Source organism: Ixodes scapularis, unplaced genomic scaffold (assembly GCF_016920785.2).
Source record: "Ixodes scapularis isolate PalLabHiFi unplaced genomic scaffold, ASM1692078v2 PGA_scaffold5__190_contigs__length_132052651, whole genome shotgun sequence".
NCBI lineage: Eukaryota > Metazoa > Arthropoda > Arachnida > Ixodida > Ixodidae > Ixodes > Ixodes scapularis.
The window spans coordinates 122,267,625-122,339,713 of NW_024609880.1; the positions used below are offsets into that span (position 1 = coordinate 122,267,625).

At 43.9% G+C, this 72,089-nt stretch overlaps 1 protein-coding gene across 1 annotated transcript; it reads left to right on the plus strand.

Moving 5' to 3' along the window:
- The first annotated feature begins 8,788 nt into the window (after window positions 1-8,788).
- LOC115316479 lies at window positions 8,789-39,453 on the plus strand. The gene is made up of 6 exons (XM_040222450.2): window positions 8,789-8,983; window positions 23,223-23,380; window positions 29,361-29,440; window positions 35,373-35,474; window positions 35,567-35,710; window positions 39,095-39,453. Exons 1-6 carry the CDS (start codon window positions 8,789-8,791, stop codon window positions 39,409-39,411), a joined length of 996 nt encoding a protein of 331 aa, XP_040078384.2. The 3' UTR covers window positions 39,412-39,453.
- The last annotated feature ends 32,636 nt before the right edge of the window (window positions 39,454-72,089 follow it).

Here is a 72,089-nt window from a genome sequence, read left to right on the forward strand (position 1 = left end):
TTTCATTAAAAATCATACCGTGCTATAAAATGATACTTCAATCTCTTTATTGTCCAACGTTGGGCGACGACTCAAACAATAGAGTGAGTGGGAGTTGTGCCTATAGACCGACCCGCTGTTTACAAACAAGCCCGCGTTTGCCCACACCAGGTGTGGGCACTGCGCGTGGGCAGAAACCGAATTCGCGTGAAGTGAAGCGTCTGCGCATGCGCAGTGCCGTCGACAGCGCCACCGCAGCGGCGTGACGTCAGGGCCGCGTGTTGGTCTATAGGCGCGTCAATCAGACGACGCCATTATCCACATTCCACTGCTGCGCCTAAATCACGTCAAACCAAACAATGCTACAATACTTCAGGAATTTTAATTTCCGGGAATACATTGACGTGTGTGTTTACGCACGAAAGCTCGTAAACAGCAGAAGCGTTAGAATGTACTAGGCGCCGTGCCTTCAATCTCCAGCTGCAGTGCGAAAGTGAAGGTTGGGCGCGGCGGTCCTTGGCTAAATCCTGGTACGTTCCGGCGTATCGGCGTGACCTCGCGTACCAGTACTGTGCGACGCATGTTAAAAACTCATCTAGCACGGGTACACCACTGGCTAGTTTTTTTCATGTCCAGTGGGGACGCCTGCTGGGCAGGCTTCCGATACTGCGTTCCAGCTTAAGTCCAGATGCAGCCGATGAGACAAATGCGAGCATGTGGTCCTGAACAGCGCTTGCACTGCACGAGCGCGAGTGCTTGGCAGAGACGCTGAGAGCCCGGAGCTCGCTCTTGTAGCATCCGCTGCGCTCACGCTGAAAAAGACATTGAAATGAATAAAGAAAAAAAAATTTCTTTAGAGGGCATAGATAACACAATTATACATTTTGTTTTGTTATTTTTTTATAAGAAAAACAAAAAAAAATATCGCGCAACATTTACGTTGTTAGATTTAGTTTTAGGTGGAGGATGCAACACGCTCTAATCCTCGCCCACAAATCAGTGGCCCCGACCATTACAAGTGGACGGAGAATCAAACCGAAATTTTTATCGGTTCGGTTCCGGTTAGGGGTTCAAGGCTTTCGGTTCAGCTCCAGTTCAGTTCCGAGGAGCGAAAATGACGGTTCGAACCGATTTGAACTGGTTCGTACCGGTTCGAATTGCTGAATTCAGAATATATCTTCTGCGTTCTTTTGGCAGTATAGTACAATTCCTAAAGTAAAACGAGCAACTATATTCCTTTTCATCGTTCGTAGAATCCACTTTTAATTTCAGGGACCAAAAATAAATCGCGGTATTTAATTTCAATGAAACTGTAAAATAAAAGCTAGATTACCGTATAGTTACCGTAGTCGTATACATTTTAACTGAATCGAAAAAAAGTCAGTCTTGTAGGTCGCCTAAAATACCCGAGATTGTTACAACATTACGTTGCACTATTAAAAGCCGAATCCTCTTGTGCTTTTGAACTTAGGAATTGATTACAGAGCATAACATCATAAAATGGGTAAGTCCTTGCCACATATATTCTGAAATCTGGTTTACAAAGTACGTTTCATAATATATATGATGACGACTCGACTGAGCTAGAAGCAATAATATTTTCCAAGTGTTAGGAAAGCTTTAGAACAAACCCTTTGATTGTACCTTCTATAGAAACACTGAGCGGCAATAACAACGTTTGCTTTCTTGACTCATACTGTTTGCACTCAGCACCGTGATGCAGGCGAATACTTCTGCAAGAAAGAGTGACCTTCGTACTCAGATCGGATCTCATCTAAAATGGCGCGTATCGAAATGAACATTTTCGACAGAGCTTGGCGTTTGAGGCTTGTTCTTGACAAGATGCCGGTCAATTCCATTTGCAAATAGGCATCGCGCTTGTATTTTTTTCTTTTTTTTTTCTTTTGTTAAGCAGAGCAGAGTAGTATATCATAGTCTACTCGACATCGCAGCTATTAACTGCTCACTCTCTGACGGCCTGCGTCCGCAGTCGTCATATTTTTGCCACGCACCACTGTGTACTTTGTTTTCGGCCAGCCCACAGACACTTAAATTTGTTTTGCGTCACACAAAAGATTCAACATGCTTCTTTATGTTTGGGAAGTTAAATATGCGGCAGGAACTCTCAAATCACTTATAGACGTGCCTCTTGAGGATAAAAACGCCGGTAAAGATTTGCAGAGCATATTTCGGATAATTTGAGGGTGAATTTACTTATTGATCTAAATCTTTAGGGTGATCGGTCCTTTATTTACGTTGTCAAGTCTTTAGGCAGTAATAAAATATTTTTTCTTGTCATTAATAAATTTGACTGTATCAAGGTCAGATCCTCCCGTGTCGCTTATTGTGCTCCTGTGTCGCTTGAGACCGACACGGGAGGACGATACTCGATAATACGCCATTTGTTGCGTCTGCGGAAATGTTTTTTTTTTTTTTTTTTTTTCGCTGTTTGACAGTGTGAGACACCGATTCCCTGGGTATGCCAGAAAGGACTGTGTGCTCACGTTGTAGACCTGAAGGCAAATACACAAAATGTGCAGGAAGACCGATAATCATTGGTATTCTTCTTAATGATCCGATACACGAAGCCTTACTGTAAAAAGAAATATATTGAAATCCATGTTCTAAACGTAAGTACGTTTGACGGAACTTTCGGAACGGAAATTCAAGACGGAACGGAAATTCAAGAAATACAGACCTTCACCAACCAAGTCCTAACGATTTAGGAGCCCCCCATCTCAGGGTCTACAAGATGTTGATTCATAACTACCTCGCACGCACTCCATCACTGCTTACACGTCATTTCAAAAGGTCCGGCTAAATAAGTCGGCAGGCACTTAAACACCGGCGTATGTCAACGGACTAGGGCACTTGAAGAAGGGAAAGTGAGTGAAGCGAACGACATACCATAGGTGGAAAAGAAGCTGCTGCTCTCCACGTGCAAATAGTTGACCCTGATGAAAAAATCCAGTCGATTTTGAAACGTCGGTCTTCTAACTGTTTGGGACATGGTTGGTTATGGTCCGTATTTCTCTAATAGCGATGCGTGCATTGATGTTCCTAATTACACATAAATAGCGCGAAGAAGAGACAATATATTTCTCATTTTTATTACATTAGAACATCGGCTTGCACGAGCTCGAAACTTCGCAAAATACCGTCTTGGGAGGATAAAGTTATATTCAATTTTACCTGCGCTTGTTCTGGGGCCTCAATTTACAACTCTGTGCTTTATCAGTCATGCGCGCTCTAACAATTTATTGGGCGGCCGCATATCATCGCGAGACTGCTATATATACTGCACAACTGTAGAATTTGGAAATCCCATTTTGCTCTACTCCGTTTCAGGTTAAAGGTGGGGTGCAGCGATAGTCAAATGGAATGTTTTTCACTTTACACGAGCTTACTAGCACTAGTGGGACTCAAGGATACTCGCACGCAACGCCACTGGGCAAGAAACTTCTTTGTTGCGTTTTAATTTTAAGAACAAAGGCGGGCGGTCTCATACAATATCTCCTTGCCGAAAATTGATAATGCAGCTGGGTGGTCGCAGTGCCACCCAGTGACAATATTTGAATGCAGCTCATAGATTGGACCCGGGCATTGCGTGGGCACTCGACTTGGGCTCGTGATAATCGATCACTCGAGAAGCATTGGGGCAGTGGCCCGTGTCCAATCGCTGCAATGACGACAATATCCGAACCACGACAATGTCTGGAACTCAGCGCGTGTCCTGTGCCTTGCCAACCCCAGCGCGTGGCCATGATCAACATTGTCGGCATATAATCAGCTCCAGATCACGTGGCCGCTTGTTCTGACTGCGAGTTGAGGGGGTGAACGGTGCTCGATTTTCTTTATTTTTTTCTGGGACTTCTATGGCGTGGGGTGGAAAACGAACGCTTTTTTTATAGGTCATTAACGTCAGCGATCCGTTTCAAGCGGTATTTGTGCAAAGTACAAAAATTGTTGCATCGCCTCTTTAAAGTATATGCGAACCGACCTATAGACCTTTCCAGCGGCAGTCTGGAACGAAGCGATTTACAGCGGGCGTCCCTGGTTTTGAGAGGGCACGTCAGTGTTGCCCAACTGCTCTGAGCTGAGGGTTTTCTAGTCAGTGGGCTGTGGCAGCCTGCATAGGCGCACCTCCGGGCGCAAGTGGAGGCTAAATTGCCGCGTTCTATTTTTTATTTCGTGTTCTGCGGCAAGTAGAATGTCCCTGGGTTTCTAAGAATGCATTGTACTATTTTTTGGGAACAAAAACGAAGAAATGAAAGCTGTTTTGGTGAGTCCGTGCACGACAGAACAAATGCAACTGGAAAATTCGTTTCCTTTTATGTTGATCTGTTTACGGCACCGTACACTCAGCTGTATCACTTTACAAAGGCCTTAGCGGTCGAAAATATTTGACCACACAGGATATCCGACTGCATGGATATTCCCCGCCCACAACATGAAATTCAAGGAGCATCATCAATCGAATAGCATATACATATATTGTACGTACCCCACGGTGCCGCGTTATCCAAACGGGACTTGAAAAGGGTCTCAAATAACCGTGCATGTGCAATATACAGTGTCGACAATCGCCGGTAGTCACTTCACGACAACTAGACGGAATTCGGTGTGTTTTGGGGAACACCTAGAAGAGAGCTGCTTTTTCGCACAGCTTCAAAGCAACTGTACGAACGTGTCTATTCCGTCGCCACAACCCGGACCCGACCCTATCAGCTATTTTTCGCGAAGACCGGGAACATAGCCGGGAGGGCTTTTTGGAGATTATCTCAACATAAATAATCCTCCAAGAACGTCGAACTGCCTGCGTCGCGGGCAGCCTGACGTTCGCTCTCTTCGTTCGTTTCCTGCGAAGGCCGAGTAGGCTACAAGCCCTGGTATTCCCTAATTCTCACAGTGGAAGATAACACACAAAGGGTAAGCTTCATAAACAGGCAAATAAAGTAAAAACTTCCAAGAAAAGCTGGCGAACTCCGACTGCACAATGCAGGTGGGAAGTCACGCTGACCGGGTTTCCACAGCGCAGGCAAGTGCCAGAAATTTCTGGCTGATAGGGGTCGCTCGATTCGCAAAATGGCGGCGGCCAGAGCGCTCTTTTTGGAAAGGTCCGTACGGCAGCTTACAAAGAGTAGTGCGTTAGCATGTGCCAGCCGCCGAGCCTTCAACCTCCTGCTGCCGTGCGCAAGTGAACATTGAACACGGTTGTCCTGTGTTCAATCTTTACATGTTCCGGCGTATCGGTGTGCCGTCGTGTACCTCTACAGCGCGACGCATGTTCAAAAACTCACTTAAAGGGGCGATGCAATGATTTTTGTATTTTTAGGAAATACCGCTTAGAATGGATCCCTGGCGTTAATGACCTGTGAAATACCCGTTGTTTTTTTACCACACGCAGTCGAAATCGCAGAAACAAATGAAGAAAAACGGGCAGAGTTCGCCCCCTCAACTCGCAGCCAGGACAAGCGGCCACGTGATCTGGAGCCCATTATATGCCGCCAATGTTGATCATAGCCATGCTCTGGGGTTGGCAAGGCACAGGAGACGCGCTGAGTTCCAGACATTGTTATGGTTCGGCTGTTGTCGCCATTGCAGCGATTGGACACAGGACACTACCCGAATGCTCCTCGAGCTATCGATTTTCACGATCCCAAATCGAGTGCCCACGCAATGCTCGGGTCCAATCTATGAGCCGGATTCAAATATCGTCACTGGGCGGTACTGCTACCGCCCAGCTACGTCATCAGGTTTTGCGAGGGAGGGGTTGAATGAAAACACCCGATTTTTTCCTCGAAATTACAGCGCAACAAAGGAGTTTGTTGGTCAGTGGCGTTGCGTGCGAGTAGAGTGCCTTCATACACACGCGCGCTTTTGCTTGAGTGGTGACATCTCAGCCATTTTTCCGCCCAATCGTTTTTTTTATGCATTTTGAAGTGCGCGCAATCTGGTGTCATTCAGCTCGAGCACGTAGCTTTGGTTAATGCATAGACGCCATTTTACCGCCCAAGTCACGCACCGAGTGCGCGAGAGCGTAACGCGCTGGCACATTCAGCGCAACAATGGATGTCTTCACCCTGAGACGGACAGACATGTAGGCACCCTACGTGCGAGTATCCTTGAGTCCCCCTAGTGCCAGTAAGCTCGTGCAAAGTGAAAAGCATTCCAATTGAATATCGTTGCACCGCCCCTTTAATAGGGGTAGCGCACTGGCTAGGTTATTCATCTTCAGCGGATACTTAAATCCAGGCGCAGCCGATGAACGAAGCGCGAGCATGTGGCCTTGAACAGCGCTTGCACTGCACGAGCGCGAGTGCTGGGCAGAGACGCTGAAAGCCCAAAGTTCGCTCTTGTAGCTTCTGGTACGCTCACACGTAAATGATGATGATGATTAACTTTATTTTCAAAAAGGGTGGCGCCATGGCCTCATTGGGGGAAGGGGAACATAGGTAGGAAAAGTTTACATTCGGCGGTGCACTCTTGTCGAGAGCGCGAACTCCCACAGGGAGAGTAGCTTCTCCCTGGCGCGTGCCTCGTTAACCGGTGTGATCCAGGCCTCTAAAGTGTCGATGTGAGGCCCCAGGTGTTCGGCTCTTTTGTCTCGCAAGCCGACACAATCCCAGAGGAGGTGTCGGATCGTCGGGCTCACGCCGGCGGTGCGTGTAGTGCAGACGACGAGTGCAGCGGGCTCGGACCCTTCGATGGCACTTGGTCGGGTGGGCGGCCCCTCCGTGGTTTGTAGCTACGCCATCGAGCGAGTATGTCTTCGGTGAGCGCAGCTCCGGTGCGGGCCTTGTGTATTAACACTTGTGCCCACACGTAAATAAATATTAAAATGAAAACAAAAAGATTTTATTCCAATTTTCAAATAAATAAAAATAATTCCGAGAGAATTGTGATTCAGCGTCATGACCAACAAGGCTTAGCGCGATAAACCGGCAGCTGAAAGTGACCCCCATCCGGCCGCAGTCATGTTGCTCATTTTTTACCACTTGACACCTTATCTTGTAGTTTGACCTCTCGTTTTTGACAAATAGCACGCACAGATAATTGCTTATCGATCTATAATAGTAGTACCAACGAGATAAGTTATGTTTCATTTATTTGAAGTCCGGAATGGGCTATTACGACAATACCTCGGGCAGCTTCGCCATGTCTTCGATAGATGCCGTCAAGCGCGGTGCTGCACTTTAGAGTTTTTATCGGAGCTAGACACTGATATCTGGGGCTGAGAGTATGGAGAAATAGTTTATTATGTTTCTTTACAGTAACGCAATAGAAATCTTGGCTCAGTTTTGCGTAAAAGCCTCAGAATTTGGTACAGTCACTTGTCTAGTGGTCAGAATTGTACAACATGGCGGTTAGCGAGGGGGGGGGGGGGGGGGTTATCTGTAACCCCTCTGCCTCGTTGGTCATGACGCACAATCAAAACACGGCCTAAAGATATTCGCTTTGGCAGGCCAGGTGCACTGGAAATCTTTAGCTAATTGACTTTGAAGCGAAATGACGGGATAAACGTAAAGCCCGGGTGACACTGTTTATGCATCATAAAAAAAAAAGAGTCTGCATCGAGATTCCAACGCGAGTCACCGCGAGATCCCTGCTTCGAATGCCGAGAGCAACGAGTTCAGGGAGGAAACTTGGGCATTGGCATTCGAACCACGAACATTCCGGTGACTCGATCGTGTTTGCAGACGGTCTTTTGTATGATATCTGAGCGGTGTGACCCCGGCTCTTCGGATTTCTTTCTAGCCTCGTCTAAATTCGTAAGGTAATTGACGTTATACCAGAGTTCCAAATTAAGTTTTATTATTCTATCGTTGACGAAATATTTGCTTTTTAAGCTAGATAGTCACCGACGGCTATTAGTCACCGACGGCTTCAGAAATATCGGCCGTGTGACTTATTACCTTAATTTTTCTCGCTTTGTGATTTGTTCTTGAGCGTTGTTATCAAAAATTGCCGATATCGATTTGGTTTCGGAGCAAAAATGAAACTATTGGGTCCTGGCACGCGCTGCGTTGTTTAGGACGTCAGTGACCGTAGTTTACCATGTCGTATTCCCTTTCCTTGTTTCTGATAATAATCACCCCAAGCCATCGTAAGCTAGGAAGCGATAAAAAGTGGGTGATTTTATTGATTTGGAATACGCCCATCCGTGGCATAGTTACTGTTTTTTTTTTTTCTATAAATCTCGTCAGGTTAATTTTGAGTTCATTCTTACGACGTAGTACCGCGATGTGTAACTTTGTTGTTTCTGTCGCTTCAAGGCTGTTTCAGGCATTTGTGTGAGCTGCAACCACAGAAACCAAAGCGAGGAGAGAATCGGAACTGAAATTCATAATTGCTTTCCGAAGCTACTTCTGGCATTTTTTTTTTACTCCGTTGTGTATTACGACCACTTGCCTCGCATGTTAACGCAGCCTCTCTGAACAATGCTTTTCCCTTAAAGAGTCACGTCACAAACGTCAGCTATGATCCGCTAGAGCTGTATTTTGAAATAACAACAAAAACAACAACCAAACCAAAAGAAACCAAAGTGACGAGGGAACCGGAATAATTAAAATTTATAATTGCTTTCCGAAGCTAAACTTGTAATTTCTTTTTTTTTTACTCCGTTGTGTATTACGAACACTTGCCTCGCATGTTAAGGCAGCCTCTTTGAACAATGCTTTTCGCTTAAGAGAGTCTCGTCACAAACGTCAGCTATGATCCGCTACAACTGTATTTTGAAAGAACAACAAAAAAATAGAAACTTATTTAACACTTGGGCGGTGTTCAGTCGATCTCAAAAGAGGAGTGAATGCAGAAAGAATACGTTGTTATGGGCTTCCAGTGCTCATTGTTGTTAGCATTTTTCGCCGCGGCTCAGGTCTGGGCGCAGTACGGGGAATGGACGCCGAGTTTTCACTGGACGGAGAAAATGGACATAAAAAACCCGGAAAACAGCCCTACCTTCAACAACCTAGAACTTGGGTCTCTGCAAGATGCATGGCAGGTACGTGATTACGACAAGAGGGGGTGGGGACGAAACACAGGCTGTTTTGGTAAGGCTTTACAGATTTGTTTTAAAAAAGACAAAAAAAGGTGACTTATGCTGACTGTGCAGGTGAGTTACACGGTCAGAAAGACCTAATATAGGTCGATAAGCATCACGATAAATCAGTTAATTAACTAAAATTTGCTCGTTAATATTTTTTATTCATTGAAGATAAAGATATGATTTTTATCAGAAACTTGCTGACTATCATCGAAAACTACTAAATGAAAAAACAGTTAGGGCGCAGGCGAGCATGTGTAAGTTTACCATTTTTTAGACCACCTGAGACTGGGTGGAATGGACAAACACGAGACTGGGTGGACAAACACGATGAGTAAATACCAGAATTACTTGGAGCCCGTAGGATGAGCGCTAAAGTTACCATCATCGAGGTGCTCTGGAGTCGAAATGAGGTCCCGAGTTTTCCGGTTCAGAGGGACACGCCCCCAACGATGACCGAAACCTAAAGACGGTATTAGACGGAAAGGACACCTGATTTGGCACCAGCAGGGGCGTCGGTGTGGTTTTGGTCACCCTGGGGGGCGTTCCACCGACCGCGTCCACCACTTTCGGCTTCACTCGGGATTTTCTCGTATGGCTGGCTCGAGTCGCTCTATCGCCTCTTCTTCTTCCTACCTCCATGGTTAGAATAGAACTGCAGTGTTGCGAGCGGAGCCATTCGCGTGAAGCGCGTGGTGTAGGAACCAAACCGGAACCAAACCGTTATTTTGACCGAACCCAACGTTACTAAAACACTCAGTTGCGAAGCTCACCTTCGAAACCTCGACCGCTGGCGTTTAACGAGACCGAGCTGAATGCGATAACAGCGCCGCCCTTTAGAAACGAATTGAACATGAAAGCTGTTTTATTTGGCTACTGATGTTGCCAGAGTACCGAAACTCGGGGGCTCGAGGTGCCAAAATAACGTTTCAACGCTTTTTTCTTTTTTTACAGTGCTTAACATGAGCTTTCAGAAAGCATGCGTTTGCGTAAAAACAAACGGAAAAAGTTCTTTTTTTCTGGGAGCATTTATTGATGACTAGTACAGAATGACAGACACACGATGTTTTCTAAACTCTTTAGTTTTGAAGGTTCTGTGGCACAATTTATATTGTTTTTATACAGCCATGTCTCACCGGTGATTTCAGGTAGCGCTTCCCAATCTGGGTGCGTCCTAGCTTTGGTAGTAGTTCGGGATGCGTCCGCTTTGAAGATAGGCGTGGCATTCCTGACGCCCCATTCACCGTATATGTTTCGGCGCCGCCGATTAAAATCCAAATACACGAGTAACAGTGGACGCTATCGAATGCGATACTCTTGAACCAATTCAAGCAGCCGTGCAGTTCCCCGAGTGGCCGCTGCGGGAGAAATGGCGGCGTTACGATCGCAATTAGCTCGGCTCTTGAGTAGTGATCGATGCCACTTTTTTCGACCAGGCTGTATGGCAGCTTCCCAACTGTGTTTTTCTAGTAACGCTGACCGAACCGAAATTTTCGCCGCCATCTTGAAACTGAACCGGCACTGCACAGGAAACAATATAGCAGTAAATAATTCAAAACGGTTTAAGTTAATTTTTTTTTTTTGTATTACAAAATGAATGTTAGAGAAATGAAAATTGGGAGCTGTATTCATATGTAGGGATCAAATTGTCATATACCGAATTGCAATGCATGAGAACTTGTGGGTTTTCGTGGCGCTTTTGTAGTGTCACAATGATTAATCATGTGTCGTGTGGTCACGTGACTTCATAGTGTCAAAGCATGCTGTCAAGTAACGTCAGGTCACGTGCCCTCGGGACGTAGTCACATGACAAAAGTCGACTTAAATTAAGAACGTCAATAGATTTATTAGCGCATTTAATACCGTTACGTCACCTGGCACCTTTCACCGCGAGTCACGTGACACCTTCACGCACTCGATTTTTATAAGCCCAATTCGAGTGCTCGGGTTCGTGACAATTAGCATCGCCAAACATTCGGGTAACGGCTCGTGTTCAATCAGCGATGAAAATAGCCGAAGTCTGAAAATGTCTAAAGTTCAGCCCATGCTTTATTCTTTGCCAAACCCAGCGCATGCCTTTAATGAAGACCTGTCCGCTTGTTCTAATTGCGAGTCGAGGAAGGGAAAGCTCTTTCTGTCCTTTATTTTTTCTGCGTCTGCCATTGAGCGGAGACGAGAACTGATGGGTGTTTCTGCAAGTTATCAACGTCAGGAATTGGCTCTTATCGGTATTCACTGAAAGTACACAAATCGTTGCAAGACCCATTTTACAGGTACACATCATTGAGGCACCCAAACATATTTTCATTGTTGCTGAACTGTTACAGAAAGTTCTCCCCGAGATGAGAAGCTTTAAAAGGGCTAAATTTTACTTTTTGATCCGACGGTAAATAGAACTACAAGTGTGTACGGGAGAGATACCTGAAAAGAAAGATCCTAGTGTCCTCCAAGGGACAGCCGAACGTTGGCTGCCGCTCAAAGTCTCACGGGAGTTTCGTTCTCAAGTTCTTCCCAAAGCTTCGACCACCTCCATATGTTGTATATAGACCTCTTCATTTTCCTCCGCATGGGCGCTGCCATCTTGGAATCACGTGACGCGGCAGCCATTAGGTTGCTTCAACTTGCTGTTTTGCTCTCCCCTCCGCGCCTTGGCGGATGCGTTGTATTCGTGTTTTTCGTAGCGTTCCACCGCGCTTTCTTGCCTTACTTCGGAAATTGTAGTCCGATACGTCTACTCAACGACTAAGACATTACGAGGGTTCAAAGGTCTTTATGACAACTGAGGTTTGTTTACTAATAGTAGCGGAGCATACTCAGTAAGAAGCGCGTATATTTATATCACGCATTTTGATCAGAAGGAGCGCAAGGAGACTATTTGTATTTCCAGGAAGTATCGTTCTTTGTATTCATATTATAGCGAAAACAGTTTCTTTTGACTATGTGAGGAAACTCGCGGAGAATATAGACAACGAACGTTTAACTTGTATTTTATCTGAGGCTAGAAGTGATGGTACGTCAACATCAGGCGATCAATCAATCAATCAAATCAAATTTATTCGTTGTCACATTTTACATGACAACAGGGACTGGGGCAAAAAGCTGCTAAAGAGCAGCTTGACAAGGGTCCCAGCCCCCGTACAGTTTGCGACAGCTTCAAACAATTTAACGACTAAAATTTAGTATACAACTACACAGTGTACAGAGACTAGTACACACCAATGCAGAAACTTGATTTATACAATACTAAATTTGTTGAAAACATATAGACGAAAAACACACAGGCCAGTGAAAGAAGAACTCGAATAATTAAAGCAATGATACAATCGTACATGAAATAATACATCCAGTTCATAACGAAAAATATCAGCAGTATTCAAAAATCGCCTAGAAAAGTAAGTTCTTTTAATTCCCTATGTGATAGTGATTCAAAATGGCGACCTTTTCTGTACAAACTATTTAACATGGTGGACAATCTGAAATGGAGCGTCTGATTTAGGTAATTTGTACGCGTTGGGCGAATCATCCAGGGTTCATTTTGTCTTAGGTTGCGTAGGATGACGCGATGTTTTAGGTTGACTAGTTTAATAAAATGAACATTATTGTGTTGAAGAGCCCTGCGATACGTTGACAGAAGCTTGTAAGGATACATTTGCTCAACGGTTTTGACATTTAGGGATTTAAATAGTGATTTAGTTGGATGAAGAAATGGAGTTCCTGAAATTGCACGTACGGCCTTCTTTTGTAATAGATGCAACTTATTCAGATTACTTTTTGTTGTGGTGCCCCATATCAGGTTACAGTAATTTAAGTGAGAAGAAATTAATGTATTATATATAGTTAATTTAATTCGAGTAGGAAGTAAACTTTTAAATCTTGTAAGCAGGCCTACATTTTTAGATATTTTTGCTTGCATGTAGTCTATGTGTGCATTCCAGCTCATATCATAAGAAAACAACACACCCAAAGTTTTAATACAATCCACAAACTCAATTTCTTCATTGTTTATTGTAAGATGAGGTAGGTTATTTATTTTCCTATTTTTGGGCCTAAACAAAATAGCTTTGGTCTTTTTACAGTTTAATTTTAGTTTGTTGTTAAGCGTCCAGGCGGCGATTTTTTTTAGCACTTCGTGCACTGTAGCAATAGAAGTAGAAAGATTGTTATGGGAGAAAAAAATACTTGTATCATCAGCGTAAATTATCAGCTTTACATCATCGCTTTTGGCCACATGCACAATGTCGTTTATGTATAGTATAAATAGCAATGGGCCTAAAATGCTACCCTGAGGAACACCCGATTTGATAGAAAGCCTGTCCGAATGAAAATTCAGAAAAGACACGTATTGATTCCTATTTTCTAAGTATGATTTTATGAGATCGAGTGCTACGCCTCTTATTCCAAAAAATGGTAATTTGGCAAGTAAAATATCATGATCGATGGAATCAAAGGCTTTTGAGTAATCAAGAAAGACGCCTAGTGTCATCTTTCTTTCGTCAAAATCTTTCACAATTTGTTCTTTCTGGTTTAATAAAGCCAATTCGGTAGATCGATGTTTACGAAAACCGAATTGCGCATCGGAAATTAAAGCGTGCTTATCAAGATGTGTTATGAGTCTATTGTGTATTAGTTTTTCAAGTGATTTAGAAAAGACAGGAAGGATTGAGATGGGCCTATAGTTATTTATGTCAAGCCTATCACCACCTTTATGAAGAACACTAATTTTTGATACCTTCATTCTCAGGGGAAAACAGCCTGTTTCTAATGCGAGGTTATATATGTATGTTAAATATGGTGCAATAATATCAATGACGTATTTTATAGGTTTTACCTGCATGTTATCAGCGTCGACGCTTTTGCTATTTTTAAGATTTATGACGGTCGAGTAGACTTCTGACTCATCCGTGGGGAATAGGAACATCGATTTCGTATACGATACTGGCATGAAATCTAGAACTTTGTTTAGGCAGGACGATGACACACCAGAAGTACCAACATTTACAAAGAAATTATTGAAAGCATTTGCCATGTTCACTCCTGTTATTTTAATGGAGTTTATACTTATTTCATGGGGCACGTTTTGAAATGGCTTATGATTCAGTACTGACCGTATCTTCTTCCACATAACGTCAGGTTTCTTAGTTTCTAACGGATCGAAAAGATTATTGTAGTAGTCACGCTTAGTATTTCTTAGCAGACTTGTGAGTTTGTTGCGGTATTTCTTAAAGGTTTCAAGCTTGCTAATTTCTTTTGTTCGTAAAAAATTTTGATATAAATTAGTCTTAACCCGTATCATTGAGAGTAGCTTTGGCGTGACCCAAGGCCTACGCGACTTCTTAGATGCTTTGAGGTTGACAAAAGGAAAATGTTTACTATAAATTGCACTAAATGTATCGAGGAATAAATTATATGAGGAATATGTTTGTTCATAATGTCACACCTACATGGGGTGTATGAGGTTCTCAATATATATATTTTTTTTTTTTTTGCTACGTAAACATTTGGTTGGACGGTTTACTTATGAAGTTTAAGAATTTGTACACCGGGTGCTCGCTCCCATTTTGGCAGTGATTTATTGATTATATTTAGATAAAGCGTGCCATCCACTTAATTTATTTTAACACAAAGGTTGGGACTTCCCGCGTAAAAAACTGCCAAAGACACTTGACAGTAGCGAGTTTTAGAATAGCGTGCACAAAGAAATAACGTCGTTTCTATTTGCAAATCCAAAACGTAGTTTGGGTTCGGCGCACACTCAATAACGACAACGCTTTTTTTCTTTTTTTTTGCGTACTCTGTTTTAACTTTTGACAGTACAATCAGCAATTTTCGGCGCAAAAAAAAAAAAAAGCCGTCTGCATAACAATCACTTGTGTTCAGGATTGTCGATGGCGAATAGAGGTTTACTTTTGGTGACTGGCGACGCCAAAATCTACAAAGCGAATCGGTAGAAACAAATAAATATTTGTTTACACAGGTCCGTGAAGTGGTGCCTAGTGCGCTAGACTTCAGCCAAACTTTCCGAGGTATTTCTCCTCCTGCGCCTTTTAATTTTATTTGACCAATTTTACGGAACACAAATGCCAGATTTAATTTGACGGGCCTGCCACGTATATGATATCTTGAGTAAGCAAATGTTCATATAAAATTAATTTATTTCCTAGGGCCAATATGGCGAAATGCTGCTTAGTAATTTAACAGGGTTGATAATTAAAAAGAATTCCTACTCGGCCTGTCAAAACATGCTCGAGTACTGAATTAAAGAAAAAAAAAAGAGGCCGAGACGATACTACTTGTTTATATCAATTATCTGCCTCATTACACGATACGTTTTTAGTCTACGAAGTTCACTGAAGGTTGGGTGCCCACGAAAACCAAACAGTGAGTAGTAAACTTGCGAGTTCATCTGTTCTGGCCGATTCAGCACATTGCTAATCAAGCTGTCGATATGCTTCTTTACATTGACGTGTTAGTCTTTTCATTAGTTCGCTTTCCTGGAAACTGTTGGCATCGGCTACGGCCGCAGACGATGGTAATGTTCCCTTTACATCAGTGAGGCTTTTCGCAACCGACAATAATCAGATCATCCCCTACCGAAAAATCCGGTATAACTTTTCACTATCCGGACTATGGAAGCGGAAATTTGTTTCTGGAAACCCGAAATCCAGATTGCAGACAAAGGAATAATTTCTGAAAACCTAAATTCCAGAGAGAATCCGGATAGAATCTAGATAGATTTCCGGTTCCATTATCCGGATAGCGAAAAGTTATACCGGATTTTTCGGTAGGGTCAGAGGAGTTGGTAAACAAAAGCCCGCAATTAAGGATAAAATACACCTTGTAGTCCTAAAAGTGGCTCAGTACCACTGTTTTGTTAGTTTTGTGTTATAAGAAAAATAATCGTAACACCAAATTAAGCAAAAACAGTGTGAAACAGCAACATAGCCGCGTTTAAGTTGAAACCGAAACCAACCAAATTGAAGCAACCTAATGGCGCCGAGCGCGTCAGCGCCCTCTATCCGCCGGTGCGGCAACTGCTAAAATGAAAAGGTCTATTGAGGAGTTTCAGCGAATATAGGGGGCGCTCCGATCGATCCAACATGGCGGACAAGAGGGGGATAGATTTGCGACGCCCGTAGACCGGTAGCGTATAAGTAAAGCAAAGCGTGTCGTTCTCTGTTTGTTGCCGTGTGCGAGACGATCATCGTTTCAACCAAGACCCACCGTGATGCTACAGAGGAAGTGTTCAAGCCAGTCGAAGGCAAGAAATCTTGCCATAGTCAAGAAATGTGTGCAAGTGTTCGACGTGAGCTCTCACGCTGGTGCAACTGTCAAGTTGAACCGAATGTACGCGGGTCCAAAGAAAGGTACATATCAACAATGTTCGCGCGTTGAAACTATGACGCGTACTTTATCTAAAACTAAACTTATCGGTCTGCGGCTACTAACATTTTCGTTGATGTTGCTTAGATGATGTAACCATTCAGGCCTCGCATTAAAAGGTGTTGCGAACTCTTCGGTTGTTCTAGCTAATTGTGCTAAAAAGCGGTTGGATGGAAAGTATGACAACTACAGCATACAAGGGACGATTGAGGTCTCTATCCTGCGTTCTATGTATCGAAACATCGGTATCCTTGGTGTTATATTGCGATCAGCTGGTCGCCGATCGTCCTGTTCGAAACATCGGTACCCTTGGTGTTATAATGCGATCAGCTGGTCGCCGATCTTCCTGTTTTTACGCATAATGTAAACAAGCCCCGGAAGCGCCAATCTCATTTCAACGTGCTTGTGCACCCCTACAAGCCTCATTGTAGATCTTGTGCAAAGCCTTATTGTAATAGCAATAGTCTCTTCGGTCATTCGAGTTGTATGTGCCACGGTGATATCTGCTGTGTGTGATCTACTGATAAACAAGTCTGTATTAAATGCGAGAAGGAGAACGAAGGTAAAGCTTTTTTAACTGTTTTCTTTTTACAGAACAGGGCAAAGCTTCTAAAACAAGAGCAACCCAAGCCGATATTTGAGTGTGCTCAAGAATGAATGCCAAAAGGTGCTTATGCTAAGTGGTAGATGTACGCAATTGATTTTCTGTTTGCCTCTGCATTGTAAATTGGAAGATATGTATCAGCAGAAGACACGTGTTCTTTTGAAAATGTCTTTTATCAGGGCAAAAATAGGTTTTCATACACAACCGAAGAGTTTCTCAACACCATTTAATGCGAGGCCTGAACGTTTACATCATCTAAGCAACGTCAACAAAAATGTTTGTGGCCGCAGACCGATAAATTGAGGTTATAGATAAGTATGCGCCATAGTTTCAGCCTCAAACACGCAACATTGTTGATATGTACCTTTCTTGATGACAACTGCACCAACGTGAGAGTGCCCACGTCGTCGAACACTTGCACACATATGTTGACTATGGTATGGCAAGATTTCTTGCTTGAAGTGAAGATCATCTCGCTACGGCTAGCCACAACCACCCACCGCAGCGATGCATAGGCGTCGGAGGGGCGCAACGCAGTCAGTCGCCGTCACCCGACGCTGCTCGTTTGGCATTCCCGGCTTTCCGCCCAGGTGCTTCGTTTGTACTTGGCACCGAGTGTTATTTTCTGTGCTTGTGTGCTCAGTGGCTGGATATAAGCCCCAAGAGCAGTTCTTCAGGCTCAATGGCGTTCGCCGAAGAACTTCTGAAAAAAAATGCCACCCAGGAAAAAGAGCACAAAGACGCAATGCACCAGCTTGGCGGACTATGCACTGGGCGCGGAAATCGGGCCCTGCGGATTATACACCAAATGCAAACTATCCAAAGAAAACAAAAACATTTTTAGGCTCAAATTTGCTTCTGCGGACTATACGCATGGACACTGGTGCCTGTTATTATGCATTGTATATTCACTGCTGTTTCTTGTGGCTTGAGACTGCCTTCCTGTAATGATGCAGAGGGGTCCACTGAACCTTGAAATAAAGATATTTAAGCACATCTAGATGCAATGTCCCTTGAAGCCAGATGGTCAGGGAAAAGGTGTGCCATTACCTAATTTGCCAACAGCACACTAATGGTCACAATTAAAACTCACCGAGTCAATGGGCAGTTCTCCAGCACAATATTTATTGCCGTGTAATCACCAATTTGATCCATCAAAATATTGAGGCTGTAGCCTATAGCACATCCATTCTGGATCTGCAAAGCTTATGCTGTAGACATGCATCATCACATGAGCATGTTTCTTATCAATCTTAAACGTAAAACGCTAGTTATGTAACGAAATTCCAATATCATCACATTTTTAGCGAATTGAATGGTCCCACCTGTTACAGTGTTAGCTTTGGAAGTAAACCAATTCACAATACCACCAGTGGCATATATGGTGCCAAGCACAAGTGCCGCATGTGGCACAAAAATGTCCTAGCTAGGGAAGCAAACTTAATCGATCGTGTTGATTAAAGCACTTAAGTACGGGAGAAATTATCAATCAAAGAAGGTCACTCGAAAGGGAAGTTTTCTCGCTGAACGAATATGACTTTTTCTTGGGCTTTCCGCAATGTAAGGCCGAAGATATTCACTCCGTAATCGGCACAGAGGCATTTGCTTAGCAGTCGGTCGTGCGTGCTAAAAACAACAAAAACAAAGGTGGATTAGAAACGCGATAGATTCGCCTTTGCACGGAGTATTTACACTCAAAATCGTGTCAACATAAATCGACTATGGCCCACCTTGCTATCAGGAATCTTAAAATTTATCCGTGTAGTCGTCACACCCGCGCACCAACCGAAAGCGTTGCTGGCGTTGCTGCAAGCCCCTCCGCCGTCAACTTTGAGTCGCTGTTGAGTCTGAAGAACTGCTCTATGAGGTTCATATCCAGCCACTGAGCACATACACAAGCACAGGAAATAATATTCCGTTCCAAGTACAAGCGAAGAACCCGGGGCGGAAAGCCCTGAATGCCAAACGACCTGCGTCGGGCGACGGCGACTGACTGCGTAGTACACAGGTTGCGCGTTGCGCTTCTTCGACGCCTGCATCGCTGCGGCGGGTGGTCGCAGCTAGTCGTAGCAGATGTTGTCACCTCTGTTGCTCGTACCGGAACACTAGAGCCGCGTAATATTGTTGCTGTCGAAGTTTATAAGCCTACGTTCGCGGCCAACGCATTCACACAAAGCCAACGCCCAGCGAACCTATCCCCCTCGTTCTCATTCGGCGACCGGCCGCCAGGGCGGTGACACCGTCGCTGAAACTCCTCAATACCTCACAGTTTTGGGGAGTAAAATAAAATAAATGGAGGATTCCTGTTAACAAATGACACAAATATAATACGGAGGAGGAAGTCCCTCGGGAATAAATGGTATTCTCTGGAGGACCATCGAAAAAAGAAGAAAAAATGAAAGAGGATTACAAATCTGTTTTATGCGAAATTAGAAAGCAGGTCTTGAAAAGGAAGAAGGGAGGGTACGGAGGGAAGGGCATGCCTGTCCTCCCACTCCGTACCCTCTCCTCCTCTCCTCTTCTGCCCATCCTCCTCCTCCTACACTCCCTCCTCTCCTCCTCCAATTCAGTTTCATCGCTAAATTTAAAGGGAGGAATGACATCACATGACTTGGTGTCACATCACCTATGAAAAAATTCAGTTTCTCCGCCAGATTTAGCGGGAAAATAGACGTCACGTGCCCTCAACACCAATTCAATTTCCCGTTGAATTTAGCGGGATATTAAATTGGTGTTAAATCTTGGGAGAGACTGAATTTTCCCGCCAAATCTAGCGGAGAAACTGAATAGTGGGGAATTGAATCGGTGTTCAGGTCATGTGACGTCAATTTTCCCGCTAAATTTAGCGCGCTTACGCCGACAGCGACGCCTACGCCGCTCAACCCTGAAACAAACGCCTAACAGCTACGCTCTAAAAGAAAAATCGGGGGCGGGGAGTCTTAAAAACATACTTTGTTCTAAAGTTTTCTCTGCTCCGCATCTTCGGCGCAGAGCTGAACGCGTTATCCCGAAAACTATTTCGGTTGCAAAACCACTCCTGCAAGCAATCCGAAAGCGCGTTTTCGTGTTGCCAGGCGATTTCGCCGATTTTCACGGCGCAACACCACGCAAGAATAATTTGTGTATCTCGAATGCATGATCTTGCACTGAGCGCGAACCTTCTGTAGCGTGCATTTTGCATTACCCTATTTTATTTTCTCAGCGAGAGCAAATCGCAATGACGACCAGCCTATAATGCGATGAAGTCCTTATACTTAAAATTAACAGGTGGTGATTTATTACCAAATTTGGTTATTCATTACAAATCTATAGCGCAAAACACTAGGACAGAAACAAACAATGGGACTGCCCTGTTCCAGTGTTCCTTCGTGTCCAAGTCTTTTGCGCTCTAATTTTATGGCGATGTCGCCACGCCACATATTAAACAGTTCTGTTTTCTGGTGAAATGCGATGTTCTCGACACTAGCAAAAGTGAATGTCCAAAGTGTAAAGTTGTGCAGTATATATAGTGGTCTCGCAATGATATGCGGTAGCGTAATGAAAAGATAGATTGCGCCTGACTGATAAAATACAGCTTTGTAAAGTGAGGGCCCAAAACAAGAGCACGTAAAACCGAATAAAAAATTAGTCTGCCGAGGCAGTATTTTTCCCAGTTACGAGCTCGTGAAAACCGAAGTACAAGTGTGATTTATATTAGAAATATATTGTCTGCCCTTCGCATTGCTCATGTGCAATTGGGAATAATATTTCATGCAACTCTATGCATTTCTTTTTGTAGTAAGGCGCTGTGTATGAATTTTTTTAGAATACTATTTATTAAAATGTTATCTCCTTTTCTTCATATTAAGTGTATTTGCCGTCAGATCTATTTTGTGAGCACCAACATGTGTGAGCATGGAGTGCTTCTTGGCATACCCCGCGGCCCGGTGTTTCTCACTGGCAAACAGCGAACACAAAGGCCCGCTTCCGCAGGCTCAACAGAAGGCCTATTTTCGAGTATCGCCCTCTCATGTCGGTCTCAATTGGTTATGTGAACTTCATGCAGTCAGATTTACTGATCATTATACAAATATATTTACTGACTGAAGATTTGAATACATAAATAAATGCCAATCCTCTTAAAGATATACATCATAAGTAAATGCACCCCCAAGTTATTCGAAGTATGCCCTGCTAGTATTTTCCGGCGTTTTTTGCTCGATATGCACTTCTATAAGTGACATGAAAGAACCTTAAACAAATGTCTAAGTTTGAAGATTATTTTAATAACTACCTGTTCCCGTCTCATAAATGTGTTCCTGACACATAAATGTGTTTCTCACATATGTTTTCCTTACACAAAGTATGATGATTGCGCACGAACACCGTCAGAATGTGACTAAGTAGTTGCAATGTCGAGAATAAAATGAAATATGAAATACTACTTTGATCTATTTAACAATAAATAACAAATTAGCAAGGGTGATGCTTATTTGCAAATTGGATTGACCGCCCATCTCGTCAAAAACAAACGTTAAACGCCAGGATATGTCGAAAATGTTCACGTGGGTAGGCGCTATTTTAGGACAGATTGGATCTGAGTACGAAGGTGCTTATAGACTAAAGTAACAACTTTGATCACTCTCTTCTGGATGATTATTAGCCTACACCACGGTGCTGAATGCAAACAATGTTGGTCAGGGAAAGTAACGTTGCAATTGCCGCTCAGTGTCTCTATCAAAAGTAGAACGAAAGGGCTTGTCCTAAAACTTTCGTGGTGTTTTGAAAATAGGGCTGCCGCGTAACCATATATATTGTGAAACGTAGTTCGTAAACTAGATTTCAAAAAATAGATATATGGTGAGGAGGTGCCAATTTCATGATTTGATGCAGTGTAATTAAGTCCTAAGTTTAAGAGGACAACTAGGATTCAACTTTTGATACTGCGACGTAAATTTGAACCAATCACGGGTATTTTAGGCAACCTACCAGACTGATGACCTTTCGATTCAAGTAAAATATATGCGACTGAGGTAAACAAAGAGATGAGTCATATAAACACGACGTTCTTCAACGTTAACTTAGCTTTTCATATACTGTTTTGTCAAAATTAAAGATCGCAATTTTTTTTTATTTTTGATATATTAAAATAAAAGTGAATAGTAGGAATAATAATATTAAACGATATAGTTACTCGTTTCACGGTTCAAATAATGCCTATTGCCAAAACAACGCGGAAAATATATTCGCGATTGAAAGGTTCAAACCGGTTCGAACCGGTTCGAACTTTTAGTTTTGCTTCGTGAAACTGAACCAGAATTGAACCGAGAGGACTATGCACTAAGTGCGGGCTATGCACCCGTTGAGGACTATCTAAACAAAATAGTTTATTTTGTTTCAAATTAATCCCTGCGAACTATACACCCTGTGTTGTCTACCGGCCGAAAAGTACGGCGCATTATCGCCCGATCATTTTTAGAAACCATACTACTTTATTACAAAAAACGCAGAAAGCAGAAATGACTGAACTATGATTAAACATAAATCCAAAGGGCGATAGAGACTCCTCAGCTATCGTTTCCTAAAAGCACGAGATGACCATACGCCAACTATATTTTTGAGTTAGCCAGTTTAGTACGAAAGAAATATCATACCTACAGACGTGCGTGCTAGAGATGTTTAAAACTGGCTGCGTCGTTTGCAGGTGTTCGTTCTCCGTAATCATATAATTATGCTGTACGGTTACACAAATACCCTCTTCTAAGTAAAGCGCACATTTATGTTGTAGACGTGTTGAAACCTATGTTAGTGATACAAACGTTCGATTTGTTCTTTGTGTTCGAGCGTTCATTGAATGGTATGCACTCATTATAGACGAGCACCATTACTTTGCTGTGATTTAATGTGGGGCAATGCCTGATGTTTATTGTCGACAGAATACGAATGCTTAAATATGAGTAATACCCGTGGCACACGAGCAACGCGCGAATGCCATTTACAACGATTAACATTTGAACGATCGGCCAATCAGCGAGCGACACCCCGAGCGTGGGGCCAATCACGCGCGACAGATCGCGAACCTATTCGTCGATCAAACGAATGTAATTCCTTGTAAATGGCATTCGAGTTGCCCGTGTAGCACGGGTATAAGTGCCCTATTTAGTTGGCCCTGCCATGCGTCTTCTCCTAATATTGGGAAAAATAATAATAAATGTTTCGTTTTGATGATTGCAGGTCCTAGAAGAAACGTCAAATAATGCATATTTTTTGTTGCTTCGCATCGACGTTCCCGTTTTTGAAAGATGTATCTCCGCAACAGCAAAGATCACAGACGATACGAACAAAACCGCAAATTACACAATCATGATTTACCATTCGAGAAAGAAGACATAGTAAGTACTTCACTCATCAGCTAAATAATAATAATAATAGTAATAATATTGATATTTATTCTGCTATCATGTTTTTTTTTCTCGATATTTTCGGGCCCGTCAAAGCCAAAGTAGGCTTTCGGGACATGGCCCGGAAGAGGCAGTAAGTCATTATTTAATAGATACTTAGTTAACAAACTAACACAGATAAACAATCATAGTTGTCCGGGGAGGGGGGGGGGGGGGGGAGACAGCGGGGGGAAGCGGTGGCCAGTCAGTCACTTTGTAATGACACCCATACAGATAGTCAATCACAGTGGACCGGTAAAACCAGTACAGACGTATGTACAGCTGCATGTAGAGATACATAAAGAGTATACATGGACACATATACATACCACGGACAGAGATAGTCAATCACAGTGGACCCGATGAAACATTATAGGCATATACAGGTAGAAAAAAAAAGGTTCCGACAAGGTTGTCAAAATAGAGGTAAGAAAACATTAACGAATAGTTAATGTAGACTTCAATCATCAGGACTTTTTTTAGTTGCTTTTTCGAGGTAAGTGCAAAAATGTCATCAGGAAGTGATTTAAATATTTTCGGGACATAAATATCACGAGCAGCTTGACCGTAGGGAGCATAAGAACGAGGCACAAAATAGCGAGGACAATTTTTTAGAACTCGGGAGGACATGAATATCTTCTTTTTTTTTTAAATCATCCATCCAAAAGTGGCGCTAAATTACTGAATTCACAAACAACTTTCGCAACGAAGGTAACCAAATATACTCAAAGATATTCCGCATTCCGTCAAATCACAGTTATACGCCACGCTCTTCAGTACGTTCCGCAGAATATTATTGATCCGTACAATCCATTTTGTGGGACAATTGGAAAAAAAAAACACCTAATTCCATATATTTTAAAACGCCGTATGCAAGACTGCTGGCAATAGCTCTGCGCACAAAGATCGGCGCAAGATGTCTACTGGTGTAGAAAAACCAGGCAGCACTTCTGAGTTTGCTAAAAATACAGGACATGTAGGTGTTCCAAGCAAGGTCGCTGTTAAAATAAACGTCAATGTATTTCCCTGAATTGACAGAAGAATCCGTCGTACATGAACAAGAAGCACATACAGAGGTATGAATTAACAAAGGAATGTTCGTCACAGTTTGTTTTAAAGAATTTCTAAAGCATACTAAACTAGGTTTTGAGGCGTTAACTTTGATACAGTTGTCAATAAACCAGTTCATAGCAGTGAAAACAGATTGTAGTATTTGTGCGGCCCTCCGCGGCGGTGGATCTATTGGCGCTCACAGGCGACACAGGTTCAGGGTCTGCCGCGCCCTACCTCCTAGATCATGTTACCGCCAGGGTTGTAGGCTGATTCGTTTGCAAAGTCGCTCCGGTTGCTTCCTTTGCGCCGCGTAGACGGAGACGCCATACACCGGTTGTTGAAACAGGCACCGCGAAGCATGTTACAGGGTGGGGCACCTCGATCGCTCCGGTCCATGGGCATTTTTAGGTGGGTTGTACGAAAATATAAACAAAATTTTCCCTACAAACGGCCGTCCAGCTCTGTGCTGCAAATTCGTCTTTTCCTGACCACCCCGCAGCAGTTTTACGCTTTTTAATCATAATGACATTGTGAAGAACGGGTAAGTGCACGCCCCGCCCACTTATGGCAACCGCCTTTCCAATTTGTCCATATTTCTCGCTTGATAGCTTAAAAGCCACACGAATATTGCATTATTTTTTGCAGACTCTGTCAGTACATATTACAAACGTCAATTTCAAAGAGTTCAAATAATATTAAATATAGCCGTTTTTAAATGTTTTTTGTCAAAATAATGCATTTTTAATTAAATGCCCCTGTGTGAGTATTCTTGTAAATTCCTCCCGCTAACCAGGACAACAATATTTCACGCAAAGATTAACTATATAGAGAGCAACACTGGCAAAGGGCTAAGAACTTAGCTTTTGTAGATACGGACAAAAACATTCTTTAATCTAGAGTTTTATTTGTTTTCTCAAAATAACAACCCTAACCCAGGTAGCACACCATGTCGGCCGATACTGGGATTACGTTGGCCAGTACCGGGAGCTGTACGGCGGATCCCGGTACTGGCCGGATTTCGCCGTAAAGCTCCAATAAGTTCCCGGTTTCGGCCGGATTCCGGCGTTCGAGCCCGGCCGATGTCGCCCCTGGGTCACTGTAATTTCGGCCGATTGTCGCATTACGGTCGGGAGTGCATTACGGCCGAGAGGAGCGGAAGGGCCGGGAGTGGCTTTGAGGCCGAATAGAGCGTAACTGTCGAGAACCGCATTAAGGCCGATAGTCTCCGAATAGGCTAGTGTGGCCGCCTTCTCAGGGTTCGCATTGTGGTGATGTCTTTAGTTGCCAACAAATAAGATAGATGTCGCCACATATTTTATTTGTCAGTGCACATTGTATCTCTCGGTGGCGGCAAATAGTGCGTTGTGGATTTATTGTTTTTTGCTCTACGATTAATTAATCATGTAGCGCTTTGACCGTTTCGACTACCTTTTTTTTTTTTTTTTTTTTTTTGCTACACTCCGGGTCAACACTTTTTTTAGCAAAGGGCGAAGGTTATGCCTTCGTGCGGCATTTAGAGAGACGGAACGAAACACGCGACACTTCAAGGCGAGAATTCGCTCCGACGGTGAGTTAATTGTCATGCCCTAACATTCTGATCGCCTATCTGTTTTTCATATTTGCTGGTATGTGTTTTCTTCAACGTTTTGAAGTAAAAAAGATTGAAAATAAATTTTTCAAATCAACCTCACTCATTGTTTTTGTAGCCCCCGGTAGAATCAGAGACCTAACTAATTTAGTTAAAATGCTGAAATTTGAAAAGACACAATAAATGTTTCACTAAGCTTTTAAAAAGCCGACGTTAAAATATAGAAATGTTATACAAAAAAGGCGCCCTTCCTAAATGCATAGCACGTATTTGGAAATACGTGTGCGTGTGATTAGATAATCCAAATATGCAGATGACGAAACTACTGATCAAACGAATAAGAGATGATAAAGTGCAGGAAGACAAATAAATAAATGAAAAATTCGGATAGGCAAGGCCGGCGTACCGGCTGGTGCGGCCGTCAAGGGTGAAAACAAACCGAAAACCGCGATATTCGCAGTCACCGACAAATACACTGTTAAAAATGTCATCAAATTATTCTCCCGCAGAATACTGTAAACGGCTTATTTTTCGGGATTAGGTCAAAGCTGGAGTTTTGGAATAATTTGCGGGTTCTAATTTTCGCGACGCAGTAAAATCTCAATGTAGATTCTAATGTGTTTACATCTTAACAGAATTGTTCGCGGAACCTATATTTCGCAAATTGTAGGCGACTGGCGAAAATTAGGTCCTCTCGAAAATTAAGTAGTTTACAGTATTCGGAGCGGCAATCATTGTAATCTGAGAAGAGACCACGGTGATTGACGAGAGTTAAAATATGTTAATTTCATCCGCCATGCTCAATGTGGCGCCATCTATCTTATATGGTGACAACTAAAGTCGTCCACCCATGGCCTCCGAGATCCCGAAGTGCGTGAACGCTTGCGCTTCGGGATCTCGGAGGCCACCACAACGCGAGCCCCGAGAAAAACGCCACACCAGCCCATTCAGAGACTATCGGCCTTAATGCAGCTCTCCTCCATTATGCCCTTTTCGGCCTGAAAGCCACGCCCGGCCCTTTCGCCCCTCTCGGCCTTAATGCACTCTCGGCCGTAATGCGACTGTCGGCCTTAGGGAGATGCTCCCGTCGCCCCTTGGGCCGTTTCCTGTACTGGCCGGTATTAGTATCCCGGCAGACCCAATACCGCCTCATCCCCAACCCGACGGGGTGTGCTACTTGGGAATGCTCGGTGATTACTACTTTTTGTCAATCCTTCTTATGCCTAATTTATCAGTGAATATTTCTAGACCCGTAGCGAGTACAGTTTTTTTGGGAGAAGCCGCACGAAATGTCAACATCAGGCGATACGCCAAACGCGCACGTGACCGAGAAGGTGCTTACAAATATTTTTCGTAAAGACAAAACTTTTTTTCTGAAAACAAGGAATGGTTTTATTCTTCTGGGCATGAAGCCAGCAAATTATATTTCATAAAATAAAAAAAAGGTCACCGGACATGCTTGTTCGATCTCTTCTGAAAACGCCCAGTAGCTAAAGAAAAAAAGCTCCCGAAGACCAAAATTAAACAATTTACGCAGCCAAATTCAGTGGTTAACGGGTACTTTGTATCTTTCACGACGAGTAATTTGTATCTTTCAATGATACTTCCTAAACACAGCCATTGGGTGATTTGTCTGAACAAGTGGCGAACAACGTGTTCAGCTTTTCCGTGGTCTCCTTACTAGTATCGAAAACAAATTTTGAATATGACGTCACCAATCGAGCGCTAACTGTAGTGACCTCTAAGACATTTCACAGAGGACCACGCTTGTGAAATATTAGAACAATTTTCTGGGAAACTTTTTCTTTTTTTAAATAAAGTCGCGTAGCAACACGTACGTGGGCAGCGACCTCGTTCCTCGCTGTATGAAATTCCGGGTGGAATTGGACGTTTGGAGGAGCTCGTGTACAACGCACCAAAAACCTTTATCAGCGATGGAAGCCAAAATATAAGTATTTAATCAAATCCGATCTGGCCTTCTTTTCTATTTTTACTAAACGATGCGCTCTGCCTTCGCCTTCAAAGAGTTGTGGACTTGAACAAATGTTGAGTAAACATCAGAGTGCGATGACCCTTGGAGAAAAGAGCTCAAAACGTATGACGAAGCCAATCTGTCCAAAATCTTTTCATCGAAGATTTGAACGATTTGTCGATCACTTTTCCCAGCCGCTGCCGGGGCAGACTGCATACCATTGACACCCAACAACAAAAAAAATGGTCCGCCATTTTTTGCGAAATTACTACCGATTTCAGTATTGCTGCTAACGTCCTGACTCAAATATGCTAAATACACGAGGACACCAGTCTACCGCCCACCACCTCGGATATGGTTTCTGCACTGAATAACGCTTTCAAAACCTACACCAGCAAGCGTTAGGGTAGTAGCAAACATCGGATGTTTAATCTTTCAGTAAATCTATGTTCATATCTCGTACGATGCAAAATAATACTCGACTGCAGCTCGCGCTAACTTGCCGCTGTGAGCTCATGAACACATTGCCCGCATCTTGTAGAAGGAGGTCTATAGCGAACTAAAAGACTAAAAGAGTGAAGGCAGGTCTCAACTTTTAAGAAAATACATTCTGCGTAACAGAAAGTTACTTCCTGACTTGAGACAGAGTTATTTACTTTTCGCATATACTACTATCCCCCTCCAGTTGAATACTCACGAGAAAACTAATAGGAATTGAAACCCAATAACTGGTAAAGATCAAACAAAGCTCTGGGTTCGTTGGATTCCGTTAATGCGAGGCATAACTTCAATAACCATCACTTTAAGACACTCCCAGTACTTTCTCAAACTTCTAATGTTAACGTACAGAACAGAAATCGAGTGATCGTGTGCAACGAGCAACCGCTTCAACTTATCGAAGCCCTTACACGTATTGAAAGTCACCGCCGCTGTCTAACACATTTTTTTTCTCTCCAAATCCTGAACATTGTTGATACAGACGATAGGTACATTTTCGAATTTCCGTTTGTAAATTCCTCCCGACTTTACTCAAACTTCTACTGCATTCCCTTCCCCTTTACTCTAGCATTCCAGAAAAGTTCCCTGCATGAAAGATGCAGGTGTTCGTTAAAAAGTGTTCTTGAAGGATCGTCCGAAGAAGGCAGCTTCGGCAGTCTACAACGTTAGACAAAGGCAGCTTGCTTTAGGTCTACCCACTAATTCTTCCAATCAGAGATCGGCGTTGTGGCGTCCCCGCACGCTCTCGTCTCCTCCTCTCACTTAGCTTATCGGTGCATATGTTCTAAAATTAACTTGTGCGTAAATTGTTTTATTTTCAGCGAGAATGTCACACTACAAGTGAGAGCTCTGAATCAAACTGACTACCCGGTTGAAAACGTCATAAGGGCAAATTTCAATGGTATGTATATACTCAAACCATATGCTTTGAAAAAAAAAGGAGGGGGGATATAGCCTGAGAGGGTTCACCTTTCAACCCTTCATTCAAATTTATTCAAATTTTTAGGACGAGGTAGGCTCTATCTGGAAATATAAATTCCGAAGTTTCAGTCTTATAGACCAATTATACAGCATCCTGCTCCTCTCAAGTTATAGCAAAGACGTGACTTCATAAATGTTGAAAAAAATTTAAATTCCAATCGGAAAATAGTGTGTTTGAATGTGAAGTTGAGTGCCCTAGTGCAAGTTAAGGTGCAAACTGTAAAAAAGGCAATTCTAGAAGAGAAAAAGAAAGCAATAACAAACAGAAATACACATAATTCAGAAAAGCTTTATTACTAAAAAAAGCGAGTTTTTTGTACTTTTTAGACGGATTATGTTTTTTTTTTAATCAAATTTCGATTCAGGACACCCCTGCGTTAAGTGTTTAGCCTCTCAGAACGTCAAATGATACATTTCATCCTACAAGAATTCCTGCTAAAACGTGGAACTGAGAAAAATACAGTTGTAGTTTCAGCTTCCGGTTTCTCTATTTTCTGGGTCTGAGGCATACGAAATCCACCTGAAGCATCGGAAGCACGTTACGTTTTGAAACTTCCTTGCCCCCGTGGAATTAACTACCAGCTTGCGTCGTTTGTGAGTAAGCTATTTTTGGTAGTAAGCATTCCTCGACAAAAAAACTACGGAAAACCATGAGGCAAATGATACAAAAAAGGAGCAAAGTAGCAATCTGATCTGAATTGGAAGATTCTGTCGAAAGGTCAGGGCTGAAAATAACAAACTATCACGTCACCGGGCTGGACCAGTCGTAAGCCTTGGGTCTCAACAAGTAAGATTGCTCATACAATATGTTTTACATTTTGTCAGTCTGTATTTTTGGGGTTGTCCTGGCCATTGATTCTTTTAAACTTCGGAGGCTGCGACAGGCTAGATTTAACGAAAGAGGCGCCTCCAAGCAGGGTTAGATGGTCTGGCTATGTTACACGAGAACGAAACAGGCCTAAATAAAAAATTGCAAATTTCCTTCCTTCTGCTTTGGAGGGATGCCGAAAATAAGTTTTCTAGATAAATCCTCAGTCTATATAAATGAACGTTCCTGAAAAACATTATTTCGAAGATAGTAAGCATGATTATAGCATTTAAAAAAACTTTTTCTAAAAAAATGAAATTTCAATGTCAATAATTAAGTTCGGAATTTTCTTTTTATCGATGACAGATCTAGTTGTTGTTGTTTTTTTTTTGCTTTTTTTTTGACAGAGCTCGCACAAGTACATAAGTGGTAGATACAAACGAATGCATCGGGAGGCCTGTCGTTTCGTTTTGGCATAAAACAATGGGATGCAGAAGTCACTCATCTACTAGTTGAATTGTTTTGAAGCATCTAGGCGGTGGTGAATGCCCTTGAAAGTCTCGATTTCGAACGTTGTAACGTTCATATAATTATATACTTATATATTCGTGGCTTGAGATGTGACGGTGTCCAGAGAAAACTAGCGGATCTTCCAAAAAAGAAAATGATGTTTTTAGAGCGCAGCTCTTAGGCGCCCGTTTCCGGCATGAGCGGCGTCGCCGTCGCTGTCGGCGTAACCAAGGTCACCCCAAGGTCGCGTGTCCTTCCAAGGTCACGTGACCCCCTCCCTGAGGTCACGTGACCCCCTGAGGTCACGTGACCCCCGATGACGTCATCGTCACTGATGACGTCACCGTCACATCGTAATCACCACTGATGACGTCATCGTCACTGATGACGTCACCGGCATCCGCATTGTCATCGTCACTGATGACGTCATCAGTGACGTTACTGATGACGTCACCGGAATTCGCATCGTCATCGTCATCATCACTGATGACGTCATCAGTGACGTTACTGATGTCGTCACCGGCATCCGTATCGTCATCGTCATCATCACTGATGACGTCACCGACACCCGCATCGTCATCGTCATCATCACAGGTGACGTGATCAGTGACTTCACTAATGACGTCATCGGTATCCGCATCGTTATCGTCACTGATGGCGTCATCATTGATGTCACTGATGACATCATCGGCATTGTCATCGTCACGTGACCCCCAGGTCGCGTGACCCCCCAAGGTCACGTGACCCTCCCCCCTCCGGTCGGTTGACCCCCCCAGTACCCTTCCCTCCTCCTCCTCAAGAGCTGCTCTCGAATTCGGCGTTACAGGGAGTTGTGAACGGCTTTTACTTTTTTGTTTGATTTTTTACTGTGGTGGCCTTTGGACTTGTACTCGTTTTCCGTCTACTCTTCTGCCCAACAAAATAATATTTCTTATTCACACTTGAAATAAACACAAGACGAGGACGTACATTCATATGGTGAGGCGATCTGTCGTTTTAAATGTCGCTTTTTATCTATAAAACTTTGTGCACCTTAACCCGATGTTCATATTTATATTTATATATATATATATATATATATAATGTCAGAGACCCGTACTTGCGGAGTTCCTATGCTAGGGGTTTATTGTACGCCTGTATATATATATATATATATATATACAGTCCTGTATGTGGTACAGTCCTGGCCAATGGTGACCTCGATCGAAAATGTGTTACTTAGCCACAGCAAGATATAAGCGAACATTGCTGACTGGGAAGGAGAGTTGCCTTTTTGGGTCATCCCCCCGTTGCGATTACACGTTTCTAGGTTCCAAAATCTTACGAGAAAGAAGTTTTTAACACATTCTTAGGTCTCAGAAACAGTAAGAGTAGTGATATGGACAAGTTTGAAATGAAACCAGTTAAATTTGTAATCGACATTATTGCACCATGCCTAGCGCATAAATATGACTTATCATTATCTTCCGGAATATTTCCCGCAAGTATGATGTTTGCTAAAGTCTCGGCCATGTACAAAGGTGGTGATAAAAGCATGGTAAAAAACTATAGACCTATATTCGTGCTGCCTGTTTTCTCAAAAGCACTCGAGAAAATTATGCTTACACGTCTCGATAACTTTTTTGTAAAGCATTGCGTGTTAACAGACAATCAGTTTGGTTTTCGAACAGGTAAATCAACTGAAGCTGCATTGTTATTTCAAGAGGAAATTAAATTACAAAACATATAAAAGAGACTTATTACATTAGGTGTATACATTGATTTTAGCAAAGCGTTTCATGTTTTAAACCACGAAATTTTGCTTGCGAAATTAAATCGTTATGGCGTCCGTGGTGTGCCACTGGCTTTACTGAAATCATACTTACAAGATCGGAAACAGTGTGTTCTTACTAATGGTCATTGCTCTTCTTTTTCGAAATGTACAGCAAGGCGTACCGCAAGGTAGTATATTAGGACCTCTTTTGTTTAATGTCTTCATCAATGATATTGTGAATATTGATAATGAGGCACAGTTTATTATTTATGTACCCGATACGAGCCTGTTTTACTCTGGCAATGATGCTAATGCAGTAATATGCAAAGCAAACTCTGTTCTAGAAAAGTTTTCGCAGTGGTCTGAGGTAAATCGGCTTAACGTAAACGCAACTAAATCTAAGGCTATTTTATTCAGGGCTACCAATACACCAATCGTGGTAAATAATACTATCCAACTTGGCACTTCGAAAATTGAATTAGTAAATAAACATAAAACTTTAGGTGTATTTTTTTCGGAGCACTTGACGTGGGAATCTCATGTCAAATATCTAGTTGGTAAACTTTCCCGAATTGTCGGTATTGTCGCTCGTTGTCGGGGTGTTTTACCCCCCCAACATTAAGCTACAAATTTACCACGCTCGATTTCAGTCTCACTTAAACTATTGCCATCTCGTGTGGGCTACAACGACAAAAACTAATCTTCTAAATGTACTAATACTGAAAAAAAATAGTACGCTATATGGCGGATGATGAAAATAATCCCAGGAGAGGGGGAACAAGAGGGACAAGGGACAAACATAAATCTCCAAACACAGCTAGGTGACTGGTCAGCGACCGAAAAAATCCGCCTGGTCCGGGTATCGAACCCGGGACCTCTCCATTACAAGTGGAGCGCTCTACCAACTGAGCTAACCAGGGGTTAGACGTCAGTAGAGCAAACGGGTTTTATCAGCTGCCACCAGTCTAACACCAACGAGGGTGAAGCTTGCAATTTAATGTTATAATTATAATGCAATTAAATGCAAAGGGGCAAGCGAGCTGGACAATGATGATGAAAATAATCCCAGGAGAGGGGGAACAAGAGGGACAAGGGACAACCATAAATCTCCAAACACAGCTAGGTGACTGGTCAGCGACCGAAAAAATCCGCCTGGTCCGGGTATCGAACCCGGGACCTCTCCATTACAAGTGGAGCGCTCTACCAACTGAGCTAACCAGGGGTTAGACGTCAGTAGAGCAAACGGGTTTTATCAGCTGCCACCAGTCTAACACCAACGAGGGTGAAGCTTGCAATTTAATGTTATAATTATAATGCAATTAAATGCAAAGGGGCAAGCGAGCTGGACAATGATGATGAAAATAATCCCAGGAGAGGGGGAACAAGAGGGACAAGGGACAAACATAAATCTCCAAACACAGCTAGGTGACTGGTCAGCGACCGAAAAAATCCGCCTGGTCCGGGTATCGAACCCGGGACCTCTCCATTACAAGTGGAGCGCTCTACCAACTGAGCTAACCAGGGGTTAGACGTCAGTAGAGGAAACGGGTTTTATCAGCTGCCACCAGTCTAACACCAACGAGGGTGAAGCTTGCAATTTAATGTTATAATCATAATGCAATTAAATGCAAAGGGGCAAGCGAGCTGGACAATGATGATGAAAATAATCCCAGGAGAGGGGGAACAAGAGGGACAAGGGACAAACATAAATCTCCAAACACAGCTAGGTGACTGGTCAGCGACCGAAAAAATCCGCCTGGTCCGGGTATCGAACCCGGGACCTCTCCATTACAAGTGGAGCGCTCTACCAACTGAGCTAACCAGGGGTTAGACGTCAGTAGAGGAAACGGGTTTTATCAGCTGCCACCAGTCTAACTCCAACGAGGGTGAAGCTTGCAATTTAATGTTATAATTATAATGCAATTAAATGCATTATTTTCATCATCATTGTCCAGCTCGCTTGCCCCTTTGCATTTAATTGCATTATATGCAATTAAATGGCCAATCTACGCCGACACCTCAGAGACAAGGCACGCACAGAGAGAAGATCTGCTCACAGATAGCGTACTCCGCGTAGAGGGAGCGCCTGCCGGTGATTGATAGCAGACGATCTCGCAAAAGAACTGGAATCGGCCGGTGCTCCCTAAACGCGACGTGCGTTATCTGTAGGTAAAACTTCTCACTACACGTGCATCGTCTGCTAAGCGACAGCTTATGGCCTAATCGTCTGGGGCACGCCGCACCCGACCAGTGCAGTAAACTCTTTCAACTTTAGTACACGAAAGAATTGCGGTGAGAGAAGGTAGCTCCCCTATCCCATCTAGCCTTCCGTGTACCACGAACCGCATTGCACCGGTGCGATGCGTTCCCAGACGAATCGGCCATTAGATTGCCCAGAACAGATTTGTTTCTTTTCCGTTTAAACGAGGTAGGATCATTTCTTGGTTTTTGTTTCTCGCTGTAAAATTCCACCACCTGTTTGCACCTCTGTAGAAAGTCACAGCGCAATACGTTTGAGTAACCGATTTTTGCAGGCGGTATAAATTTCCTTAAAGATGTTAGTTTACATGATGTTGTTGCTACAATGTTATTGTAACTTGAAAAGTATTTAGTTAGAGAAATGTAATTAACTACAGTAACTCAAAACCTTTTAATTAGTTTCTTTACTGCTTCGCTTCACTGTCAGGTCAGGATGAGAGTGCAACCTGGGGGGATTTCAGTTGCCTAATTGTCTAAACTATATTAAAAGTGCGTTAAATTTCTTTTGTACCCCAACATCAGGGACACTCCCAAATGCTACCCCGGTTCCCCCAGGAAGCTACACGTACGCTGAGTGTGATAACTCCACCTGTTATTCCAGAAGTACTCCCTTTCCTGATACGGGTAAGTTCTGGTTTTATGCTCGACAAGCGTGGAGCTTGTTTCTGTTGGTGGCGTATCTAATTTGAATTACAAAAATTTTTTTTCTCACCCAGAAAATGCACGAGACTATGGTGGTTCTATGGGGAATGTTCTAGATGTATTGTTCTACATTCCGGAAAGTGCTGGCGATTTTGACATGTATGTCGTCTACAACGAGCCGCAATGTTATATCCTTAGGAATCCCGCAGCCTCAGGAGGTAAGGTCATTAAAGCTTCAGCGAGATTAATGTCACACCGTGTTGTATTTCTCTAATTTAGATAAGTATAGCCGCTATAGTTTGCTTTATAACAGAAGAAAAGACACTCAAATTAAGGTTGCTTTGCGCTGGAATCTTGAAGTAAACGAGCTTTCGATAAGCTGTATTAAGAAGGATTTAATCTGCGACGCTTTTTTTTTAGATTTGCGCGTAGACGTGTCCTAGTTCTCTAAGATAAACTCTACGTTTTGTGGTATGTTCAGTTTACAGAGGTCGTGTCTAAACCTGTTGATAATCTTCAATGCCTTGGAGGCCCATGTGTATGTGCTAACCAGAACAGGGGTACTCTTGGCACAAAAGTTTTGTTTCAACTAAAAACGAGTGCGCCAAAGATTGCCCAGTATCGTGCACGATCAACATTTGTTCAATTACGATTGAAGACAATGACTTCTCAGGACAGCAGTGAAATGTCCTACACTGCTGATGTCGTGCGTGGTTTCCAATACGTTCGGAGTGCTAGTGCAACTTAATTTCAACGTAACTTCCTGCTAAGTAGGAAACTTGCAAGATAATTGAGAATGAGACGGGGGCACTAGTACAAAACAACAACAACGACATAGATGTTTTATGCATCGCTTGTGCAACAAATACCTAAAAGTGAATAGCACACGTCAGCGATAATAAGATTTAATTTAGGTAGAGAACACTATCGGCCATCTAAGCTTTCCGGCGACCAAAACATCTGCAACTATTCTAGTCTCACCATAGCTTGGCTAACGGCTAAGGCTACTACTGCCCGAGTGAACCAATCAGCGCGTAAAAGCAAGGCACGTGACTATATTCCATCTCACTATTTGCGCGCAATGTTGTCAAAGCCATGAGCAAAAGAGAGGGGGAAGCCGCTTTTGTACTAATGTTTTGTGACGGGCTAATCTCCGAGTGGGAGAACAACGACGTATGAGACACACAAAAGAGGGTTCGGGTTAAGAGGGAAGTTCCTTCTTCCTTTCCTCTCGAACTTCTCGGGTTACGCTCTCACCCTTGTGTCCTTGTTAAGGGCTGTCACGTCCTTCACCACCGTCACTCTGATTGGCTCGAGCGGGCCGTAGTTTTCGCTCTTTGCCAAGCCAACGTAAAACGATATATACGAAAGTTTGTTCCTGTGTTGCGCAGATGGTAGTCATCCCCGTTTCGTACCGCCATCCTTGTGCCGGTTGCACGAGGGCTATCTTTAGCGCACCTCCACACTTTACATGTGCATTAAGTCCTAGCATTTTATAATTTCGTTGTCTTTACTGACCTATAGCAAGTTTCCAATGGAACCAACCATACGTTTATTTTCACTGACTTTAAAGCTACCTAACAAGTTTTAGGTAATTGTCCTACTTATCGTTACGATTAGCCCACTATAATATAGCCCCCCCCCCCCCCTATTAAAACTCATCTGCACAGGTAGCATTAGTGTACCTTTCATGTCTTTTGGTATACGATTAAATTTAAATAAAACATCACGCATATTTACACATTCTCAAAACTGCCTGAGAGCGTGGTAGAAGTGCAGATTTCTAGTTATTGTGAATAAATATTGAATTAAGTGCAACAACGTTTTGTTAAGTCTGAAAGTGTTAAAAATACGTTAGCAGACTTAGTTACGTTGGCCCCATTAGTTGCCAACTATGGGCAGGTCGGTGCCATTTATTTTGACTTAACCAAAGCATTTGGCCTTGTGAACCATGATCCATGTTTGCACAAGCTATCGGAATATAAGGTATGTTTGCCGGTATGTTCGTGGTTTCACCACATCCTTCCTGGCGCATCAACAACGCTCGTGTTAAGAGTGTGTTACCGAGATCATACATATAATCTGGCGTTCCTCAGGCTTCTATTTAAGGACCCTTGCCGTTTAACATTTTGCCAATGATGTCTCTCTTTGTGTAAAACATTCGAATTTGCTTCAGTTAGCTAATTATATTAAGATCTTCAAACGAACCAAATCACGTTTATTGTGAACTGCTGCAGGACATATCTGCTATCTCATCATGGTGCGCAACAAGAATTACGTCTAAACAGTAAAAAACACTTGTTTTTTTTATCACGCAGGAAATGTGCGTTTAATTTTTTTTTATAAACAAGACAATCAACTGTTGCGACGTGAATATTGCGTACATGACTGAGGAGATTATATTGATCAATCCCTTAGTTATATCATATGTCAAAATTTCTTAGTTTTTGATTGTGACTTTTAGGTTCGTGTTCGCTATATCCCGTCATGTTAAAGAGACTTCATGCCTCGTCAGGCTTTATGCATCTGTTGTTCCATCGAAACGAGAGTTTGTCTGTGTACTTTCGAACTGCCTGGGACTGACCAGCCCTGCCAGCCTAGAACGTGTGCAGAGAAAGTTGGCACGTATAGAATACGACTCTTATTACGGCAGTCGGTTCTTTTGTAGCTACGAGTCAATGTTACTTCGGCTAAACTTGCCAATACTGGCGCTGAAATTTTCGAGATTCTGTGTTTTTATCTAAAACTGCACATAGCAGAATACGTTGCCCCAGGCTTGTTTCTTTGCTTTCGCCAGATGTAACTCCCGTGAATTGTCGTCACCACAACACTTTCTACGAGCAAGACATTTGTTAATTATCCAAATTTTTCTAATTTAAATATAATTGCACTTAGTGCAGTGGTTGACATTTTCGGGATTAAGTTGGTTCTGAAAAGTGTAGAAGCCATTCACATTTGATAACATCAGGGTTCGGCTTTTCTGTCTGTTTTCTTATTTTCTGTTTTTTTTCTCATGAACGTGTGTCTGTTGGTATGAGTGTTAGACCAGTACTAAGACGTCGGTTGTTTCTGAACACAATACAAATAAATATCTAAGGAATACTTAAAAATATAACGTTTAAAATTTAACAGGGACAGCTACGGAACGCTGTGTCAGAATAATCAGCTGAGCTTTAACTATAAAAAAAGATTATTCAAATGCTACTCTTATCCCTCTCTTTGAAAACAAATTGATACCCATTTAAATCGAGGTATTCGTGTTTTTCTACTTTATTGGCGTGTTGAAACGGCTCGGGTTTGGGGTTTAAAGTCATAACAGAAAACACTTTGCTTACCTTAGTAAAGGTTTGTGCGACGACGTGATTAACGAAAGAATAAAAACAAAAAAAAAACATAAACAAAAGCAGACGGGTACAAGAGTAGTACACCCGACAAGCGCTAACTGACAACTGACATTTTTATTTTATAGTGTGAACTTACACCGGCTTTCCGCGCCGCAACTGATTTTCGTTTTTATTTGTAGTCACTTGCTTTCGCACGTTTAAGTACTTTCACAGTCGCCCAGATGTTCGCGATTAATTGGTGTCTCTTCAATTTTACAGGATGCGACTTGTGGCTGAGAAAAACCGAGTTGAAAAAAATAGTGGATGACCACAAAGATAAAATTCTAGAAAAAGAAAAGGAACTGATTGAGAATCGTAAGAAAGAGCTTCGAATCTATGAAAACTGCACTGCTACAAATAAACAAAAAGGAGACCTACAAGTTTACGTACAAGATCAGATTGAAAGATGGTTTCAAGACATCGTATGGAAACAGATTTCCCTCGACTGCGTTCTCGCCTTCATGATAACCTGTGGAAAGCCAATATTTAGAGCTTACAATCCGATAACCTGTAATGCCTCACTAACAGGGCAATAGGTGTCCATTTCCTAGAATTCACAGGCGTGATTCTCAATTGCACGTCGGATGGTGAGGAAAAGTAGTGTGTATGCAAACTTGACATTAAAAAAAAAAGTCTGTCACTGTGTAGTGTCTTGCATCCTCGGAAATAAAATGAGTTGGAAAAACCACCGCTTTCGTTACGTTCTCACTGCAAAAAAAAAAAAAGAAAAAAAAAAGACATGCAAGGTGTTTTAGTTACCTGGTGCCGATACTTTAAAAACATGGTGCGCACTACAAGTTTTAAACAAACGCAGTATTGTTCAGTTGAACAAGTCAAGTTACTTTTTATTGGGCCAAACTTGCTATGAACGCAGATACCGTAAACTAGCCGACTTTTTTAAATATTATTTTGTGCGCATCCTTTCAATACGAACGTTGTAGGACGGGTTGAAAACCTGTCCATAGTGTCGTTTTTACTAAGGTAGCCTTTTCGTGCCTAATGTTTTCAAGCGGTAAAAAAACAAGCAAAATATATGGGCGATGTTTTTTATTTAACATTTATTTTACGGAACTAGGCCACTACCATTGCAGTTCACAAGCCTGTAATTAGCGTGTTTTCCGGACTGTTTAAAAGTTGAAATTTTACCCTGTGCGAGTGATCTACGGCTGCGGACTGTACAAGGTTTCGTGTTTTTCTACATGGTTCAATGTGACAAGACGCGAAGGATTTTATGAGTAACAGAGTATAATAGTACTGATTTATATGTGATGCAAGCTTCTTTGCGAGATAATGCAGCAGGCAGTTGTCAAGGTGTTCTATGTTTGATGATGTTTACGTTCGGATTAGGCACTAAGTGCGTACTATAGTCCGGAAAATACGGTACATGGAATGTTTTAAATCTAACACAAGATCTTTGAGCTTTTTTGTTTTTTTAAGCCAAAATTATTATACACCTGAAGGCTACCTTTATTTATGGAAATAACAGGATTGGATGTTGCTCGACTCACTCTAAAACTTTCGTATAGCGACGTTTACGTACACATTAAGAGTATAAATGTTGGCTAGTATTAATCAGCGATCTTAGCATATCACAAGAAATATCTAGAGTTGCACCAGAGGACTATGAACAATACCGCATTGGGTCAACAAGCGTAGCGTGTACCAGCTTTCTTTACGTCTTGGCACAAGTTAACTGAAACATCCTTTATTATACCGGGTTGCTTATCCGTCCACACAGAACCGTACGCCTTCCTCCCGCAACATGTACAGGAAGCAGCTAAGGCCTTGCTGTATCCAAGACTACAACTCTAAATTGGTTTGAGCCCCCGGGCTTTACTCTGTCTCCTTTGCTCATCGGCCTTCGCTACTGCAACTAAAATATTTTTCGTTTTTTCTTTTGCTTTTTTTTTTGTGAAAAAAAAAAGAAAGAAAATGTGTCAATATTTTGTTTAATCTTGCATTGGACCCTTTACCTTGCCCAGTCTGGGTATAGCATGTTGATCCGGGGTGGGGTGGCATCGTCCTTTTCTTTCGGGATTGGGCACTATCTTTTTGTCTGGATGCTTGAGTCCTTTGCGATGATACGATTTCACTTGCGTCAGAGTTCCTCATGCCAAAAGAAAATTGACATATTGATAACCCACATGTTTTTTGCACTTTTTACGCCACCGGCGGCCGACCTCTAAATTGCTTTCGGATTTTCGCGTCAGCAAGCAGGCGCGAGATTTGTTTCTACGACGGCGGTCACCTTTTCCCGCAGCTTACCTTAGAGCAGGGGTCAGGCAACACCTCCTAGACTAGGAAGGCCTCAGCAATCTTTCCGCATGGCCGAAAGAGATGGCCATCGGGGCCGCTCTAAAGCGCGGAAGAGAAGGAATACGTGGGGCGTTACTGCCAGAGAAACGAGTTATTATTGATGCAAGCGTGTTCATTTCCTTAAATGCCAACTGAGCACGATTTTTGGGTTAGGAAGGTGGTTTTCTTTAACTGGCGAATCATTGTTTCATAAAAGAAATGATGTAAAATACAAGAACGCTCTAGGTGTATAAAACTCGAGATAGCACGACATTGTGCATCATGTAATTATCCCCGCAAAATGGATTATTTATGAAGAATACTCTCCAGGAGTTTCATGATGAAGAACGATTGAAAACGGCATTTTACATCACAGCATCAATAAACTTGACTTAGTAAACGAATGTAGTGACTGCGTTCTTGCTTGAAGCTAAGCGATTCAGAAAGTTTCTTGTCAAGAGCTACATGCATCTACACCACACGTCAAGCTGAAACTATGACAGTGCACCATGGCGTAGCCGGGGATGCTTCAATGGAACGATGAGCTGTGACGCTGTAGTATCATCCGCGTGTGACGTCTTTCGAGGGATATCACTCTCCGTGAAGTGAAGCTCGAGCACTTAAATAACAAATTTGCCTTCGTATAAACGACAACAATTTATGAGTACTTTGTATTTGGTTCCCACGTGTCACACGAAGCACAAATAATCCCGTAAATATATTCATGCACGAACACGCGAGTCAAGATATTTTCTCGTGCACGTATACACGGATAGATGTGACTTTTACACGCGTCTTATATTTTTTTTTAAATTCTTTACAGCATAAGGAAAACTGAGGAACCTTTGCGGTATCCCAGTCGTAGTAATAGAATAAATTGTTTAATGAATGAGCCGTTAACCTGGCCACCTGGCACCGCACTCAACGCCATATCCGTCCGCTCATGGAATTACACTGGCTCTGTATAAACAGGCTGTTAAAGTATAGGTAGCATCTCAAGTCCTTGACGTAAGCTGTCGAACTTAAACGAATGCTGACGCATTTTGAGCACATTGAGCCTTTTTCTGTTTTCTAATGACGCCCGACATGATGCCAACCGATGTAAGTCATTTGACGAAAGCTCAGAAGACTTAGAAAGCGAAAACTGTACAAGAGACCTGGCAAATGAAAACAAGAAGGAGTTCTTCTCCTGGTGTGTTGAGACACAAGATTCTCCTTTGGAATGGCTCTTACAATTGAAATCGAGCGTGTTGGTTAATAGATACAAAACTTGAAAGTATAAAACAGCGAGGACGAGGACGGGAACGGGACATCTTTCATAGCTCTTGCCCACGCTTGCCGGTTACCGTCTTGAAGGACGGTAACCGAAAGCATGTTAAGATGCTTTCTGCATCTTGACATGCTACTATTGAGGTTTCCGGCAGGGAATATTTCCGGGGAGCAAGAACGTCCAGCTCATTGAGACAGTGCTTCAGCGCCTCAGTATGATTCTTGTCAAAATTTACACCGGCTCTTTTCGGATAGCCCTCTTTTGACCATACACGTATTGCTAGCACGGATGCAGGACACTGATGAACCTTGGTGTCTTTGTTCAGACTCATCTCGAGCGTGCAGTTTCCGTGCAGGCTCGCGTTCGACATGCTGACGCCGATGGTGATCACGCAGACAATTAGAAAGGAGCCCATGATGAATGCGAGAAGAGACTTGACGGACGCGAGCGTCACCGCCATAATGACGGTGCGCCGTCGTCATATACCACATATATATATAGGACATTGGGTAAACATGCGACAGTTATGTGTGGGGCGCCACGAGGCTACGAGGCCGTGAACACCGCTTGAATGGCGCGCGCGAAATCACGTGAAAGGAAGACTAGCAACGTCATACGACCATGGTCACATGACCAGCGGCATTGACGCATCCTCAGGGGGAGGGGGTCACGTGACCTCAGGGGGGGAGGGGGGCCACATGACCTCGGGCCAGGTGATCTCGGGGGGTCACCTGGCCTCGGGGGGTCACGAGACCATGGGGGTCACGTGACCTGTCATGTGACACCTCCCAAGGTCACCCAAGGTCACGTGACCCCCAAGGTCACTTGACCCCCAGGTCACGTGACCCCCAAGGTCACTTGACCCCCAGGTCACGTGACCCCCAAGGTCTCGTGACCCCCAGGACACGTGACCCCTCGCAAGGTCACCCCAAGGTCACGTGACCCCCGAGGTCACGTGACCCCTCCCAAGGTCTCCCAAGGTCACGTGACCCCCAAGGTGACGTGACCCCCCAGGTCACGTGGCCCGTAGTGGACCACGTGACCCCCAGGTCACGTGACACCTCCCAAGGTCACGTGACCCCCAAGGTCTCGTGACCCCCGAGGCCACGTGACCCCCCCGAGATCACGTGGCCCGAGGTCATGTGGCCCCCGTCCCCCCCTGAGGTCACGTGACCCCCTCCCCCTGAGGTCAGGTGACCCCCTCGGAGCATATTGAAGAGTGAGGGGAGGAGGAGGAGAAGGAGGAGGAGGAGGAGGGGTCTACCCTCCCCTCAGTACCCTTTCCTCCTCCTCCTCAAGAGCTGCGCTCCAATTCGGGGTAAACGGCTTTCACTTTTTTACTTTTTTTCTGAGGTAAGGTCGCTCCTTTCAAATTTTATAAAAAAAAATGCACCATCGGCAACGCTGCGCAACATCGCAGCGTGATCGGTTCAGAAACCGAGTTTTGGGGTCGATTTAAAGAGCCTGGCCGCTATTTCAAGCATCCTGTACTGTCATTCTGCCTTCGAGGCCTATCGAATCATTCGTGATAAATGCGTTCGAAGTGGCCTTACGCGTGGCCAAGATTAATGTTCGTGGTCTGGCAGTAAGGCGTCGGCAGTGTTATTTTCTGAAAACGAGCTGGACATTATTTCGGCTCAAGAAACGCAAATTGAAAGCTGCAGTATGGTGCGGCCTTGTCAGAATTATTTTAACGTTTGTGTGTCGCCCGCTGCTGGGATTTTCAGTGGATGTTGTCTGTTTATTCGACGGCAGTGCATTCTTGCTCTTCCGGTCGTATTGTCATGTGCGACGTTTCCTGTTTTAACCTTTTTTGTCGCATTATTTGTGTGTACGCGCCGAATTGCCGAACTGCGAAAAGTAACGAATTTTCAAATTTTTTGTGTAAATATCTGCACTTATTTTAATTGAAATCGAGTCATTATTTGTCCTGGGGATTTCAACTGTGTTTGTATGCCAGAAGATCGAGCTAATCGTGCTCCCGGTCGAGATTCAAATTATTTTTGTTTGAACGACCTTGTTTACGAGTATTTTTCGGAGGACGTTGCGGCCTGCGTGAGTCAGGCAAAATGTCCAGTTCACGCATTTCCAAGGCCGGAGCCATGCGAGACTGGATTGAGCGTATATCTCGGTCGAACTTTTGCATCTTTGTAGCGATTTTGCGGTTAAACATGTGTCCATCAGTGACCACGCTTTTGTCATGTTTAATATTGGGAATAAGGTTCAATCTCCGCATTGGGATTGGGCGCTTTAGAAACTTAACAGCAGTCTTGTTACGAATGTCCATGTTAGGGCACATGTGAGAAAACGTTTTGAAAATTTGTACGTGGACGAGTGCACATTATGAGGGGGGAGGGGGGGAGTGCAGTGGGGTATTTTTAAAGAAGTTAAAATGGTTGCATTCGAGAGTTTGCGTCAGTTTCTGCGCGGGTACTCTGAAAAAAAAGAAAAAATAGAGAGAGAAAGCCCAAAGGCACAACGGCACAAAGCAGCAGAGACTGGGCTAAACAATTTTACAAATATCATTTTGGGACTTAACAATTATTTCGCATCTCTCACCCACCTTCAAGCAACTTCTCACTAAGTGTATCAAGTGGTTAAAAAGATACAGTAGAGATTTCCACTTGTGTAGGTGATGAACCTATCGTGCGAGCACGGACGTAGCAACCAAGGCAGCTACAATCCAAGCATTTCAAACTTCGCAGAGCAGTCACTGTTGTCGAACAAAAACAAAAACAAACAAAAAGACAAAGGAACAGTTGCACTGCCCGAAAAACTGCCTCTGGCTCTCACGACTTTCCCAAGGCGCACGTTTGGAATTTTGTTTTCGCGGTGGTGCTTACATACGTATTCCCCACCAATACAAGCCTCGTCATTGTAAGTTATAAAATTCATTGAGGTGTTTATTTTTTTCCTAATCTGAAGGTCTGTTTTCGTGTCCCAAAACACCGTCAACGTACTCGCTTGACGGCGCGCTGGGCAGGGGTCGTCGAGGTGTTACAAAGTCCCTAGAGCTTCCTACAAGTATAACGCCATTCTTTGAAGCGCCGATTGCATGACGGTGCTGGTTTTAGGAAGCGAATGGCGTTGCACAACAGAAGACTGAACTGAATGACGCAATATGGTTCCAGCGAAATCTGCTTCGTCATTTTGAATGGGTTTTCGTTACTTGTAAAATGAATTGTGAAGGGACTTTACGGTGTTACGGGGCGGAGCGTTCCCCCCAGATCGTGATCTCACCGTCCTCTAAGTGACCGCCTGTGGCCGTGTGGACGCGTACACTTTCGTTCGCGGCTCGCGGGAGGCTCCCGCTTGCTTTGCGGCCACTTGCTTTCTCTCTTTTTATGACAGCCTTACAGAAATTTTATGACATAAATATCGCGATTGTTTCATACACTAAATTAATTCATCTTTAAATATTTTTTTTGTGCGACATGTTAAATTTAATTATCATACGCAATCTCGAGCCCTTGATTGTTTCATTCCCTCAAGCTTGATGATCAATACAAGGTGGTCCACTGACTGTGTCAGTCCGACGAAGGCATTAAAGAAGAGACGTGACTTCGTTAAATCATAATGTACAACTGTTTCCCATCAATTCATAAACCGTCATACATACGCAGAATGAGAGTCGTGGAGAGATTGGCAGCCATCTAACGACACTTTTTTGGAGTATCAGATATGTGTGTCTGTGGGGGGGGGGGAGGGGGGGGGGAGGGGGGGACTCATAACACGTTGCAACGTGCAAACATGCGCAGCGCTAGTGCACATGCTTCGGACGGTAGCGAATTGTTAATTGTATTTCGTTCGAATGTAATTCTGCAGTGATATTGTGGACTTTTAGCAAACCGTTACCCTGTTCCGCGTACAGCGCTACCGTCCGCTCAAGGAATCACCGGAGCGCGCGCTTAAAAGCATTCTTCAAAGGCTCCGGTAGTACGTACGCGGTAACGGTTTGCTAAAAGTTCCTATTCCTACTATCTGCGACTACACACGTTAAAATTGTCCTATTTGTATTCTGAAATTGCTTATCCATATGTCTTGTCACGTCTAATTGACTGCCTCAGAAATGGCTAGCATACGTCAATCGTACAAAGTTGCCGTAGGGACGAACTGCTTAGAAGTCTGGCACTTTGAAACTATGTTTTGTTATTTTTTAGACTACCAAGCTATGCGGCGAGTTAAATAAAAACATAGAAAGTTGTATGAAAGTAAGACAAAACATAGAAAAGCAAAATATAGTGACTAAGAGAAATATACTAGATTTTTAATTCCGTGATGAACAAGAACAAAGTTTAAATCATACTGAATGAACTGATGCAGTTTACCCACATAAATCTGTTCTCTTTCAAGATACCCGTATTTATTTCAAATATAATTCATAATGCAACTTTTGAATATATAAGAAAAAATTTTATATGTTGCTCTTTGAAGACGAAATCAGAGCTAGCGCTTCAAGGGGTGGTAAAACAATTTTTGTTTTTAGCGCGAATACCGCTTAGAATGAAACTCTGCACGTTTATGACCAATGAAACACGCGTTCGATTTTTTTTCCGCAGGAAATAAACGTCGCAGGAAAAAGTAAAGACAAACGAGCAGCGTTCCTTTCCTCAACTCGCAGCAAGGTGACTCGCAGTCAGCACAAGCGATCACGTGATCTGTAATCGATGGTATGCCGCGAATGCTGATCATAGCCACACGCTGGGGTTTGCAAGGCACAGCACACGCGCTGAGTTCCAGACAATGTTACGGTTCGGCTATTGTCATTGCCGCGATTAGACACGAGCCACTACCCGAATGCTTGTGAAGCTATTAATTATCACGAGCCCAAATTGAGTGCTCCCACGATACTCGATTTCAATCTATGAGCCGCATTCAAATATATCGTCACCGGGGGACTATGCCGGCAACGCGACCCCTACGCTACGTCATCAAGTTCTGCGAAGGAGAGACTGAAAGAACACGCTCGCTTTTATCCCTGAAATTACACCGCAATCAAAAGGTTTTTTGGTCAGCGGCGTTGAGCCCCAGTAAACTCCTGTAAATTCAAAAACATTCCAGTTGAATATCCTTGCACCACCCTATTGAAGGAATTGTGCAATGGTTTTAATGCCGAAAGAATTGGCAGTTTGTATTTCCGAATATTGTGTATCAGAACCCAACGAATGACATGCAACAAAACGATGAATAGCTGAGGAAAGCTGAGAGAAAACCCAACGAATTTGTGTAATAACTAATAAAAAAAAAAAAAAGAAACGTACATCTTGCAACGGGGGCAAAAGGGTGACTGACAGGATGCAGCTAGATCATTGGCCAGCAGGGAAAACTAGCTCGATCGATCCATTCAGTGATCTAAAGCCAAATAACGAAACGCCAGACACGCCTTAGAGTCGGTTTGCGAAAGAAACGAGGTGACAAGTCGGCTCCTTTCGAAAAACATGAGCGCTCTACCTTTCTTTCATGTCACTACGAACACAACTTCTCACGCAAGCAAAGCCATATGCAAAACGAACAGTCACACAACGCAATGCACATGTACAATTCGGCTCTAGGAGTACTCGTCACAAGCCCAGTCTTCACAGGTAGCTGGCGGGTAGCGGACATTTCGTCGAACGCTATTTCATTGAAAGCCGTTTCATCGAATGAACGGACATTTCATCGTACGCGGTTTCATCGAACGCCGTTTTATCGAATCGCAAAGGGCCATTTCATCGAATTTCTCTGTTATGGCTCTGTACCGAGTTTTAGGGCATAATAGTGCTTTATAGATGTTTCACTTTGCATTTGTTAAGACTAAGGTAGTCACTTGTGGAATTGTTTTGAAGGTGGTGTCAAATTACTAAAAATAAAAACAGTTGTCATAAAAAAAAATAAAAACAATTGGGTGTGCGACTTACTGAACAGCTTTACTCATGTACATGACTGAATCCACGGCACTGCAAATAAAGGACAGACACTTAAAACACTTTTAAGTGTCTGCTTTCTTTTTTTGTCTAATTTTTAATTGTTTCATGTGACATGGAGAGGGGTCATTGTTTTATGGAGGTTTTCTTCTCGAAGCAGGATATGTCCACAATGGAACTTATGTCGTCACTGTACCCAGTGATATAATAACAGAAACAAAATAATAAAAAAAACACAAAGAATTAGGTGAAGTTGTGTATAAAAATTAAAGTAAATTACAAAATATTACAGACTGTAACGTTGTTCGATGAAAAGGCGTTCGATGAAACGGCTTTTATGAAGCGGCGTTCGAGGAAACGGCGTTCGATGAAACGGTGTTCGATGAAACGGCTTCGATGAAACGGCATTCGATGAACCCCCCCCCCCCCGGCCGAGGTCACGTGACACCCCCAAGTCACGTGATCACCCTCTCCCAGATCACGAGGGGGGTCACGTGGCCCCCACGTGGACCCCCTACCCCGAGAACAAGCGACCCCCAGTACCCTTCCCTCCTCCTCCTCAAGAGCTGCGCTCTAGTTCAGTGTTACAGGGAGTTGTAAACGGCTCTCACTTTTTTTGGTCCGACGATAAATAAACTACAAGTGTGAACGGGAGAGACACCTGAAAAGAAAGATCCTAGTGGCCTCAGAGGGACAGCCGAACGTTGGCAGCAACTCAAAGTCTCACAGGAGTTTCGTTCTCAAGTTCTTCCCTAAGCTTTGACCACCTCCATATTTTGTATATACTTCACAGTTTTGGGGAGTAAAATAAAAGAAATGGAGGATCCTTGTTAACAAATGACACAAATATAAAACAGAGGAGGGAGTCCCTCAGGAATAAAAAGTATTCTCTGGAGGCTTAGTTCGACGTGAGCGCGTTGGTGAAGTTAAATAAAAACTGAAAGAATAAACATAGGGACGGACAGAACAGCACCTCTTTCGAAAGAGGTGCTGTTCTGTCCGTCCCTATGTTTATTCTTTCTGTTTTTATTTAATCTCTGGAGGACCATCGAAAAAAGAAGAAAAAATGAAAGAGAATTCTTTTATTTTTTGGTCTTGAGGAGGAGGAAGGGGGGTACGAAGGGGAGGGCATGCCCGTCCTCCCTCTACATACCCTCCCCTACTCTGCTCTTCCTCTCATCCTCCTCCTCCTCCAGTTCCTCCTCTCCTCTCCTCCTCCAATTCAGTTTCCTCGCTAAATTAAAACGGGAAAATTACATCCCAAGACTTGGTGTCACATCACCTATGAACAAATTCAGTTTCTCCACTAGATTTAGCGGGAAAATTGACGTCACGTGCCCTCAACACCAATTCAATTTCCCGTTAAATTTAGCGGGAAATCGAATTGGTGTTAAGGGCACGTGACGTCAATTCTTGCCGCTAAATCTAGAGAGAAATTGAATTTGCCCGCTAAATCTAGCTGAGAAAGTGAATAGCGGGGAATTGAATCAATGTTGGTGGCCATGTGGCGTCAATTTTCCCGCTAATTTTAGCGCGCCTACGCCCACGCCGACAGCGACGCCTAGGCCGCTCAACCCGGAAACAAGCGCATAAAAACTGCGCTCTAAAAAAAAAAAAAAAAAAAAAAAAAGGGAGGGGGGTGGGAGTCTTAAAGGGATACTTCAACGAAATATGAAATATTCCCGTCGTGTTCAAAAAAAGGTTGGATATGATCCACAATATCGGTAAATGACAATCGCACGTTTGTATTTTGAGCCTGGTGGCTGTATTTTTCGTTATAAACGGCCCCATCTGGCAAGCGCTCGGAGAAGGCCCGGCGGAGACCACGTGACATCCAACGCAATCGTGACGTAGGCGGTCTCAGGGCGAGCAAAGCTTGTAAGGGGACAATGGCGACTCCTGCGACACACAAAAGGCATTCTCGGGAAGAGGGGAGTTCCTCCTTCCCCTCTTCTCTCGTCGTGGCTGGAGGCGAGACAACCTCCGTCACTACCTGTCAAGGTTCCTAGACGGGCATTACAAGCGAAACGTTAGCGACGTCCACCAGGTGCTCTTTGCTAATCGTCTAATTCGTTTTAAAATTCCTTTTCGTGACTTTTTTAACAAAATATTTGTAGGTTCGATGTGATGCTGCTTCTTTGAACACATATAGACCAAAAAATGCGCGCCGAAATTTTGTTGTAGTATCCCTTTAAAACATACTTTGTTCTAAAGTTTTCTCTGCTCCGCATCTTCGGTACAGAGCAGAAAGCGTTATTCCGAAAACTATTTTGTTTGCAAAACCACTCCTGCAAGAAATGTCGGAAAGCGCGTTTTCGTGTTGCCAGACGCTCTCGCCGATCCTCACGACGCAACGCCAGGCAAGAAAAATTTGTGTATCTCGAATGCATGATCTTGCACTGAGCGCGAACCTTCTGAAGCGTGCATTTTGAACCACCCTATTTTATTTTCTCAGCGAGAGCAAATCGCAATGACGACCAGCCTATAATGCGATGACGTCCTTATACTTAAAATTAACAGGTGGTGATTTATTATCAAATTTGGTTATTCATTACAAATCTATAGCGCAAAACACTAGGACAGAAACAAACACTCGGACTGCCCTGTTCCATTGTTCCTTCCTGTCCTAGTCTTTCGCGCTATAATTTTATGGCGATGTCGTCACGTCACATATTAAACAGCTCTGTTTTCTGGTGAAATGTGATGTTCTCAACACTAGCAAAGGTGAATGTCCAAATTGTAAAGGTGTGCAGTATATATAGTGGTCTCGCAATGATATGCGCCAGCCTAATAAAGAGATAGAGTGCGCCTGACTGATAAAATACAGCGTTGTAAAGTGAGGGCCCAAAACAAGTGCACGTAAAACCGAATAAAATATTAGCCTGCTAAGGCAGTATTTTTCGAAGTTACGAGCTCGTGCAAACCGATGTCCAAATGTGATTTATGTTAGAAATATATTGTCTGCCCTTCGCGCTTTTCATGTGTAATTAGGAATATTATTTCATGGATCTCTATGCATTTCTTTTTGCAATAAGGCGTTGTGTATAAAATGTTTTTAGAATACTACTTATGATCTTTTTTTCTCCAGATTTAGTGTATTTACCTTCAGATCTATTTTGTGTGCACCAACATTAGTTAGCGAAAGAGTTCTTTTTGGCATACCCCGCGGCCCGGTGTTAAAAAAGCCCGTTTCCGCAAACTCAACATATGGCGTATTTTCGAGTATCGCCCTCTCATGTCGGTCTGAAGAAATTATGTGAACTTCATGCAGTCAAATTTACTGATCATGATACAAATATATTTACTGGCTGAAGATTTGACAACGTAAATAACTGCCGATCCCCTTAAAGGTATACATCATAAGTAAATGCACCCCAAATTGTCTGAAACATGCCCTGCAAGTATTTCCCGGCCTTTTTATGCACATCTATAAGTGATTTGACAGAGCCTTAAACAAATTTCTGAGTTTGAAGATGATTTAAATAACCAAGTGTTCCCGACTCATAAACGTCTTCCTGACACATAAAAGTTTTCCTGACATATGTTTTGCTGACACAAACTATGATGATTGCGCACGCAGACCGTCAGAATGTGACTAAGTAGTTGCAATGTCGAGAAGAGTATGAAATACTACTTTGATCTATTTACCGATAAATGACAAATTTGCCATGGTGATGCTTATTTGCAAATTGCATTCACCGGCGTCTTGTCAAAAACAAACCTCAAACGCCAGGATATGTCGAAAACATTCTCGTGGGTTGGCGCTATTTTAGGACAGATCGGATCTGAGTATACGAAGGTGCGTATAGATTAAAGTGAACGACTTTGATCACTCTCTTTTGGATGATTATTAGCCTACATCACGGTGCTGAGTGTAAAGAAAGTTGGTCAGGAAAACAAACGTTGTGATTGCTGCTCAGTGTCTCTATCAAAAATAGAATAAAAGGGCTTGTTCTAAAACTTTCGTGGTATTTTGAAAATAGGGCTTATTTTAGCTCAGTTGCGCCGTCATCATATATATTTTGAAACGTATTTCGTAAACTAGATTTCAGAATATATATGGTGAGGAGGTGCCGATTTTATAATTCTATGCACTGTAATTAAGACGTAAATTTTAGAGACGAACTATTATTCAGCTTTTGATACTGAGACGTAAATTTGTACCAATCACGGGTATTTTAGGCGACCTACCAGGATGATGACCTTTCGAGTCAAGTAAAATATATGCGACTGAGTTAAACAAAGAGATAAGCCGTATAAGCACGACGTTTTTCAATGTTAACATAGCTTTTCATTTACTGTTTCGTCGAGATTAGAAATCGCAATTGTTTTATTTTTGATATTTGAAAATAAAAGTGAATAGTACGAATAATAATAATAAACGATATAGTTACTCGTTTCACGGTTCAAATAGTGCCTATTGCCAAAACAACACGGAAAACATATTCGCAATTTAGCGGTTCAAACCGGTTCGCACCGGTTCGAACCTTTATTTTTGCTCCCCGAAACTGAACCGAAAGGACTATGCACTAAGTGCGGACTATGCACCCGTTGAGGACTATCCAAGCCAAATCTTTTATTTTGACCCCAAATTAATTTCTGCGGATTATACACCGGGTGCGGACTAGACCTTAAAAGTACGGCGCATTATCGCCCGATCATTTTTAGAAACCATACATATTACAAAAAAGCGAAGAAAGTAGAAATAACTAAACTACCATTAAACATAAGTAGGAGCGGTAAAGACGCCTTCACTATCGTTTCCTAAAAGCATGGAACCACCAAACGCAAATTCATTTTTTGAGTATGCATTTTAGTACTAAAGAAATATCATACCTACACATGTGCGTGCTAGAGATGTTTAAAAGTCGCTGCGTCGTTAGCAGGTGTTAGTTCTCTGTAATCATATAATTATGGTGTACGGTTACACAAATAAGCTCTTGCAAGTAATGTAATGGCACGCGCACATTTATGTTGTAGTCGTGTTGAAACCAATGTTATTGATACAAATGTTCAATTTGTTCTTTGTGTATGAGCGTTCATTGAAGGGTGTGCATTCATTATAGACGAACACCATTACTTTGCTGTGATTTAAAGTGGGGCAATGCCTGATATTTACTGTCGACAATATACGAATGCTTAAACGTAAGTAATGCCCGTGCTACACTGGCAACTCGAATGCCATTTACAACGAAAGACATTTGAACGATCGGCCAATCAGCTCGCGACACCCCGAGTTTGGGGCGGTGAGGGAAAAGAGGAAAGTTTGGAATCAAAGAAAAAAGGCACAGGAGAGACGTCTTCTCCCGCGCCTTTTTTTCTTTGACTCTGAAGTTTCCTCTTTCTGCCCTCACCACAGTCTCGGGTTTTAAATATCATGATTGTGCTTCATATGTATATAAAAGTGAAACTGTTACTCCTCTTGATTATTTGTTTCTATTTACAATTTTTTTCCGTCGATAAAAGCCGTTTTAAGCGCCTGCTTGAGACAGTTATTTGAAATGCATCGGTATTTCGGAAATAAACGCCGGAAAACATCCCCTGATTTTTTACGTAAATAAACACCAGGAAGTATACGGCCTAGTTATACCCTTCCTCTACGAGGTGAATGACGTTCACGCAAAAAAGCCCAAATAGTGAATCAAGCATGTTTAGAATTCCGGCGCCCGATAAATCGGTCAGTGACTATACGTAGAAACAGTTGATAATGGTAACTCACTCCAGTCAAAGCAATATTCTAGCATCTTTGAGAAGGAGCTGTAACATCCTTTATCTAGGAAACACATGCAATCTAGGTTTCACCAGCAGAGTGCTCAGAGTCACTGTCGGCTGAAGAAACACGGGGTGCAGCAGTTCCCACACACCTTATCGCTTCCCAGTCAAAGAGACTGCAGCATTAACTGATAAGGACGCCAAAGAAAGAACTGTGAAGCAAGAAGTGCAAACATAACCAGCCACGCTCTGTGTTGGTTAAAGAGGTACTGTACTGAAATTTCGATTTTGCAAAATAAGGCCGCAGAAGCGCTCAACAGGATGCTACGAACTCCAAAACATCACTCAAGCGCGAAACACATGTACGACGAAAGCGTCCGATCCGACGTCCGACCACGCAATACGACGGTCGGAGGCGAGGGTTTTCAACGCTCGCCGATGCTACGAAAACCCTCGCCCCCCAAGGTCATTACGGGAGTCCGCACGTCGGATCGGAAGGTTCGTCGTACATGTGTTTCGCGCTTTAACGTCAATATCTCAAACGGACGGCACTACTTTTGCAAAAGGAGGGTGCGATCAAGCAAGGTCTTTGAATTCATTGTCCTACGGGAGAATTTGAGAATGAGGGGAAGCGGCCTCGCTTCGGTTCATCAACTCGACGGGACGTAGCGAGGAGGAGAGGGAATGGGAATCGTGATTCGACTAATCTCGTCGGCCGTGTTCGATTGCCCACTTCTTTCCAAAAATAGGGCGATCTGTTTTAGATACGCTGTATGAGTGATGTTTTCGGGTTTTGCAGCACTCTGCTGCTCCGTCCAGCATTGTTTTGTGAGCTCGAAATTCCGGTTGAGTATATGCTTAAACTGGCAGTGAACATACATACAACCACCCAGTGGCAACAATATAGAGGGGGGAGGGGGAGGGAATGATTCAAGTGCAGTGCTCAGGGGGGTGCAGCTGAACAGTGAAAAGGGGAGGGAGCGAGTGGGGTGTTGCAGCGAGCCGGGGCCATTTGCTTGCGTGCGGCTGATTCCTAGTGATGTCACTGTACCTACCTTTTTGCAGGTGAAGTTAAAGTTGTTGGTAGCGATCTCAATGGTCCTACGGAGGAACTGCAGGCTTCTGTTCTCCACAGACGGGTGCTTGGCGACCAGGGCCGCCACCTCCTCCCTGGGGCACCTGAGTCACCAGCTTAGGTAGGAGCGCACCACCTTTTGCTTGACCGCCTTCATGCTCATGGTGAGCGTGTAGTGTAGAGGCAGCCTGGACAGGATTTCGGCCTGGACACTCTGCGGCCAGTCCAGGAAGGACAGCACGTGTACCGCCGGATCCGTCTCCGTGGGAATCAGCCGGTGGCGCTTCAGCACGTAGGCCGGTTTGCCCACGTTATCCTGGAACCTGCGAGCGCAGATTTGGGGACGTTGCACACTTCCGTCGAAGCTGAGGTTCTAAGTCAGACTTATGGCGGATTTCGACGAAGTTTATCTTTTCAACAGTGTGGCCAGCCTTCTGAAGAAACATTTATATTTATTCGAAAAATGGTACAGGAGCAATCAAATTACCTTATTACATTTTCAAATGCACATTTAGTGTCCCAAGCCGAATTTGGCACAAAGATGAACAGGAACTTGCTAAGTTTAATCGAAACCCTGCTCTCCAATTTGGCATCGCCATGGGGTAGGATTCCAGCTTTTGGCTCTGCGAACCCGCTTACATGTTCTCAAACTTGGATTTGCTTTGTTCCCAAAAATTGATGCCCCATTTGGACATAATTACCTAGCCCCGCGGGCATACCTTCTTTCCTTCTTCTTTTATAAAGTGAAACACGTTTTACTTTTACATCATTGTCAAATACCAATATCAGTTCGTTTTAGTTTTGGCTCACACAACTACTTCGCCAGGGGTCACAGTCTTAACGCCCATCTCCTCCAAATTATGGTATCGCCGCTCCGCCGTGCCGAACTGGAAGCTCAGGATTTTGGGGTGCTTCAGGATGCCTTTAAGCGGGAAGAGTGCCTTGAGAATGCCCATGTTCTCCACCAATGTCTCCTGCTTGATCTCGAGTAGCTTCTTGTTCCCCATCAAAATGCTCGTCGCACTAGACGTCGAGCACTTGAGGTGGTCGACTAAGAGTTCAATGTGCTCATAGGTTGGGTGAGCGAGACTGCCTCCAGATTCATCAACATGTCCTGCGTCGCGTTCAGACGACGGCGAATTCTGTAAAGCCGACAAACCTGACACGCGCCCGGTTCGGTGCTCTCCGGACGCGTGATTCCATCTGGTGCAACCTGGAAGAACCCTAATATACGCGACTCCTCGGGGAGGACCGGGGCGCGAGAACTTCAATACACAACACCCTTCCCCTTAAACGAATTCTTTCAAATGGGCGGGATGGCGTGTTGTCCAACTTGATAGGCGAAGTGCGGTCGGTGGGGTGTTGTTGCTCTCAGATGAATCTGTGGGTCGCGCAGCAGCGGGCGGGGGTGACCCAGGAGCAGCGGCCGGGGTCAATCTGGCTTCGGCAGGTGTTTCCTCACTTTCGGTCCCAGACGTTCCCGGCATGTTGCGCTCTGCAGCCGACCCGGCGTCGTCACCAGTCTCTTGTGGATCAAGGTCCGCACCACCATAATCCGGAGCGCGATCACGCGTATCAGGAATGTCCGGCATGTCTGACGTTCGTCGGCGAATGTGGTCAACGTGCCGTTTCCAAGACGTGCCGTCTTGCAGCTTCACCTGATATGATACCGGTCCACTGCGAGAGTAGACGACGGCGGGAACCCAACGTGGACGTCCCAACGCAAAGCTGCGAGCGAACACGCTGTCGCTGGGGCATAATTCTCTTGTTGTTCTGCTGCTCTGCGCGTGCTTTTCTTGGCGCTGCTCGACGTAGCGCTGATGGTCAGGATGGACGCTGTCCAAAGCCGAACTGAGTTGGCGCGACATCATCAACTTTGCCGGGCTTTTTCCTGTCGATGTGCTTGGCAGGATATGCTGCTCAAAGAGGAAACGTGTGAGGCACACATCGATGTCAGCGCCTCTCAAGCGTCTCAGCGCTTTCTTGGTGTCCTGGACGAACCTTTCCGCTTGACCATTCGATGATGGACGGTAGGGAGACACCAATGCTTGTCGAATGTTATTGCGGGCGAGGAACGTGCGGAACTCCTCTGACGCAAAGGCAGGGCCGTTGTCCTAGACAACCACATCGGGCAGTCCGTGGGTGGCGAACATCCTTCTTAGTTCACGGACGACGGTCGTTGCTGACGTGAACTTCGTAATTCGTACTTCTAACCACTTAGAATACGAGTCCACGACCAAAAAAAAGGTCTCTCCTTGAAAGGGTCCCGCAAAGTCCACGTGCAGTCCGGACCATGGCCTGGAGCTGCATTCCCAGGAATGCACTGGAGCCTGTGGAGGAGAGTCAGGCGTTCCTCTCGGGTCTTGTGACGTCAACCTCCAGTGTACCCATGATGTCCAGCCGCTCGTGGGTGTAGGATTGTGGCTGGAGTGGAGAGGGTCGAAGCTTAGTGGTCGAGAGGTCCAGAACTCGGAAAATCTGAGCTGATCACGGTGCAGGCGGAGCCTGAGTCCACCTTCATGGATAGGGCATGCCCGTTGATCGCAACGTCTGCGAAGACAGCGGGAGTGACGGAGCTGACTGTCGACAGTGACTGAAAAACCGGAACCTCCTCCGCAGTTTGACCCGTATCGCGAACGGACGGCGTCACGTGGTAGACATCCTGATCTGGGGGATTGGTTGCTTCTGTCAGCTGATGATTACGGCCTCTGGGCCGCCGATCGGAGTCAGATGGTCATTCAGAAGCCTTGTCCGGTTTCTTCTTTTCTTTTGCCGCTTTTTTACGGCAGGCCTTCTGCAGGTGTCCTTTGTTGCCGCAGAGGTGGCATACGACGCTGGCGTAGGAACAACTTGCGGCGTCGTGTGAGCCCGTGCATCTCCAGCACTGGACATGAGAAAATCGACCGCTGTTGGAAGCACTACCACTGGGGGGCTCCCGCGGCGCCTGTGCCACTCAGTTTTGTTCTTGGCGAGCCTTTGACCTGTTGTGACGACGTCCTTCTGTCTTGACGGCTGCTTCCTCAGCAGCCCATGCCATCTGGACAGCCTTGGTCAGTGTGAGCTCTGGTTCAGCCAACCGTCGGCGCTGAAGGGTGTCATCGCGCAAGCCGCATACCGGTCGGTCGCACAGTAGACGATCAAGCCAGTCCTCAAACTCGCAATGACGAGCGAGATGCCGAAATGCAGCGAGGTAGGCAGGCACTGTCTCTCCTTGGAGCTGACCCTGTTTGTTAAATCGAAAGCGTTCCAAGGTGACAGAGGGCTTGATGACAAAGTGGGTATCCAGTTTCGCCACGATGTCAGCGTATGGTGTCTGCACCGGCGTCTTGGGGACACAAAGGGAGCGCAGGAGTGTGTAGGTGTCCACTCCGCAGGCACCGCAGAGGATGACTTTCCGCTTGTCATCGGTTGTGATAGTCTGAGCTTGACAGTAAAATGAAAGCCGTTCCCGGTACACGGGCCAAGCGGCTGGCTCATCCGGCGAAAATTCAATCAGGGCGAGGTATAATGCATGCGCGTATTAAACGCGCATGCATTATATGATTACAGGCTTAGCACTAGCCTTAAAGTAGAGCAACTTAAAGACTCAACTTTTTTAACAGATCTTGGAAATTTATCAAAAAATGTTCATAATTACCCTACCCGAGGTGCTGAATGTTGGGAGGTGGCTACACCAAGAACAAACTATGGCAAACAAATGCTTAAATACACTCTCCCTAATTTACTCAATTCGTATAAGACTAAAAGTATAGATTGGGATAAGTTATCCCTGAGAGAAGTAAAATCATCTTTTTTCTCTAGCAGCTGAAGGTAGTTGCCTTTCTTTCTTTGTGATCTTTGTAACTAGTTTTTGCATAATTTTATCTCTGCTGTCTGTCCTGCCTCAATGTAAAAAAGGGGAAAAGAAATCTAAAATTTGTTTTAAAATGTCTTTAAAATGTGTAATAGCGACAATCATTGTACAATTTTTTTCTTTTCTCCTCTTGAATATCGTTTTTTCCGGCTCTGTTGCTGCTTTCTGTAGGCGGTCAGGGACCCGTCAAGCTGTACCTGACAGCTTTTTTCCCTGATCGCCACCATCTTATGGTGGAATATAAACATTATTATTATTATCACAACAATCGGGGTATCTTCGTCCGGGGAAGACATGTCGGGTCCAAGGCGGGGGAACACACTGGATGGCGGCCACGCCTAAGAGTTCTGGTTTCGGAGCGCAGCGCAGGGCTTCACGCGCAAAACGGGACGTAGTACGCTCTGACGCTGTACGTACGTAGAAGGCGAGTCCGAGGATCACTTGCCTCGTCGCCAGTTGTTGTGTCCTTGATACGTAGGAACGCAACGTTATTAGAGTATATAACCAGCCTCTGTGGCTGGCGGGGATTACATTTTGGAGAGTCGCTCCAACGCTCGGCGGGGACGCGCGCGGTTTGCGGGGGCGTAGGGCAGGGGGGTAAAGCTGGGTGAAGAGGAGTAGCAAATCGCGCACCCCGACATCCTGGGTCCCGAGTGAAAGATCGCGAAAGAGAGCGACAGAACACGAGAGAAAGAAACCAATGCTGCCAACTGAAGGACGACAGTCGCAATGGTAATCGCGAAGACTGAAAACTCTCAGCAATATAAACAGTGATAATTTAACGTTGTAAACTAAATTCTGGGCTATCCTAACGCTTATAAAAAGCAGCATACTCATTACGCTGCATTGGCTTCCCTTCTGTCGAAATCTCGGAAATCTGGTGGTTGCGCGGTTTCGTATTCCCGGGGCGTGGCCACCCGCGACGCCGGTTTATCTGGTTTAGTTCAGTTTTAAAGGAATGCCGTACATCTGCGCGCTATGCAAAAAGAAAGCTTCGAAAGGAACGCGAATATCTTCCACCGGTAAGTTCGTGGATTGTTGAAGTTCGTGAAACTGCTCTGATGATATAATCATATTTGTGAACTCGAAGGCAGTTGGTAACCATGTGGGACCCCGAGGGTCTGCCTGCATGCTCCGCCGCTTGCGGCAGCCAGAATGCATGGGAAAATGGCGGACCGTTTCCTCTTGAGTTAGGCGTAGGGCCCGCGGCGCGCGAGGCACGCGCGAACGAAACCTGGCACGCGCCCGGTTCGGTGCTCTCCGGAAGCGTGGTTCCATCTGGTGCAACCCGGGGGAACCCTAATATACGCGACTCCTCGGTGAGAACCGGGGTGCGAGAAATTGAATACACAACACCCGCTTTGGCAGTATCCAGTTGCTATGCGTAAATTTGGATGATTTTAGAAGCTTCCACCGGGCGTAACCACTTGCTTCATGGGTCCCCGAGCACTGGTGGCGGTCGTTATTAACATCCACGTTGCCAACTACGACGGCTACGTCGCACCTCTGCCTCAGTAACGTGACGGCGCCATTCCACCGTCATTGCTCAACAATGCTACAGCTACCGCTTTCCTTTCTTCGCGCATTGTGGGCGAGAAATACAACCTCTTTCAGTAGCACTTACTGTCATTTTCAGGGTCACGTGGTGTTCAAAATATGTGTACCATATATATCCAAAGTCGTGGGTTATCTAAGACAGACATTGAATATTAAAGAAAAAAAATATGAACTCCATTTTTGTGACCTCCAAGAAGCTGCAAATACGTTAATCGAAAAATGAAAGACGTTTACAAATTTCTGTAATGCAAAATTAGAACGCAGCTCTTGAGGTATTTTGATTTTGCGATATGTAACTAAACAATTTAAAAAAAGAAATATATATATCTATATATATATATATATATATATATATATATATATATATATAGGGTTGTTTTTCGTAAGTTTACATATTTGTGTAAAAAAAATCCGTGAACGATATACTTATCCGGTTTATGCAGGTGAGTTATACGGCCAGGGGGACATACTATACACCATTCCATTTAGCGCTCTCAGGGCGGCACCATTTTGTTCGATAGCAGCGCCTCTCCATACATCCGGGAAATTCAGCGGGTTCGGCGGGGTGGTTCCCCTTTCGACTCATCCCAATACAACCTTCCCGTTTATGCCTTCCCGTTTCGACCCGGCTAAAAACGACCTTCTCGTTTCTTCCTTTCCCATTTCGCCCTTTCCCGAAACAACCTTCCCGCTTCGTCCATCGTTCGGTTCGCTTGTATTGTTCGTTAACGGTAGGTTCAAATGTCCAGTGTCTGTTCTCCTTGCTCACATCACTTCTCCCTGTCCCAAATGAACCTCGGAGAACCTTAAGATAAACGCTGTGTCAGGGAGGGTTTACCCGAACATTTACAACTTCATTGACCTGCAAACGGGATGAGGCCTTGACAAGGGCATCGCTGCAGCAGCTTTCAAATGGTGGTGTCGTGCGGGCCAGGCGACCGCCGCGAACTATCACAATTGGAGTGTCGCGTTTCTGATGGCGCGATTTTCCCCCTCGACTTCCTCAACTAAGGCGATAGCATTTTGTGGTTTATGATCTTTTCCTGTGTACGCGACGGTTCTGTGTTTGAACTTGGAAGAAAATGAAGTCGCAATCAAATGCCCGTCAGCATGTCTGATTTATCACTTTTAAAAATATCCGGTTCAATAAAAGGAAGTTTTAGAATAACATACGCAAGCGCTCTGGGTAACCTAAAAATAGCGTCGCGATATAAAAACTTAGGAAACGCTAATTTTTGCTACTCAAAGTGCTTGCCTGCGTTACTCTAAGATTTTATTAGGGAGTTTTCGTAGACCGCGTTTCACCTTTCTCCAAGCCCTCCGCAACGAAGAAGCCGCTACTGCGCCTGCGCGCCGATGGCGTTGACTGTAGAATTCTAACTATCGTAGCGGGTTGCGGAAAGCGTCGCGTGACGTCGAAAACGGTCTACGAAACCTCCCTGTTATTGTACAGAGCGCGAAACCGTTAGCGCGAGCAAGTGATTGTTGGTTTTAGCTGTTTGTCTAAAAAAAATCAGAAGACTGGCATCAATATTATTAGTGTGTTTAAAAGTGCTCATCTGGGCCACTAACCTAAGCGGTAAAATGTGGTACGTTCTAATATCATTTCAAAGTAAAATTCGAAAAATCGCCAACATCGTGTTCGTGGTAACGTTGTCGCGCAGTGTACATAGTCCATTTCGTAGTTACACGTTGTGGGGACCATCTTGAAAGAAACATTTTAAGCGGTTCAAGTAGAAATATATATCGTTGAGCTTCCCTTACAAAAATCTGTAGTTAAATCCTTTTGAATTTTTGTTGAAAATTTTCTGGAGTCGTATTGAATTTCTTTTAAAACATTTTTGATGTTTTTTAGACTTTGTTTTGACAACTTATTTAACCCCTAGTTAAAATTGGCCACTTAAATTTTTTAGAATTCCTTCTTACATACATTATTTTGAATTCCTTCTTACATAAATTTTGTTGAATTCCTTTTGACGAACCGCAGATTAACGTTTAAAAGAAAACACTAAATTTTTTTAATATATTTTTGAATTTCGTTAGGAAATAGTGTCCTTTTCGGAACATACACATCCCACAAATAAGCAATGTAAACAAACACAAACACCATCAAGCACTCAACACCAGAAACACAGTCCTGTTGTCAGCACCAGAGCCTTATATAGCCGACATATTGAAGGTAATCATTTGGCCGGTGACCACCTCAGCACTTACTAAGTTTCCAAGTCTCCGGTCTTCTTCTCGAAAGTTTGTCAAAGGGAACACAGTGCTTCGAAGTTCGTGGACTCTACCTCTTACTAAAAAGCATTGGTACAACTAATAATAATTTCGTGTAGTCGCTAAAACAACATCCACAAAAACGGCTCATAGAACAAATGTTATCGCTTCTCTGCATCGCACCACTCAGGACGAAGCCAGTCAAGGCAGTCGCTCCACTTTAAAATAGTTATTTTGCTCTTCTTTACTAGTGGAATAGGGCCAATAATGCCACGATTGACATTTACAAAGTTAGAACGGCTGGGCGTGTTTTTCGAACGCCTGGCCTCCAGCACGCGCCCCATGCCTTCCGTCGTGCTTTGACTACGCAGTCGAGCTCGAGGGGCGCGAGACGTCGAAGAGTTGTCAAGGATAGAAGGCTCGCGCTGGAGGCAGGAGAACGGAAGCTCCTCCCTACGGTTCTACACTTGTCAGAGACTACTGAGAAACTTTGTGACTTTTGACATTTAGTCAAGATGTATTATGTTCAATAAAAAGTCAACAGAAAGTCTGTAGCTTTTCTTTTGACACTGGCTACAGAAAGTCAACCGATTAATTTGAACACGAAGTAAACAGAACGTCTGCAGTATTTCTGATAACACATTCAACAGGAAGTCAACAGAAAGAGATCCAACGTAGAGTTAACAGAAAGTCAATAGCTTTTCTTTTGACTCAGGCAGAAGAAAATCATAAAAAAGTTTCAACACAAAATCAACAAACTTTCTGTTGACCATGTCAACAGGAAGTCAGTCAAAAGAAAGTAATCAGGGTGAACAAGAAGTCAACACATTTTCAATAAAAAGTAAAAAAAAAAAAAAAAAACATCCGTCATATCGGGCCCCGCACACGACCGCAGACTAAATAAAATAATAAAAAAATGTCTTTTCATAAAATGATATAAAGAAATAATGTCAATAAGTTTTATTTTTATTTTTTAGGAAATAACCTACAAAAAAAACATCGTTACAAGTTCTTTTTAATTTTTTTATAAATAAGTCTACAAAAAAATTTATTGTTTTTCCTTTTGAATGTTTTTAAAAAATAACCTACAGAAAAACGTCTTTACAAGTTCTTTTTAATTTTTTTATAAATAAGTCTACAAAAAAATTCAATATTTTTTCTTTTAAAAACAAAGTGCGTTTTGAATTCAAAACAAAGTGCGTTTATAAAGGAATTCAGTAGGATCGCGGAAAGTCAATAACAAGTCTAAAAAAATTAAAAAGAATGTTGAGACCCGTTTTTGTCTCAAAGTATTGCATATTTGAAGAATATGTTTAAAAGCAAAAATGTTTCACAACATAACTGAAGTTCTCGCCTTCACCTTTGCATTATTTGCGTTAACTTGATTTCGGGACATATTCTTAAGCAAAAAAAAAAAACAAAAAAAAACGAGGATTAGAAAGATGGGCACTTTTCGCGAAGAGGTTGAAATGTGCGGGGTTTTATACCAACGGGTTCAAACGGGACGAATTCGAACGTAAAATATGTCTTGGCTACGGGTTCCAATATGAAGGGCGTTTCGGGAACGGGTTAAAAAGGGATAGGTTCAAACGGGAAGGTCGTTTCGGGAATGGGTCAAAACGGGACGGGTTCAAACGGGAAGGTCGTTTCGGGAATGGGTCAAAACGGGACGGGTTCAAACAGACATGGGTTGTTTCGGGCTACACCCGTTCAGAGGGGTAAAACAAAAGGGAGGGCACGCGCCCGACCCCGCTAGCAGACGTCAAAACGGGAGGTTGCTATTCTCCATCTTTGGGCTGTACCGGCGGGCTGTACGGAACATCGAACTCTCTCGCTCGTGGATGCCGTTGTGAAGTGGTTCGCGTTGTTAGAATAGTTATGGCTACTCCAAACCAGCCTATAGATCTCTGTTCTTCTATCTCGGTAAATGATCAACTAGCATATCTTTTTTTTTTCATTACTTAAATAGCAGTTGAGTAAGCCGGCAGTACTACCCTCATTTACTGCGTGTACTGCGGCAGGAGAGCACGTTCTTTATTTATTATTTCAGACTTCCACTCATAGTCGCTAAAGCCTACACCAGTACGAACTTCGTATAGTAAAAAAGGTACAGTAACCGGATGTACTTTTCGCCGGAGAGACCGGCCAATCTGACACAGTTTTTCATATTATCTTTTTTAATTTGCTCGCAGATAACAGCGCAGTTGGACCCTGTTAGTATTTTTATCTAGCATAGTATTACACGATAACTAGCTTACTAAAATCTGCGCATCTGCGCTTGAAATTTCCAAATGAGGCGATTTTAAACAGAGTTTGTACGCCAGCCGGATTCTAGGTACAGCCCACTCAGCGGAGCAGAGGACATTCAGGGTGAGAGGGGGAGGGCATTTTTTTCTCTTTATTACCCTCTCTGCTATGACCCTAATGGAGCGGGCCATAGGGGGCTAATGATAACGATCAGACGGCTAATTAATTAAAATTCGTTAATTAGAGCTTTAATTAGTGAAAATATACAAATAGTTTAAATTAGAAACTTACCGAGTGCTATCGAAAACAACTAAATCAGCTCTTTTTAGAACGACTTCAAGCTCGTGGGAGACTCGGGGGCGCACCAATGTTACCACTCGTGAAGCCGGCGCAAAGCTAGCAGTGGCGGGACGCGATGATAATAATCTAATCATCCCTGTTCCGCTACTGCTGGCTTTGCGCCTGCTGCACGAGGGGTAAATTTGATGCTCCCCCGAGTTTCTCACGAGCTTCAAGTCGTTCTAAAAAGAGCTGATTTAGTGGTTTTCGATAACACTCGGTAAATTTCTAATTTAAACCATGTGTCTATTTTCACTAATTAAAACGCTAATTAACGAATTTTTATTAATTGGCCGACTGGTCGTTACATTTAGCCCCCTATACTATGTCCCCCTGGTCGTATAACTCACCTGCATAAACCGCATAAGTGTAGCTTTTTTCACGCCTTTTCTTTTAACAAATATGTAAAGCTTAAAAAAAAAAACACCCCGTATATATCCTTACATACTACTGGTTCTGAACACCTCCTCTTATCTGTCCTCTTTCTCCTTCGTAACCGCCTCCTTCGTGTGCTCCCTCCATACTTTCCCCTTCTCCCACAGCTTCCCCGCTAGAATTAGTTCGAAAATTGACGCCACGTGAGCTCAATACCAAAACGTTTAGCGGGGAAAATGACGTCAAATGACTTCGTGTCACGTCACCTATGGACAAATTCCGTTTCCCTGTAGCGGGAAAATTTACGTCACGTGACCTCAACACCAATTCAATACCCTGCGAAATTTAAAGGGGCCCTGCAATGACTTTTTGCCTGGTTTTAATTTGCACCGAACCTGAGCGCACTGAACGTAGTAACTTAATGAAACTTGTCTTTCCTCAAATTTCGCTTTATTTTAAAAGTTATAGGCGAATTAGAATTACAAAAACAAGCGAAAAATAACCTCCTTCATAACGTCTTAGGTCCTGGCTTGAGTGGCCGTGAACTATAGGAGGGGTAGTGAGCTCATCGAGCGTTCACGGTTGCCGCACTCCGGGTCGATGGCTCGAGAGGGCGCCACTAAAGCATGTGTTGGATAGGTTCTATGAAGCGGGCGGCCGGGGCGGCTCGCATTGCATTTGCTGCGCGATTAAAGACTATTTCGGCATAACACTTCATTGGCCACAAACGACAGCAAACACGGGGTAAAGATCAGTTCAGAACGGGAGCCACTTCGCGCTGCCATGCCGCCAAATGGCCAGATCGCCAGCAGGGGCCCGCGCCGAAGGCCTTCGGAACGCTCGGAACCGGTTGGATCGTCGAGCCGGTATACGACCGCAGCGCCGCCGCGTACATCCGGGACTTTTCTGCGCTGGCCCTTCGTCGTAGCCTCATCCCACTAGTTCTTTCTAGTGTGCGCCGTTTTTTCCGCCGCTTGGTGGCGGGTATGTCGACGGGTCTTTTCTTGTTTCCGTACTTTATAAACTGTATTTGTTTCTTTTCTGATCTAAAATACTGAACAAAACCTTCTTTTATAAATAATTGAAACGGTTCGCGCCACTTATATTTTGTATTTCGACTACGAAAAAACTTTTAGCGGCTCTGACCAGTAGTAAGTCTAGGACCAAAGACGTCACATTTTGCGCGCTTTCGGTACCGCGGGTCGCCCTTGTCGGTGGAGGAGGTTTCCGCGTCGTCCGGTTAAAATATGACGCACTGATATTTAGTTACTCTCTCCGTGCCCGCTGGCTTGCCCCAACCCCAAGAGACGTGGAAACCGCAAAAAAGTAGACGTTTAAATATGATTGCAGGGCCCCTTTAAAGGGGCCCTGCAATCATATTTAAGCGTCTACCTTTTTTGCGGTTTCCACGTCTCTTGGGGTTGGGGCAAGCCAGTGGGCACGGAGAGAGTAACTAAATATCAGTGCGTCATGTTTTAACCGGACGACGCGGAAACCTCCTCCACCGACAAGGGCGACCCGCGGTACCGAAAGCGCGCAAAATGTGACGTCTTTGGTCCTGGGCTTGCCACTGGTCAAAGCCGCTAAGAGCTTTTTTTTAGTCGAGATACAAAATATAAATGTCGCGAAACGTTTCAATTATGTATGAAAGTAGTTTTTGTTCACTATTTTAGATCAGAAAAGAAACAAATGCAGTTTAGAAAGTACGGAAACGAGAAATGACCCGTCGACATACCCGCCACCAAGCGGCGGAAAAAAACGGCGCATACTAGAAAAGGCTAGTGGGATGAGGCTACGACAAACGAGGAGCGTAGAAGGTCCCGGATGTACGTGGCGGCGCTGTGGTCGTATACCGGCTCAAGAATCCGACCGGTTCCCAGCGTTCCCAAGGCCTTCGGCGCGGGCCCTGCTGGCGATTTGGCCATTTGGCGGTGCGTCAGCGCGAAGTGGCTCCCGTTCTGAACTGATCTTTACCCCGTGTTTGCTGTCGTTTGTGGCCAATGAAATGTTATGCCGAATTAGTGTTTAGTCGCGCTGCAAATGCAATGCGAGCTGCCCTGGCAGCCCGCTTCATACAGCCTATCCAACACGTGCTTTAGTGGCGCCCTCTCGAGCCGTCGACACGGAGTGCGGCAGCCGTGTGCGCTCGATGAGCTCACTATACTCACTACTCCTCCTCTTGTTCAAGGCCACTCAAGCCAGGACCTACGACGTCATGAAGGAGGTTATTTTTTGCTTGTTTTTGTAATTCTAATTTGCCTATAACTTTTAAAATAAAGCGAAATTTGAGAAAAGAAAAGTTGGATTAAGTAACTACGTTCAGTACGCTCAGGTTCAGTGCAAATTAAAGACCAGTCAAAAAGTCATTGCAGGGCCCCTTTAACGGGGAAACTGAATTGGTCTGTAGGTCTGTCACGTCCCATAATGCGACTGCGCATTCAGTTTCCCTGCTAAATTTAGCGGGGAAACTGCGACGTCCCATAATGCAACGTGCGCGCTTACGCCGACGGCGACGGCGACGCCGCTCAACGCGGAAACGGGCGCCTAAGTTCTGCGGTCTAAAAGAACCCGGATTTTTCGCTCGCAATATGAGAATAAAAGAAGCGATTGCTGTAATACGGTCGCGCAGTGCGGGTGGAATGGTGCCGTCCCGTAGCTGAAGACGGAGCTGCGACGTGGTTAATTCTCATAGCCGTCGTGGTTGGCCTCGTGGATTTCACTGACGACAGCCACCAGTGCTCTGTGATCCATGAAGTAAGTGGGTACACCCTCTAAAAAAAGGGTGTCGTCTTACACCCTTTTATCCCATATAAGATGATATAACGCACCCCAAAATTTCAGTTCGACGTACACTGTAATAATTTGCGTAAATTTACAAACACTTTGTCGTAATTCTGACGGACTCTGAGTCCGTTGCTTAGTTAACAGACGTAAAATCAATTTTGGTTTTGTTAGGTTGAATGAAATAGTATAGAGTTGTGTGCCAAAGAGTACCATAGGAATAAAAGCGTTAAAGTGGTTTTTATTGTTTAATCATGTTAAAAGCAATTCTTTATTGTAAAGACACCAAAGACTGTATCGAGAAACCTACGGTACCCTGCAAAAGGAGCAAATAAAAGGGATGGGAAAAACATCCAATAGAAATTCAGTAAAAGTTCATAATTCACAGTAAAGCAGATAGACACCGCTCTGCCTCACTGGGAGTGAAGGTGGCGAGCTGCCTGTCTTACGGAAGTTTTTGAGCTTGTGATGATTGTCAGGTGGGTTCTGCGTGAGGGCACATAAAGGAATTGCCAGAACAGCGAAGACCACACCAAGAAGGAATGCTGTTGCTTTACGGTAGGAAACGGTTGAAAGGCACCGGTGCAATTCTTGCAAACAACCCGCTTCCGTGCTGTCTCGTGACCTTGCAATTCCACAATGTTGCCTAGGAGGCATAATAAGACAACCCACTGGAGTTCCACACTTGAGATGAACTCTGTTCGTCCAGTGAAAAGCAAGAATTCTTGCCAATGTCAGAGCAGTTAGTGATCTGAAGTGAGCTTGGCTACCGAAGAATACTGTAAGTTGCCCTTTGCTGAAAACTTTCAACTGATCTTACAAGATCAACTTTACAGGAGTCTCATATAGAGTGCGATACTCTAGGTGTGGCAAGACCAGGGCTGTGAAAGGCACCGAAGTGTGTTATGGACTCTTCCGTTAGACACGATAAGTACAAAACCCAGTGTTCCGCACGTTTTGAACAAAACTGCCGACATGCTGTGTAAAGAAGCGTAGCTGGTTGTTTATAGTAGAGCTTGCACAATGTTGTTCTGCAAACCCTCGTGGTTTCTGGGGTCACCTGAGAAGCGGCACCAGTATCAGGTCGTCCGTAACAGCAGTGGAGTCGATTGCAGGGAAGCATTATCATGATTAATAAACATGTTGAGAACAATTGGACTGAGCACACTGTCCCGTCGTACGGTCGAGCGCTTGGGCCACTAGAATTAGTTCCATGGTATACACTACACTCTGAGCGACTCAACTTGAAGACTTCTAGTATGCACACATGTAATTAAGTCGTGGTAATGAGCACCAGTGGCTCGCTGGGCGATTCGATAGGACTCAGCTTTCACGGAACCCGGGTAGCACGCACAGCATAGCAGCACCTTGCCATGTTTGTGGGAGGTTCCAGCTCCAGGTAAACGGCGTCGCCAAAAGGGTAATCGAAAAGGTGCCCACGACCAGCACACCTCTACACTTCTTAGCACGATCCTTCCTGTAAGCTCTCCGTTTCGTTTGTTTGCAAGTTCTTGCCAGCAATGCGAACATTTATCTTGCTATGAAAATACCACCGAGAAATGCTTGTGCGTTTTTTTTTCAACATGTGTTTTGAAATGAGGTCAGCAACTTCGCGAGCTCTTTGAGCTCGCTGATGTGTTGTGGAAAGGAGTGTTGGGTAAGGGCTTCCGCAGTTCTCTGGAGTTCGATGGTTGAAACTCTCTTCGGCTCGCAAGCTTTCGTTCCTCGTGGGCTGCCAAGAAAAGAGATGTCTTGAAGAAACAAGACTCGACAAAGAAAAGGTCAGCTTTATCGGCTGCTGTGGAACGTTTTTTCAATCCTGAAAGTGTTGTAGTGTCTCAGAGTTCTCAAGCAATTTTAAATGAAGGTCCAAAGTTTTGCCTGGATGTGAAGCCGTTATGGTTTGATTTGTGCTCAAATGTGCATGCTATTAGTACCAAAATTCCTACCACAGAGGATAGAACGACTTTGGGAAATTATTCCTTGAGCAAGCTGAGCGGTTTGGTAGATTCGACCTTCCCGGTTGAGCAAAGAAATTTCAGGAGAGTGTCGGCTTTGAAAAGGGAGTTGAATGATAATTCTTTGACCAGGCTCCAGACTGACAAGGGTGGCTTGTTTGCAGTGATCTCGGATGGTATTTTTAATGAGAAAGCTTTGGTGGCTGTTTCCGAGTTATTTGTAAAGAGTGATGAAAATGTTGCGGTTTTAAAACGGGATGTGTGTAAGATTTTGGCGGAGGATGAAATCACGGCCACGCTAAACAGAGTGCGGGGCGCTTCACGCTCTTCTTTTGGTTTAAAGTTTTTAGTAAAAGATCATAAAGTAGATTTCCCCTTCCGTGTGGTAATTAACGAAAATGGTTCTTGGCAAAAGTCGCTTGCGGTTTTCCTTCAGGGATGTTTGGGCCATGCCAATCTGGAGGGCAGTATTGCCCTTAGGAACTCGGAAGAACTAATCGAGGGCATTCCTCCCCTGCATCGCAGCTCGTGCACGTTGATGTCCCTGGACAACAAAGATTTGTATTATTCTTTAGATAGCGTGTTGTTGCTGGAAAGGGTCAGGGAGATTTTAGAAAAAAATTTAGTCTCTTTTCAGGCCAAAGCGGGTATTTCTGTAGATGCGGTACTGGAGCTTCTGACGTGCTATCTGAAGGCAACTGTGCTTAACTGTAATGGTGACAGTAATATACAGCGGAAAGGTGTGTGGATCAGTTCAGCGGTGGCTCCCCTGTTGACTGAGTTTTATCTTAACACTCTTGACAAGAAAATAACCGATTTTGTTGGCTTTTTAAGTGGAGAAAGGTTTTTGGTTCGGAGGTTTGTTGACGATATCGTGGTTTGTGCTCCGAATCAGCTTTCTGCTACTCAGATCCATGATTTTATTTTGACCGCTGCACCGGAATTAAAATTCACCTCTGAATCAGCGAAAGATGGGAAGTTACAGTTTTTGGACTTGCAACTATTTAATAAAAGGGGGCTTTGCTGGTCTTATGGCAGGGAAACCGTAAAAAAAATTCTTTCTAGATGGAGTGCTTATTCTAAACTGGTTCATTCTAAACTGGTGAGATCATTCATTGGCAGTGCACTGAAGAAATCTTGTTTCCAATGTGTTGGTAACGCTTTCGACGTTCACATCAAATGTTTACTGTCGGTGGGTTAGATTTTATCGTTTCTAGTGCACGTAGACTGCTTGTACGCGCGTCGGTGACCGCAGAGAGGGCTCAAAGGAGAACCTTTGCTGTGATTCCTTATTTTCATGTTTTTTCTCACAACCTAAAAGCCTTGGGTGCGAAATTTAACGTTAGTGTGGTTTTTAGGACGGACTTCCGTTTAGACAAGCTTACTCCGTTTGTCTTCAAACGTGAGGGATTTTGCGGGAAAAAACACAGAGATCCCTCAGTCTCCTGTGTCGCAGAGGTGGTCCACAAGATCCCCTTTGACTGCGGATTGTGTTATGTTGGTCAGACGGGGCGTTGTTTGAATGACCGGCTTGCGGGGCATAAAAGGTGTGTAAAGAATTTGGCGCAGAATTCTGAATTGGTTAATCATGTTAGTTCTTGTAATTTTTGTTCCCCTCTTTGGGATGAAACT

Excerpts from the sequence above, each read along its gene's own strand:
- LOC115316479 (XM_040222450.2), top strand. The coding sequence starts at position 8,789 with ATGCAGAAAGAATACGTTGTTATGGGCTTCCAGTGCTCATTGTTGTTA. Across the intron at positions 8,984-23,222 it reads CTCTGCAAGATGCATGGCAG|GTCCTAGAAGAAACGTCAAA; the intron begins GTACGTGATTAC and ends TGATGATTGCAG. Across the intron at positions 23,381-29,360 it reads CATTCGAGAAAGAAGACATA|CGAGAATGTCACACTACAAG; the intron begins GTAAGTACTTCA and ends TTTTATTTTCAG.